This window comes from Pipistrellus hanaki, assembly GCF_964339955.1.
Source record: "Pipistrellus hanaki genome assembly, chromosome: 16".
Lineage (NCBI taxonomy): Eukaryota > Metazoa > Chordata > Mammalia > Chiroptera > Vespertilionidae > Pipistrellus > Pipistrellus hanaki.
The window spans coordinates 11497995-11567821 of record NC_140518.1 but is presented as its reverse complement, the minus strand read 5'-3'; the positions used below and the strand labels follow the sequence as shown (position 1 = coordinate 11567821).

The 69827-nt window shown below is 59.3% G+C and overlaps 1 protein-coding gene across 2 annotated transcripts; it reads right to left on the bottom strand.

Moving 5' to 3' along the window:
- Nucleotides 1-9248: 9248 nt before the first annotated feature.
- Nucleotides 9249-57578, bottom strand: TMEM132E (transmembrane protein 132E; the record flags this gene model as incomplete). Of its 2 annotated transcripts, XM_084863154.1 has the most annotated exons (9): nt 9249-11319; nt 12266-12457; nt 13657-13945; nt 15946-16151; nt 18457-18600; nt 19542-19734; nt 19983-20129; nt 21511-22441; nt 56031-57578. In XM_084863154.1, 9 exons carry the CDS (start codon nt 56095-56097, stop codon nt 10258-10260), a joined length of 3231 nt encoding a protein of 1076 aa, XP_084719280.1. In that variant the 3' UTR covers nt 9249-10257. The 2 variants fall into 2 exon arrangements, with proteins under 2 accessions (XP_084719280.1, XP_084719279.1); XM_084863153.1 differs by lacking the exon at nt 56031-57578 and having other exon boundaries at nt 21511-22535.
- Between the last annotated feature and the right edge of the window lie 12249 nt (nt 57579-69827).

Here is a 69827-nt window from a genome sequence, read left to right as displayed (position 1 = left end):
GGACAAATCTCTTTTAATTTGGTTCTTTGGAGGAGGGTGGGGTTGGGCCCGCGCTGGAGTGAGAGATTGGCTCGGTGAGTAATGGCCATGCCGGTTCCACTAACACCCCAGGTGAGGGATGAGGGAGACACGGTCCCTCCCCTCCCCTTGCAGGGCCGGCTGCCAGGGACAGCAGGGCCGCTCTCAGCTGGCTTCCTCCCTTCCTCCCGGGCATGCAGCTGGGCCTCGGAGAGAGAGTGCTAACCCTGGGAAGTTCCTTAGGGCTACAGAGTTACAGGGCCCAGGTTACAGGGCCTGCTGAAGGGCCCTCAGAGATTTCAGGGGGAGCCCCTGGAAGTCCTCAGGGGACCACCCCTCACTGAGTGTGAACTTTGTACAAGGAGGACGTTTCTCAGAAAGGGGTTCATGGTTTCCATCAGCTTCTCTAAAGGGTCCACACTCCCCCACCCCAAGTTAAGATCTGGATTCTGCCCTCTTGATGGACAGATGGGGAGTCGAGGGGGCTCGTCCAATGTCTGGCTAAGAGGGGCACAGAATGAGAGAACCCAGGTCCTCTTACCCTCCCCACATCCTCTTTCTCCCTGTGAGCCACGGGGTAGAAGACCTGGGGGGAGGGGGAGACAAGGGGGTTCAAAGTCTGGTGTGTGTAGCGGTGTGGGTGAGCCGGACCACTGCTTCCCAGAGGGTCCTGGGGTAGGATGGTGGTGGGGCCCTGGTGCTCAGGGAGGCAGAATGAAAGCACCTGCAAGGCCCCTCACCTGGGCAGCATGAGCCTTATTGCTGCCATTCCCAAAGGGCATGGGCAGGGGGCCGGGGCGTAGGGCAGCCTCCGGAGGGGTGAGGAATCTGATGGAGAGTAGAAGGGTGATTCTGAGGCCACAGGGTGCAGTGGGCACAGCTGGGTGGGGGGCGGGGGGTTGGGGGGACTGCGGCATCCTGGTGAGAACGAGGGGGAGGGAGCACAGAGACGGAGCATGGGGGTGAGCCCTGTCCCTGCCAGTGACCGAGGAGCAAGCAGGGCCTCACACTGGCGCTGGGAACTTAAAGGGATGTGGAGAGAGATTGCTTCTGAAGGGTCAGGATGAATCTAGCCCGAGCCCCTGCTTTGACTGGCTGTCACGCAGGACAAGACGTGTCTCTGTGTCGGCCCCGTCTTCCTGCTCTGATGGATGCAGCACAATCACAGTGGCCACCCTTGCTTAGCACCTGAGGCCGGAAGGCAGGGGCGTGGGCATGAAAGAGCTTTGCTGCCGGTAGAGGACAGGCGCAGGGGCTGCCCACAGGACTTGGGAAACGCTGTGTAGGACCGTGGTCGGCAAGAGCCACATGCGGCTCTTTGGCCCCTTGAGTGTGGCTCTTCCACAAAATACCACAGCCTGGGAGAGTCTATTTTGAAGAAGTGGCGTTAGAAGAAGTTTACGTTTAAAAAAATGTGGCTCTCAAAAGAATTTTCAGTCGTTGTCCTGTTGACATTTGGCTCTGTGGACTAATGAGTTTGCCGACCACGCTGGTATAGGAGGACATGATGAAGGGGAGGAGGGAGGAGTCAGGAGAGGAGAGTCAGACCTCACTCCAGGTGTGTCGTTGTTCTCCAAGCACCAGGTGCTTGACAAGAGCACGTGGCAGCGCCGGCCAGGAGGCGGCCTCTGACGTGGGAGGAAAGAGGCGAACGTGGTTTTCTCTGCTGTGTTTGGGCTCAGGCCTTGATTGCCCTGCAACGCAGAGAACTCACTCGAGGGGCAGCGGAGAGGAGTGAGGTTCAGGAACGTTCTCACTTAGGGGGATGGAGGTGGGATAAAACGCATTCCACTACCTACAGCCGAATGTGATGATAAGATACCTACTGAGAGCATTGGGGGGTCAAGCTAGGGGAGGAGGATCTGGGAGGGCTCCTCGGAGGAGGTGACTTGTGTGCTGACCATGGGTGGGATCCGGAGAGTGACAGGGAGAGAGAAGCAGCTCAATGCAGAGATGGCATGGCGGGGGAGGAAGAGAAGGAGCCCAGCTATTATCCTCTTGGATTCATCCCGAGGTGAGAAAGGTGCTGAGGTCCAGCCATGGTCCATCTCATTCCTAACTTTTGCTTCTTGAAGGTGTGGGTCCCACCCGATGGGTCCCCATCCAGGAGTCCTTCCAGCCATGGACCCATGTATCCCAGGGCTGCCCCCAGCCCCCCAGCCCCCCAGCCCCTGCGGGGAGTCGGATGAGCCGGGCTCCGCTCCAGGCCGTTCTCCTGCCTCTCGCCTGTTCACCACGTCGCCGCAGAGCAGACGGATGGCGCGGCGGCCACATTCTTCTCCCCGGCAGCGCAGCGAGAAAATGAATCTCACCAAGTGCTGCCGACACCGTGCCACCAGGTTCCGCATCCATCTCGGACGCCGCTGACGGAGCACCGCGCATCCCTCAGCCGGCCGGGCCCGGGGAGCGAGGGGACAAGATGAACATCTCGCATCTTTTGCTTCCTCGGCTGCTTCTCTCTCCCGAGATCCATCCACTCCACCGGGGGGCCGCGCTGCGCCTCACGGCCAGGGCCTCGATGGAGCAGGTGCTCCAGGACAAGAGAGGAGATGAGGCTGTGACCAGGGGAGAGGCGGAGAGAATGTATTGATTCCAGTCGGCCCAGGGTTGCTCAGTGGTTGAGCTTCGACCAGGAAGTCAGAGTTCGATTCCGGTCAAGGGCATATGCTCAAGTTGTGGGCTTGATCCCTGGCGTGTGTGTGTGTGTGTGTGTGTGTGTGTGTGTGTGGCAGGGGGGTTGTAGGAGGCACCTGATCAATGATTCTCATCATTGTTGCTTCTCTCTCTCTCTCTCCCTTTCTCTCCCTTCCTCTCTGAAATCATTAAAAATATATTTAAAAAATATATATTGATTCGCATTTGGTAACCTTACACGAAGGGCAGGCACTTCACTGAACGCCCCAAGGCCAAGTTGGCCTGGGCCTGAGGCAGTGGGGAAGGTGGGAGGGGCAACAGCGCCCCGGAGAGCTGGACTTGAATTCCAGCTTCTTTATCAGTGAAACGCCAGGACTTGGACAAACCATGCCACTGCCTTCGGTCTTGTGTTCCTCCAAAACGGGAGTGGATTCCTTCCGGTGCTGGTGGTCGGTGCTGTGCCAGGGATCTCCAGACGCGATGCCGGCATTCCACCATTTACTGAGCACTTAACTACGTGACTGAGGCCGGGTGCAGAAGGACGTTTGTCCTCACAAGAACCTGGGGACGAGGCCGCCTTCAGCCCCGTTGTACCTGTTGGGTGACTGACTCAGGAAGTCACTGGCAGAAGCAAGATTCCGAGCCAGCTCTGTTCAAAGGAGCCCAGGCTGGTGTGCCTGGAGCACCCCCATCCTGGTGCACAGCCCAGTCAGGGGACTGAGGCTAAGGCCGTGGAGGAGGAGAGGGACGGGAGGAGGGAGCAGGAGCTGGGGAAAGGAGCCCAGAGAGAGGCCAGAGGGAGATGGGCTCCCTGCTGTGAGCTGGCCTTTCTCTCCCCCTGCAGAGATGCGGGTGGATGCTGATGGCCTGCAGCAGGCCTGTGAGCTCTGTGCCCGGAGGAGGGGCACCGTGTTCCCTGTGGCCTGCAGACTGCTCCCTGGCTGCCCTGGCTGAGGGCCTGCTTCTGGGGGCTGCGTGTCCCTGGCCTCAGCTCCAGGGGCTGCCCTCAAAGCATGCCCATCCCCCGTGAGGTCCCCTGAACCAGGAATATCGATCTCCTGCACCTCTGCTCGCCCAGCACACACCAGATTCTGGTCAGGTGCCCAAGTTTGGGGAAACCCCAAAGACTGCCAGGAAAGGGTCTGTCTTGGAGAACGCCTGAAACGCAGGGGTCATCACACCAGCCTGAGGTCAGGTCTTTATGGGGCTGCCACACAAGCTGCTTGGACCGCTCCTGCCCCAAACCAGGAAAACACCAGAATCTTCCTTTTGGGGACTGCCCACCTCCCCTCAAATTTGTTGACAGACCCCAGCTCTCTGACTCCATCTAAGAAGGAAGGCTGCATCTAAACACCAAGCTGGAAAAAAAAAAAAAAAAAGGATTTGGAGAATCGAATGGAGAACCAGACCAGCTCTCCATGTCACCTCACTTCAGAAAACTCGTCCTTCCCTGGAGAACAACACAAGCACAGCTAGCATGTACTAGGGTGCGTCGTGGGCCAGGCATTTTCAGTTATTTACAGGCAAGAACTCATTAAATCCCAGAAGAACCCTGTGAGGGAAGTGCCATCGACCCCCATTTCATAGGCAGGGAGCTGGGTTTAGGGAGAAGTCCGTTCTGCCGCCTTCCGTGGCCGGGCCAGAGTGAGCCCAAGTCACCGGGGCACCCTCTCCTTCCAGCCAGCCTCAGCCGGCTCCTCTTCCGGGAGAGAGGTGCTAACAGACCTCCAGGCTCTCTGTCCCTCTCCTCCCAGAAGCCTTCCTGGTTTCCATGCAAAGACTATCAGCACAAGCCCGGCCGGGGTGGCTCAGTGGTTGAGCGTTGACCTATGAACCAGCAGGTCACGATTCCATTCCCTGTCAGGGCACATGCCCCGGTTATGGCTTATTCCCCAGTAGGGGGCGTGCAGGAGGCAGCCGATCAATGATTCTCATCATTGATGTTTCTATCTCTCTCTCCCTCTTTCTTCCTCTCTGAAATCAATAAAGATATGTTTTATTTTTTAAGAAAAAGAAAGTCAACCCAAGAACCAAGGCCCACCTCTGGGATGAGGACTTCTGGCCCCAGGTTCCGCCTCACCAGGCACCGGGCCCAAAATAAATCATTTCATTAGAGTTAATGACCTAGTCCTTCCCACGGCAGCGTGTTTCCAAACAGAGGATCCTCCAGTCAGCTTTAATGAGCAGATAGGCATCTTTGTAATTAACTTGGCCACAGCTCGCATGCAAATGGGTAGATATTCTTCTGGGCGACTATGTATTTATTGTTTGAAGTAGGGACTAACGGTGTCCGTGACCACCCCCCTCTCCAGCAAGCTCCCACCCAGTCAGCCCCTCTGAAGGTGACCCACTGGCAGCAGGTGTCCTCTGCAGAGACCCTGGGCCCGCCAGAGCCAGGGTGCCACCTGCCTTTACTCCAGCCCACCGTCCTTCACTCACAACTCTGGACCTGTCTCCTCTCCTCCTCTACCCCCTTCCCTCTCCCCCTCTCCCCCCAATGACTTCTGCCTTCCCTCCTAGTGGGAGGAGGGGCTGAGGGCTCTGCCCCAGGCTGTGGTCAGGCAATAGCTTCCTCTGGGTTTGACTGCATTGGAGGAGCAGGGCTCCAACTGCTGGTGTGCATGTGTGGGTGTGCCCCTGTGTGTGCATGTGTGCCTGCAGGGAGTGTGTGTGTGTATGCATGCATGCACACGCAAATGTGTGTAGGAGGGCCGTCTGTGGGTGCCTGCCCACGGGAATGGGCAGGGTGCTCAGAGAGTGCGCATGGAGGATGCGTGCTCTGTGTGTGTGTCGGGAAGGTGTGCAGGGGCGCTGTGCTTGCCCCGCCGCCCACAGCGCCCAGTCCCTCCCGTCTGACGAAGGCAGCACACTGATCCCCGGGCGCGCTGGGTGCCTGGCCGTGTGTGTTCCTGGAGCAGGGTTTGCTGGGTGGAGGCCACCCTGTGGCGCTGGCATCTCCGGAGATTTTCTGGAAATGCTGCCACAGCTGGCGTTCTCTGCGCCCCCGCCTCCTCTCCCCTCCCTGGGGGCTGCGGTCCCTGCCCAGGGGGGGAACACAGACCAGCCCACCCCGGGCCTGCCCCTTCCCTGGATGTAGCCATCCCACAAGGGACCTGGAGTCTGGAACGGAGCCTGGAAAGGGAGGGGAGAGGCTGCGGAAGGAGGCCCCGTGGGCAGGTGTGTGGGAGGGAGGAGTCCCTGAATGGAGTCCCAGCCCCTGACCTTTCTGTGCTCGGGACGTCTCATCTGTGAGACGGGATAGTGATTCCTCTCCCTCTAGGGCACATGTGTCAAACACAAGGCCCGCGGGCCAAATCCAGCCCGCCAGGCCTTGCAATGTGGCCCGCACCGCGCTGTCATCACTGCACTCCGCTGTCAGTTTATGACATTGTCAGTTTATGACACTTCAGTAAACCATTCGGCCCGCGATTTAGGCTGGATTTTAGATTTTGGCCCCTTCTCTGATTGAGTTCGACACCCCTACTCTAGGGCCTAGGTGCTCGTTTGCAATACAGGTGCTGACACAGGGTAGGGAGGGCCTCTCGGGGAGCAGTCCGGGGACCCCTTTTTGTCATGGTGACATGTATGTTTTCACGAAGAGGGCAACAAGCATCCAGAGCTGGGGACGCACTGGCGGAAGGTCACACAGCAAAGGCACAGTCAGATCCCGGGAGCCCCTGCCAGCCCGCTTAGGAAATGCCATCACTGCACGTGGGTTTCCTTCTGTGGCCTGTTCAGTGCGTTTTCCGTTTCCCCCACTCGGCTCAGGGAAGCCTTCTCTGCAGGGAACACATTGGAGGGGCTTGTCCATATCTCCGGGAGACGGGCTGGCCGGGGAGGCTGGCCGTGCGGAGCGGTGCAGGGGGCTGGGGCAGGCTCCTGGCTCTGCATCTCCGGCTCCGCCTTCGCCCTGGCTGTCTGAGGAGGCTCCCTGACCAGCAGGCTGATTCATGGCCCGGCTCCCCGGGTCCCAGAGCAGCCCTCTGTCAGTAACTGTGCTTTATCAGGCCCCTCGGTTCGTTCTCGGGGCCTGAAGACAGATCTCCAAAGAGGAGCTCAGCGCCCGGGCCCTTCCAGAGGGGCCGTTAACTTAATGTCCCGCCACGTGCCCCCGCGCCCGTTCCCTCCTGAGGGCGTGGGGGTCAGGCCTCGCCGTTCCCAGCAATTGCCTCTGAGCCCTGGCCTCCAGACGGGGAGTGAGGAATGACGAGGCAGGGACACAAATCACAGGCTGGGCAACCGGCTCCGTCACCAGGTTGGCCGTGGGACTTAGGCCAGTGGTACCTGTGTGGGTCCTCATGTCCCTGTGTGAGCGCCCGGATGCGGACAGGTGCCGCGCTGACGGCGCCCGCTGTCTCCCCCGGAGGGGAAGATCTGTGCTGGGCGGCAGCTCAAGTCTCCTCCCCGTCGTCCCCCTGGGGCAGCGGTCGGCAAACCGCGGCTCGCGAGCCGCATGCGGCTCTTGGGCCCCTTGAGTGTTCTAACGCCACTCCTTCAAAATAGACTCCCCCAGGCCATGGTATTTCGTGGGAGAGCCACACTCAAGGGGCCAAGAGCCGCATGTGGCTCGCGAGCCATGATGTGGCGACCACTGCCCGGGGGGGGGGGGGGGCGGTGTTAGCAGTTGGCAAAGTCCGCAGCTGAAAACCAGCCACGCACCAGGTCTCCATTCCCTCGGCGCTGGCCCTCATCCTTCCTGCTCAGCGTCTTCCTAACGGGGCCCCTTGCGCTTTCCATCCTTCCTTCCTTCCTTCCTTCCCCCAGGGAGAGGGGGATGATCTGAAGCTCGGGTGTGAGCCTGACTCCCAAATCTTTGCTACCTCACCCCCCCCCACACACACACACACACACATACACTCCCTCTGGCCTCCACACCTTTGCACAGATGTGTTCGTGTTTCCCTGTCCCCAGGGACCCCTGCTCCAGGCACGGGGCAAGCATGTGCAGAGACCGGGAAGCGAGAGAAAGCTCGCGGCATCAGGTCTGCAGCCTCTGGGCCTGCACACCCACCCCCCTCCCTTCCTGGAATGACCCTGGCCCCCCGTCCTCAGCAAATCCGGTTTCAAAATGCCTCCATCTCCCCGCTGTGCCCCGCCAACCCAGGGCACAGCTACCACGGAGAGCACTCGTCATCCCAGCTGGCCGTGGTCAGCTGACTTGCCCATTTCCCCTTCCACACTCCCCGGCAGGGCCTAGCACACAGTAGGAGCTTTCTGTGTCGAATAAACAAATGGAACCCACGCTCCAACCTAAGCACCAGCACCCCCTCCCATGCGCACGCACCCAGGCTAGGATGCTCCTTCCTCCCCGACTCACACCTGCGCCTCATCTCTCTGTGATTGCGACTTTCGCACTGATCACGTGGTAAGATGGCAGGGTACAGAAATCCCCAAGTGCGAGATGATGAGAAAGAGGTTTGCAGTTTCTGTTTGGACTTCAGTCCGCAAACATTTGCTGACCACTTGCCGATTCTAGGCACCGTGGGCTCAGGGAGCCCCTGTAGGAGGGGTCATCTGAGTAGCAGTGTCTGGATTCTACCCCGGCCATGGCTTCCCTGTAGCTTCCTCATGCCCCTGAGCTATACCCACTCCTTGTTGCTAGTCCTTCTTGGGCAGAGCTGGCCATTCTCTAGTCTTCCCTCAGGGCCACCCCTTACCTGAAAAGCCAACCTGAATGTGGCAAACTCCAGGCGTTGTCTGTGCCAGGAGCTTTGCTGCTGCTGGGCAGATTAGATACCCAATCCTCACGGCGCCCAGGGCTGCCCCTGCCGAGGAGCAGAGGCCTGTGGAAGGCAGGCGTCCTTCCCGGGTGCCAGGCCGGTGCTGATGCAGCCTATCCCGCCCCTGGTCCCTTCTGCCGGATGCTGGCCGCTGTGCCTCCTCCCCTCCCCGAGGTGGTTGCTGTAGCCTCCTCTCCAGGCTGCGGGAGGCGGCCAGGCAGCCTTGGCCAGGCTCCCCCTCAGGTCAGATGCCCCTGCGCCCCCAGGGGCTGCTGCCTGTGTCTGAGATTGGTCTTCCAGGGCCAGCAAGGCCTCTGTGGGAGGGGCTTACCCAACAGCCTTGGCTCTCTCTTGTCTGGCTCCTGCCATGGGACCACCAAGCTTCCCCACCAACCATGGAGAAGGGAGGCCTCCCTGAGAGGAGGGGATGGGAATGGGGATGGGGATGAGGATGGGGATGGGGAAGGGGTGGGAGGAGCTTCCTCTGAGGGTGGGGCTGAAGGCTGTGGAAGAGCTGGCCAGCTCAGACTGCACTCCCACTTCTCTCCCGATTTGATTTCTCTGTTCCTTCTCATCTCAGAGGCATTTCTCTGGAGGCCCCGAGGCTGGCCCCTCCCTCTGGAGCCACTCCTGGCAGACTCCTAGAGGAGGCCCCCCTCTGCCAGGGCACTTTGCTGGGTCAGTAAGTCCTCCACCCACAGCTCGGAGGTCTATGGGTCCTGGATGCCGGAGGGGGGAGAGCGGGCCGGCAGCGGGGCTCAGCAATGTTTCTCTCTCACGTCATTCACTGTGCCCACGTGTGCATGTGTGAACACGCGTGTGGGGGGTGAGTGTGCATGCGTGCACATAAAGCAGAGACACGGAGCCAGCCACCCTGCACGGTCTGTTGTCTGGGAGCTGCGGCCCCCACCTCCAATCTGGTCGCCTCCGTTTATTTAAGAAAAAACCCGACACAGTGGTGGTAGAACCGAGAGAAAAGTGGCCGTGAGGCGGGGCAGGGAGACGCCCGGCTCCCTCGGCCTTGCCCATCCCCAGGTCCTTCCCAGCTCCCTCGGCGCCGCGCCCCCCATTCCCACCGGATTCCGTTTCCTGGGGGGGGGGGGGGGTGCAGGGAAGGGAGCAGCGGCCAGCAGAGCTGGAGAGGCTAAGGCGGAGTGCTGGCCTTGCTATGGGGAGGCGGGTGGGCGGGCGGGCAGGGGCCTCCCTGGGCCCACCCAGACAGGGTGCTCCGGGCCGTGGCTTGGCCAGGGCTGGGCTGAGGACCCCTCCCCTTTCCGGCCACGTCTGTAGCCCTTGGGGGCAGAGGAGGGAGTGCTGGGCTCTCAGGAAGGTGCCTGGCTTGACCACAGACCCCTCCGGGGTCCGCTCCCAGGTCCTAGGAGGTCCCGGAAAGCCAGAAGACGCTACACTTGTCCCCCAGCCCCCCCCCCCGAAGTCTTGTCCACAGCAAGATCCTGGGCAAGGGCAGGCAGCGGCTGCCTCCCCGCCCTGCAGGACAGAAATCCCTGAATAGTGGTTTGAAAAAAAAAGTCTTTGTGCAGCTTGTGACACAAGACCCCACAGAACCCCCAGCACAGGGGGGGTCCCGGGGGACGTGGGAGGCAGGGGCGCTCACAGTGGGGGCCCCCCTGGCCTCGCTCCTGGGGCAGGCTGTCTCCGAGGGGAGGAGGGCTGGGAAAGGCAGGAGGGCTGGGCTCGCCTCCTCCCATCCAGCTCCCGCAGGCGCCGGCCACCTGTGAGGCAGCTGGAGGGAGCGGCGCCTGCAGAGCGCGGAGCTGCAGGCCGGGGCCTTTAAGATCCACGTCGGCCGCCAGCCCACAATGACCATGCGCGCCGGGGTCCTGGCCGCGTCCCCCACGGAGCCCACCCCACGGGAGACGGCGCCCCTACGCGATCTCTTTGTTCCTGCGCACGTAATTGGGGGGCCTGGCGGGTCTCCCGGTGCTCGCCACGTCCGGGCAGCCCCAGCCCAGGTCCTCCTCGTCCTCCTCCTCCTCGCCGGCGGGCACCGAGTCATAGGCCAGCTCCTCCGTGGGCAGCGTGGTGAAGGTGGTGAACTTGACCCGCTTGCGCTTGGAGGTGGGCGAGCTGGCGGGGTCCTCGGCCTGGTCCCGGGCCGAGCCGCCCGAGGAGCCGTCGCCCCGGCCGTGCACCTGGCTCTGCACGCTGGTCTGCGAGCTGCCGCTGCTGTGGTGGTCGCCGTGGCAGCAGGCGGGCACGGCCTCCAGCGGGTTGCCGCCGCCGCCCGCGGGCGGGGACAGCTCGCCCTGCGCCCGCAGCGGCTGCCCGTTGCCCAGGAACACCCAGTGGTGCGAGTGGTCCGTGCTGGTCTGGCCCTCGGGCGGGATGCGCTTGTGCCGGTAGCGCAGCACGAAGACCACGCAGTTGATGAGGAAGACCAGGATGGCGAGGCAGAAGACGCCCAGCAGCGCGTACATGCCGATCTCCAGGTCCGTCAGCCCGCGCGGCACCTGCTGGAAGCCCGTGGGCAGCGGCAGGAAGTCCTCGGTGGGCGGCACGGCGGGGCTGGCGGTGGCCGGCGCCCCCGGAGCCTCCGGGGGGGACCTCCCGGTGCCTGGAGGAGGCCCGGCGCCCCTGGCTTCGTCCTCGCCCCCGCCCGGCCCCGGCGGCTGGCTGGGGCCCGGGTAGTCGTAGGTGGGGTCCTCCTCCTCCGGCCCGAAGTGCACCCGCAGGCCCACGGGCGCCGTGGCCAGCACGCTCTTGCGCTTGGTCTTCTGGCAGCTGTCGGCGATGGTGAGCTCCGCCCGCAGCAGCGGCCCGGCCCCCTCCGCCTCCGCCACCACCAGCGGGAAGGCCCGGTCCTGGGTCACCGTGGCCACCCGCTCGTCCAGGCTGCTCACCAGCAGCCCGTAGTCCCGGGGGCTGTAGAGGGAGAGGGGGGCGGTGGTGCCATCGCTGTAGGAGAGCCAGAGGCTCAGGAGGGCTTCCTGGAGGAGGAGGAGGAGGAGGAAGGGGAGGAGGAGAAGGGGAGAGGTGTCAGAGGCCAGTCCTGGCTGGCTTTCCCGTGGGAACAGCTTTGTGAGGGCAGGGACCGAGGTGTCTGGCTCCCGGCTGGATGCCCGGGCTGGATGTGCCCGGCAGGTGGCAGGTGCTCAGGAATGACTGACTGGGAGGGTGTGAAGAGGGTCCAGGGCACACAGCGGCCTCCTGCTGCCTTGAGAATTCCTTTGCCCACCTCACGTTCCCCCCTGGATGAGCTAAAGGGAAGTTCTCACTCAAGTCCATTTTGCTGCGGGAGTCACACCCCACTTCTCCACGCCTGCCCTTGCGATCACCCCCTTCAGACACTCACTTGGAGACTGAGAATACACGCCCAACCCCAGTCTCCCCGTTGGTTACACCGGTCTCCCTGCCGATGGGGAAGCCGGGCCCAGAGAGAGGGGATTGGCCTGGGGTCAGGGAGCAAGTGGAGGCAGACGGCTTCTGGCTCCGGACTCCTGGCTTGGTGCTCAACACCCACCTTCTCATTCCCTGGGCTTCCGCCCGTCACCGTCCCGCCTCTGCCTGTAGCCAGTGTCCTGGCATTTCGGGGGGTGGGGTGGGGGCTGGGCTGCAGGTAATAGGTAAGCGTAATTCCAGGGGGTACCTGCAGAGGTGATGGGCCCTCTGAGAATCTGGGAGGGGGAACTCTTAGCAGGAAGACCTGGTGGGGGAGGGCGCGGTCAGGTGCAGAAAGCGAGACCTTGGCCAGACCCCCTGGGCAGACGGCAGTGGGTGGGGTGGGGCAGGCACACGGGGCATGGAGGGTCCATAGATCTTCCATTGCCTAAAGCCCTAATTTGGGGGGGACTCATGGCACAAGGGCAAGCCAGAGCCCACGGGCCCTCCTTCTACACTCCGAGCCCCAGGCTGGTGGGCTGGGCATCCAGTTACCTGCTTGAGGAAGCTGAGGGTCTGCTGGGCGGCAGCGGTGGCCAGGATGGTGTGGCTGCTCCCGGGGCTGGGCCGGAGGGAGAGGGAGAGGCTGGCCACCACCTGGGCCTGCAGCTGGGTGATGCTGACCTTCTCCTCTGTCACTGTCAGCAGTGTCTCCCCAAGCACAGACTCTGTCAGCGGGGACACCACCTGGGGCAGAGACGGGCAGGGGTGGGTGAAGGCCAGGACAGCAGCACCCCCAGGATCACCCATCGGGGGCGTCCGGGTGCCAGTGGAAGGGAGGTCCAGGGGGTGGGCAGGCTGGGAGGCTCTGCCTTAGGTTTGCACCTGGAAACCAGGGTCCAGGGGTCCCTGGGGGGGAGGAGGGGAAGGTGTGGGCCTTGCAGGAGCACAGATGAGAGAGATGGGCAGATGTAAAGGAAAACAATAGGCCTGCACAAGAGCAATAACAATAGCAATCGATATTCCAACCTCTGTGTGAGGGAGACGAAAGGGAGTGGTGGGGACTGGGGCAACGGGGAGAGTTCAGGCTCCTGGAAAGGGGGCACCAGTATTGACACTAACAGCGTATTGCCAGGAGGGAAGGCAGGCCCTGTGCTGCCAGATTTATATTTTGTAAAACCAGAAACCTGGTCTTCTACACAATGAGAAGCACCCTAACTGGTTTGGTTCAGTGGCTAGAGCGTCATCCTTCGGACTGAAGGGTCCCAGGTTTGATTCCGGTCAAGGGCATGTATCCTGGTTGAGGGCACATCCCCAGTAGGGGTTGTGCAGGAGGCAGCTGATGGATGTTTCTCTCTCATCGATGTTTCTGGCTCTCTATCCCTCTCTCCTCCTCTCTGTAAAAAAGAGCAATAAAATATATTTTAAAATAAATAAATAAATAAACAAACAAACATAAACAATGAGAAGCTTTCCAATTTTCAAATGTCGGATCAACCAACCATTTTTACCAACAAGTATCCTGCGAGCAGATCCCAGCCCCGGGTCCCTGTTCGCCATCTCCCAGGTGGAGGGTTTCTGCTCAGGCAGACATCAGGGAGGTCAGAGCTGCGTTCCGAGCTCCTGAACTCCCTCTCCTGGCCTCCAGCTGCCCGAGCCTCACTGCTCTCCCGCCTCACCCACACCTGTCTCAGCGACCACGCGGTGATGCAAGGTTGACAGTACTGGTGAGGCTTGGAGGGAGACCATCACCAGGTGAAGCTAAAGGACCTTGGCCTCTGATGGCGGAACAGCAGGCAGAGGGGCAGGCAGGGAAGAACATATGTTTTGGGGGCCGGCGGGGGTTGCTTCCGGAATCCCGAGGCATCCTGGGATTCCTTCCCCAAGAACGTCTGCATCCTCTGCCCACGGGTGAACAGGGCTCCTGGTGCTGCCCTGGTGCCTACCTTGAAGGGGGTGGTGCCCGGCTCCAGGCCTGCCAGCGTGCTGCTGTCCACCAGGCGTGCCACGCGGGGGTCGCCCACCCGCATGAAGTCGCTGACCAGGTCGGTGACCTCCACCAGCCAGTCCGGGCCCAGCATGGTGACCACCTGGTCGGTGCCCTCGGACGAGGTGGTGTGGAACTGGGTGAAGACCTGCAGGGTGGCGTGCTGGTACTGCAGGGTGCAGCCGCGGCTGCTGCTCTGCCGCCGCTCCTCGTCCTCCTCGTCCTCGTCCTCGCTCTCCCGGGCTGACCTGGGGGGTGGGGGACACAGGATCAGGGCTCCTCGCCCTGGCCGCGGCCTGCACATGCCCCTCTCCCTCCCCTGGACCTGCCAGCCGTTCTCCGGCGCCCGTGGACGGCAGTGTGCAAACAGCAAGTCTTGTCCCTGACTCCTTCCTGTTCCTGACGAGTGTGGAGCTGGGAGTCCCAGGCTCTTCCCTTCTGGAAAGGCGCCTTCCTGGCCCCAACCCCCCCCCCTCCCCCCCGCCCCGGCCCCTCTCCGCCTCCGCTTGGCTTCCCTGACGCCTGCGGAAAGCTGGCGTCAAATCCTGACCTCTTTTCAGCACTGAGCGTGTGCCTGGCCCTGCTCTCTGCTCTGTGCCGGGGCAAAGGCGGTCCCCGTTACGGAGTGCCAGGCGTGGGGCTGGCTCGTCCTACGCTGCATGGCAAACAGAACTTGTAAGTGATCAACCTGGATGTTTAGCTGCGCTTCACAAGCCAAGTGTTGAAGGGGCGGCTTGGGTTTCTCTTGCTGCTCACAGTGAAGTGCAAAAAAGGAGAGAGAAAGCTGAAACCGGTTTGGCTCAGTGCATAGAGCGTCAGCCTGTGGACTGAAGGGTCCCAGGTTCGATTCCGGTCAAGGGCCTGTACCTTGGTTGTGGGCACGTCCCCGGTGGGGGGTGTGCAGGAGGCAGCTGATGGATGTTTCTCTCTCATCGATGTTTCTGACTCTCTATCCCTCTCTCTTCCTCTCTGTAAAAAAAATCAATAAAATATATTGAGAGAAAGAGAAAGAGAGAGAGAGAGAGAGAGAGAGAGAGAGAGAGAGAGAGAGAGAGAGAGAAACGAAGGAAGAACTGGTGAGCAAAGGGACCCAGGACGTGATGATTTGGGGAATTCTCAGCCTACTCAGAATTACCCAGAATGCAAACCGCAGGAGAGTCACCGGTGAGGCGTGCGGCTCCTGCTTTGCTAGTGCGTAGAAGAATCGAGCACTAGAATATTCACCCATACAGAGTGCTTTTACCCGTTAACAAAGCTATCCTCACCACAGCCCTGTGTGGTAGGTGTCCATGTGCCGGCGTTACAGAGGAGGGGAGGGAGGCGTGGACAGGCTATGGGCACAGCCCCCGGCTGCCCAGCTGGTGAAGAGCAGAGGTCAGAGCTCAGACCCCGGCTGTCTGGCTGCAGAGTTTACTGGTCCTCACTGCTCATAGCAGTAGCAGCACCACCCAGGAGCTGGTCCAAAACACCTGTGCCCTGGGCAGGACCCGCAGGCGAGCGTGTGCGCATTCACGTCTGAGAGGCTCTGGTCCACGCGGCCTTGCTTTCCCAAATCCTGCAGAGTTAACTGAGTCCAACTCTCACTCGGCGCCTGCTCCTCCTCCGAGCCCCGCCCCTCCTGTCCTCCCTGCTGGCTTTTCTCTCTAGCAGCCAGGGTGGGTGAGTGGGGTGGGCTGAGTGCAGGTGTCCATGCCCTGCAACTGGGTACTCAGGTGTGTGAGTTAGTGTGTGCCCAGCTGATGTGCCTAGACGTGTGCCCTCGGCATGCCCAGGCTGGGGCACGTGTGTACAGCCATGTGTGCTCCATTTTGTCGGCTGTTGGACTGGTCTCTCACCCTGTTCCCCAGACAACCCCTTTCCACTCATCCTTTTAGACTTGGCTTAAGAGTCACCTCTTCCGGGAAGCCTGCCTTGACTTTTCCCAGAGGAAGAGGTGGTTCTCTCCTTTGTGCCACTCAATTCCCTGCTTTTGGCATCCGCCGTGCCCTGTGGCATATACATGATGGCTTCCCTGGTGGACCCAGAACCTGGCTGAGGAATGCACTGGCCACACTCATCTCCCATCGCAAGCACCCGCCAGTGCCTGGCACACAGCAGCTGCTCAGTAAACGCTGGCTGATTGCATAACCGACCCGCAGACCGTGCACACCGAGGCCCTTACGCACACACGCAGCTCGGACTGCGTGCCAGGGCCGTGTCCCCCGCGAGCGTCCCGCGTGTCTGCCACCCGTGCGCAGAGGGGCCGTACCTCCGGTCGGGGAGGATGGGTACCCTCCAGCCCTTCACTTGGCTGAGGCGGGCATCCGAGAGCTCGATGTGCAGGGGCAGCTTGGGGACCCAGACGGTCATTTCCAGGGGGGCAGTGAGGGCGTCGTAGCGGAAGGTGACCCTGGCATTCATGGACCCGCGAGACTCCTTTCCGCTAACAAACACGTAGTCGCAGCTGCTGGATACCTGGGGAGGGGAGGGAGGTGGGTTGGCATGTCTTGCCCTACAGGTCATCCTGCGGGGCAGTGCCAGGAGCTGCCGGCTGGCAAGCAGGGCCAGAGGCTGTTGGAGAGAGAAAGTACCAGTCACATGAGGCTGAAGGAAGGGGGCAGATGGGGGGGAGGCACCTCCTAATTTAATTCCTCTGGGAGGCGCCAGCTTCTGTGTCCCCCCCTCCATCCTGTGTTTCCAGAGACCATCTCTCGGGGGCTACTGAGGGAGGCGTTTGCCTCCCAGCCAGGACCCAACAGGCAGATGCTTTTACCAGGGGCAGCTTCTGGGGCCCCAGATCACACCTCAGAGGAGCCTTCGGGCTGAGGGTCCTGGGGACCGGCTCTCCTCACCAGCATGACTCCCTGGGCAGGTGTCTGGCAGGGGGAGACCTTCGCTGCACCGAAGAGCAGCCTGACCCGATTTGGACGTAGGTGCTCCATGAGCAAGGCCGAGGTCAAGTATGTGTGTGTGTGTGGGGGGGGGGGGGGGGGTTGAAGGGCAGGATTTGGCTCCTCCTGGTCCCCTCCCTCCCCCCGGTCAGCAGTCCCAGGAAAACAGGCTCTGGTTATTTCAGGCGAGGGGGCTGCTCTAGCCTGGGGTGGGAGTGAGGGAGGGGGAGAGGAAAAATCAGGACCAGCAGACCTCAGGCCCAGCCCAGTGGATGATTGCCACCACTGGCTGCAGCTTTTGCAAATGCATGCCCATCTGGATTGCATAACCGACCAACTTGCATCTTAGAGCTTCCCCCGGATGGGCATGTGCCTACTGAACACATCTGGGCGGTGGATACCTGTGCCCACTCGCAGAGGTGTTGCCGCCGGTCCTTCAGGACAGAGGCACACGGTGTACGTGTTGCATGCGCCCACACGCACACCTGGGCAGAACGCCGGGCGCACTGTGTTTAGGTGCTCCAGCTGGCGCGTGCCTGGGGGCGCACATCCTCACTGTGGGCTGATCACACCCTGAAGGCTCTGGTGGGGGGCGGGGAGGGGGCTGGGCTTGGGGCTCACTGGTGGAGGTGAGCCCAGGGCATCCCAAACTCCCGCTAGCTCTCCTTGCCGTCTCAGAGGGACGGGAGGGGGCCGTGGAGCCGCAGCCCTGCCAGAGATGCTCATTTCCCACTTTGGGAGGCAGAGCATCCCGTCCGAAGGCTGGCAGATCCCACTTAGAATATTGGCAAACTCCATAAGGAACCCGGGTGTATCTCACTGAGGACGGAAACGAGTTCCATTTAAGAATCGTCGATAATTCCCTTCGGCTTCTCAGCCATCGCGACTCTGTTCTGGTCCCTCGGGGGTTGGGGTGGGTGTGCCTGGGCGTCGGGAAAGATGCTGGGCGCTTGGGAGCAGGCCCATGTCTTCCTGCGCCCGCTGCCAGCAGGGGAGGGCCCCTCGGGCCTGGCCAAGGCTTCTACTCCCGGGAGTTGATGGGAGTGGGGGACCAGTCCAAAGATGGACAAGAACAGGGAACAGATTCTGGAGTCGAATCGTTTGAGTTGGGCAACTGCTGGAGGCTGGCACAGCACACAGCTGGTCGTGGCTGGTCACCCTCCCGCATTACTGCCCCCTCTGCTGCCTCTGGTTGCTAGCCAAGGCCAGGGGGAGGGGCAAACCTGGAGGCCCTCCTGGGGAGGTGGCAACGGGGCCATTTGAGTCAGATCGATACCCTTTTTGCTAGACCATGGAGGGCCCAGGGCCCAGAGGGGGGTCTCTGGGGAGGAGCTCAGGGAGGGGCCGTTGGAAGCTGAAGGAGGTTGGGGGGGGGGTGCCCAGAGTGGGTCCTTCCTGATACAGCCCTCACTCCTGGCCTAACTCACATGCTTCTCTGGAAGCTTCCTCCCTGTGCCGGATCTCCTCCCCGTGGAGCCAGCATCCAGGTTCAGAGCATGTCTCTGAGGCCCCCCCGCCCCTGCCCCCTCACTGCCTTGCCCAGTGTCTGCCACACATCAGGGGCTCCGCAACCACTTGCCAGATTGGCGTGAGTTCCAGTTGTAATGCTGCCTTCTCCCCGTGGTCTGCCAAGCAGGCTCTTCTCCATTCCTACAGGCAGCCCTCCAGGACTGGCAGGGCAGTCCCAGGGCTTCCCCTCACCCCACGCAGGCCGAGCGAGGGATGCCCACAGCTCTTCCCCACCCCTGCTCCCGATTTCAAGTCTCCTTGCCTGCCAAGGGGACCTGCATGGGATGTGACTTCCCCTCTGGCGTGGGGCGCCCCTCCCCTTGAAGGTCTAACTTAAGGCCTTCTTCCCAGCCCCCCCACCCCCCCTCCAGGAAGCTCACCTTGATGATGTCCTCATTGTCAGACTCACATTCCACCATGGCAGAGACATCCAGGACAAGGCCGGTCACTTCGATGGCAATGACCTTGACAGGGATGGCTACCGTCCGGCCAGTCAGGATGGCCGTGTTGATGATCTCGGTGTCCTGTGGGGAGGAGAGGAGGGTGGAGTTCTGCTGAGCCAGATGTTTGCAGATCCCTCTTCCACCGGGACACGCCACCCAAGGCCCCGGCTCCTGACTGCCCCCACTTCGCAGGTGAGCACCCTCCCACGGGGACACCTGTGCACATGTGCAGGGAGGTGCATCCACCCAGCCTGGCACCTCCTCAGATGCTCAGCTCGCTTGGTCTTCTGCAGTAGCGTCCATGGTCTACCTCCCTCTGCTGCCCCAAACCAACCATTCCCAAGTCCCCTCCCACCTTCTCTCAGCATCTTCCATGCTCCCCATCCCCAGGACTCACCGAGGGAAGTCCGACACCTGTGCCTGGCCATTCAGGGTGCTCCTGGGCTGGCCCCAGCCCATCATTCCAGCTTATCACCCATCATTCCAGCTTATCACCCATCATACCAGCTTATCACTCATCATTCCAGCTTATCACTCTTCCTAAAGCCATGGCTCCCTTCGACCGACCACTCCCATTCCCATCATGCACCTTCTGCCTGCACGCTCCCCTGACCAAAGCTCCCCCTCATCTTCTTTGATTGTCTGAGCCCTTCCCCCACAAGGACTTCAAGGTTCACCTGCACGGCCACCTCCTCCAGGAAACACCCCCCGAATGGTCCCTCCCTGGGTGACTTCTCCCACCTCTGTCCCCCTCAGCATCCGCTGTCCCACTCCAGCACCAGGCAGAGTGCTGCTGCCGCCTGGGAGTGCGTGTACACACACACACTCACACACACACACACACACACACACACACACGTTTACATGTGCACACCTGGGTTCAGGAGGCAATCATACACGCAGACACTGGCTCACACACGCATGTGCACTGACTGCCATGCACACGGAGCCGTGCACATTCCCGTCACACATGCATCCAGGACAGACGCGCGCCCTCCGGCCCGGCCACCTGCCCCGCTCACCATGGCCAGGGGCAGGATGGCCTGCACATCCCGCTGGATGACCGTCAGCTCGGTGACCGCCCGCTCCAGGTCGGGCAGCGCGCCGTGCCCGCGGTAGTCGATGTGCCACATGATCCTCCGCTTGACCGACTGGCTGGTGAAGTTCTCCATCTCAAAGTCCAGCTGCAGGATCTCCAGGGGCCCCTGGCCCTCCCTGCCGGGGCAGGAAGGAGGGAGAGCCGGAGAGGAAGGGCTGGGAGCGGCACGGGGGCCCTGGAACCCCAGCCCCCCTCGGCAGCCTGCCCCCTGGGGCCCTCTGAGCCTTCTCCAGCTACCCGAGGTGCCCCGCCTGGACTCAGAGCCCCCCCCCACACACACACAAACTAAGCCCCAGCCCTTCCACAAGCCTGGCCTCCTCCACCAAGAACTCCCCCACCCTCAGGGGCCCGTCCCTCGGCTCACCACGGGGGCAGAGGGGTGCCCTGGGCCCAGGCCACATCCACGGTGGCTGTTGAGTGCTTTGCCCCCGTCAGCAGCTCCGAGGTCACATGCCACTGGCCACTCCGTGACTTGGTGCCTAAAAGGGTCACGCCCTTCTTGGCCTTCACCCTGGGACAAGGAGGGAGGAAGGAGGAGGAGAGAGTCGGCCTGGGGCCCAACCATTGCCCACCTGGTCACGGCCCCTAGGGGGAGCAGGTGAGTAAGTCACCCTGGGCCCCAGACTCAAAGCTGAGACTGTTCTGGGGAGTATGGTATCGTAGCTACAGCCCCTGACCCCCCAGTGGAAGCTGCAGTCAGCTCCGCCCCATCTCTGTAAGCCTTTCCCTGCCTCTCCTTACACGCCTTCGCGACAGGGGCCTCGCTGCTTCTCAGGGAGCCCCTAAGGGTTAGAACCCCTTCCCTCTGTTTAGCGGAAATATGACAACAGACAACAACTCTGCTCTTGGCTGCAGCAGTTCTTCAGAAAGCTGGGAAGGGGAGCAGTTTCTGCGTTTTCTTTCCTCCGGGCCCGACATCTCTAGTTCCTCCAATCACTGCTTTCGCCAGAGTTTCAAGTCCCTCATATCCCAGTCACCCGCCTCGGGACATCGAGCATACATGGTGTAGTGTCCCATACTACGTGCAATACTTCCGCCGTGCTCTCAGGAATGCCGTCTGGAGTCGAATGGTTATCACCTCCCTCATTCTGCATGCTCTACTCCTGTTAATGCAGCCCAAGATCTCTCTGGTGACTGACTTAACGCCCATTCACATTCAGGTATCAATCACTGAATCGGGGATGATCCTTTCCCGAAATACCTGAACTTCAAGCACACTCAGGAGAGCGGGCGATGCTTAAAGAAGCCAGAAGCTAACGGTCATGTTCCAGGTCCTATTTGTGGGGGACCAGGGGGCGTTTTTGGTGGGGCCTTTCCTAAGAATCATCTAACGTGGCTCAAACCACGGATTCCATCATTATGTTTTGTGGGGATGTGATACTATTTAAGGCATTTCTGAATGGTGAGCCGTATCCTCCTCAGGGTACAGACAGAGCTGAATCTCCTGAAGCTTTCTCCTGACTCTAGGCCTGGGCAGATGTCCAAACACACACACACACACACACACACACACACACATCCCTTTGAGCTCCCAGCAAGGAGCTGCTCTCTGATCTCCATTTCCCCCGCTTTGACCTCAGTCTCCTCATCTGTGAAATGGGCCAGCTAATGCCTAAGGGTCCTTCCAGCCCCAGCTCTATCCTTTTGGACGTCCATGCTTGGGAAAGCAGGCATTTCTCCTTCACCGGGATGCCGTTTCTGCGAGAGACGGAGACAGGGCAGGGGCGTCTGCGGCCGTTAGACAGAGGAGACCACGGAGGCCCAAACAAGTGACGTGTCTTCCTGAGGCCGATCGAGTGATCGATGGAGGAGCTGGGACGAGGATGCTGGACAGGCAGGCGGGGCGAGCCCCCGCGGGGGGGGAGGCCGGACCCTGACCCCTCAGCGCCTACCTGAGTGTGAAGTGCTCCACGCTGGGGCTGGGCGGGGAGGAGGCGTTGGGGGCCAGGTAGAGGAGAATGCTGAGCACCTCCCCGGGCTTGAGGGGCCGGTCGGGCAGGCGGATCATCAGGTTGCTGTCCAGCCGGTGCTCCTGCAGGGCCCTCCGGGGGGGCGGGCGGAACAGGCTGATGCTCCCGATGCGCAGCAGCGGGTGCTGGGTGGGGCTCTCCGCCCGGGCCCCCGCCCCGGCCCCCGCCCCGCGCCGGGCGCCCCCGCAGCCCCCGGAGGCGTCGGGGGCGTGGAGGGTGTAGTACAGCTCGGCCTGCTGGCTCTCCCCGGTCAGCTCGGGCTCCAGCCCCTCCAAAGGCTTGCGGCGGGCGGCGGGCGGCGCGGCCGGGGCGGGGGGCCCGAACCAGGCCAGGGGCAGCTCGGCCCGCACCAGGCAGGTGGCCAGCGCCCCGCCCAGGCGGCAGGAGCTCTTGACCTCCCGGGCGTCCCGGAAGGCGTGCAGCCGGACGCAGGGCAGCCGCTCGGCGGCGCCGAAGTCGTCCCAGTCCCGGCCGGCCACGTAGAACAGCACCTGGGCCGCGGGCTGCGAGGCGGGCACGCGGGCGCGCACGATGAAGGCCCGCACCTTCCAGTTGACGGTGAGGCGCCCGGGGATGTCCAGGGTGCTGGACGGCTGCAGGAGCTCCCGGGCCACCGCCTGGCTGGTGCTGAAGGGCCCCAGGGACACGTTGAGGACGGGCAGCTCCTTGGTCTGGAACACCACGAAGGGCTCGGAGCGCTGCATGGAGCCATTGGCGGGCGCGGGCGGCGGGGGCCGCGCCTCCCGCAGGAAGAAGGCCAGCCGCGTGTGGGACAGCCGGTAGCTGATGGGCAGCACCGGGCCGGCCTGGGGCCCCGGCGGGCTGGGGCTGGCTGGGTGGGCGCGGCCGGAGGCTGGGGACAGACAGAAGAAAGACCCCACGGTGGTCAGGAGAGGCTGTGCTCGGACCCCAGGGCACTCCAGTCTGCCCCGCTCACACAGGGCCATCCACTTCCCCGGGGGGTGGGAGGGAGGCGGCGCTCAGCCTGGCTCTAGGTCCTGGGGGGCCAGGGCCAGGTTGCCCAGGCTCTAAGCTTGGCCCCACCTTTGCAGGAACATTCATTCCCTCTCTGAGCTGCCCCCCTGGCCTGGTGCAGGCTCCATTTCTTCATCTGCCACGTGGGGGTCAAGCTCATTCCCGCGCAGAGCATCTCGGCGCTTTACAGAGGCTTTATCGCCGAAACCGGTGTGGCTCAGTGGATAGAGCGTCAGCCTACGGACTGAAGGGTTCCGGTTCGATTCTGGTCAAAGGCACATCCCCAGTGGGGGGTGTGCAGGAGGCAGCTGATCCATGTTCTCTCTCAAACATGTTTCTGACTCTATCCCTCTCTCTTCCTCTCTGTAAAAAAAATCAATAAAATAAAATATTTAAAAAATATAAAAAATAAAAAAGGGGGCTTTATCCCCCTGCATCCTCGTGTGAAACGAGGATAACATGTTTTTGCCTCCAGGAGCGGCTCCGAGGACTTCCTGAAGTCGTGGGCACGAGGGCGGAGGGAGGTGCGGAGGAAGTGTGAACTCTCACCATTATCGCCTCGCCGAGGGCTCAGCCGCATTAGCTTGGTTGATCCTCAGATCAATCCTCTGAGCAAATATGATTACCATCCCCATTGACTGAACCGGTTTCCCGTCAATAACTTCTCGTTTTTGAAAGCCTATTTTTACATCCTATGGATAAAGGTGCGAGACACTTCAGTAACTTATCCCCGAACCCGGGGCCGCCTGATCCTCCGACCCAAGCCCTTCCCTGGGCCAGCGGCCTCAGATGGTGTGGGTTCCCTGGAACCCCATATCTCCCCCGTACTCCATACCCACACCCTATAGATACGGGGAATTCGATCCTCAGTCTCCAAACCCAAATGTCTGACCTCTCCCTCCTCTCAGACCCCTCCCCTCATCTTCGCAGGAGCCGCCAGGTTCCAGCAATTCTACCTCTTTTTTTTTTTTTTTTAATACATTTCTTTTATTGATTATAGAGAGGAAGGGAGAAGGAGAGAGAGGCAGAAACATCAATGATGAGAGAGACTCATTGATCGGCTGCCTCTTGCATGCCTCCTACTGGGGATCGAGCCTGCAACCCAGGCATGCACCCTGGCTGGAATTGAACCTGGGACCCTTCAGTTTGCAGGTCGATACTTGACTAGGGCGCAATTCCACCTCGTAACTCGCTGGTATGTCCCAGACTGACCCCTGTCTCCCTCCCATCCCCAGGCCCAGGCCCGTCTGGCTTCACTCCAATACTCCTCCATTCCCAGGACGGGGTTCCCAGGCCACCCTGCCCCCCTCTGCGGCCTGCAGGGTGTGCCGCTGCGGAGGGTGGGGTGGAGGTGGGCAGCTGGGTCCCAAATGAGGACAGGAAGTTGTTTGGCAGGGCAGGTCCCTGGAACCCCACCCCGCAGTTACCCCTGGAGGCTCTGAGGAGGTGCCCCTGCCGCCTGGCACGAGGCTGGCCCCAAGGCGCGTGTGGGAGCCCAGGATGAGGGTGGGAGCCAGGGACCAGCAGCCGATAAGCTGCTTTGGAAGCAGCAGGAAGCAGGCAAGCAGCCAGAGGCCGGGGGAGTATGCAAGTCCAAGGCTCCTTGCAGCACTCGGTGAGCACGTGGCTTCCATGGGGAGCCTCGGTTTTCACCTCTAACACTGAGGTGGTGACATCAGCCCCCTCACAGGGGGCCAGCGGACGGGGTGGGGTGCGGAAGTCAGACCACTGGCCCCGCCTCACTGAGCTTCCGCCCGAGACCCCAGAGCCTGCTAAATGGCACTTAGTCCCCTTCGACCCTCTCACCGGCCCGACCTCACAGCTGGCCATCTGGACCCCTTGGCGGCACGGCGGGGCAGGGGCCTCCAGCTGGGCAGCAGACTCGGAGGGGCGCGGAGGGAGGAATTGGTGAATGTGTCTGCGCCCAGAGGAGCCTGGACGGCCTCTGAGGGAAGGGCTGCCGGCACGGGGCTCTGCCAGCAACCTTGACCATAAGGAGACTGAGATTCGAGAAGGGGCAGTGACTTGTCGTAAGAAAACAGCCAGCTTTCAGAAAGGGGAGCAGACAAGATGGCAGTGGGGCACAACCGTGCTAGTGCTTATGGAGCAGGGTGGGGGTCCCGCCATCTTTCCATGACCTGCCCAGGCGTCACCTCCTCCCTGAAGCCTTCCCTCAGGCCTCTCCCTGCCTCCACCTGGGTATTCCCTGGGTGGTGTGTCACTGCTGCTGTGCTCTGTCCGGCTCTGGTTCCGCCTGACCAGGAGCTCCGAACCGGTGTGCGTGTGAGACGCAAAGGATCCCATCAGAGACTTCTGCCAATGCTCCCTGGGGGCAGGGTGCTGGCCCGAGTGCCCCTTTGCCGGTGCTGACAGAAGTCTCTCCAGCCACTTCCAACACTAGAAGGCATGGAGCTGTCTATGCGTTTGTCTTCCCAGCTGGGTTAGGTAGGGGCAGACACTGGGTCTGGGCCAGCTTTGCATAGTACGCGGGGTGGTACTTAGCAAATGTCCATTCTACCCTCTGACGGGGCCAGGAGCTGGACAGAGGCACTCCCTGATGGTCTCAGGCTGGCCCAGGTCTCTGGGAGCACAGCATGGGTCTCTGGCCACCTCCCCCAAAAGCCAGTGCCCGCCCCCCCTCCTTTATCCCCCAACATTGAATATATAAATTCATCTGCCTGGAGGTGAGGGCCAGGCGGGGGAGAGGTGGGGTGCCTCTGGCCATCTCCCTGGTTCTAATCAAGATCAGATGCCTCCTACGTCTACCTCTAATTGTCCCGAAATTAAAACTAATCGCTTGCAAATCAAAGAAGAAAAAAAAGATTGTCATTAGCTTTGATGAATTTGAGGCTAAGGGCACAGCAGGGCGGCCAGCAGGGCCCGAGGGGGCTGAGCTGTGTGTGTGTGTGTGTGTGTGTGTGTGTGAGCACTACACCAGATGTCAGTGCTTGGGGATCCTTCCCCACTTGCTCCTGAACTTGCCTGCATGTAAGAATCAGCCGGAACACACAACACAACAATAGCCAGTGGATTCTTGGGCCAGAACCAGGCTCACGGTCAATGGGCAGATGAAAGACCTGGTGATTTGTATGCTTATCCAGCATCCCAGGCCTGTGATCATCACAGAAGTTTGGGAAACTCAGGGCTAAGCAGGAAGGGTTGGGAGATACCGAAGAGGCTGCGGCCGATAGTGAATGATCGATTGCCCGGAGCCTAGAGCCGTGCCCCTGCCAAACCTATAAATGAATGGGAGAGGATGCAGGTGGTGAGGAGCCTCCGGGCCACGTGGTCCATGACCAAGAGGCCAGGGATGGGCTGTGCCCAGAGACCCCCCCAACCCAGACCTCCAGGCCTGCAGGAGGGGCGTGGCCTAGCGGGGAGGCCCCTGACCCCGGAGACTGCAGTGGGGGGGCCCTCCACGAGGGGACAGGGAAGAGGCTCTCAGAGGCAGGATGCCTGTGTCCCAGGCCTGCCTTTCCTCGGCTGGTCCGTGCACCTGACCTAGGCCGAGTACGTCTCCTTCTGTTCTCTGGGTCCCCATCCTCCATCACAAAACGGGGAATTATCATCCAATATACCAGTCACCGCCGAGCGGAAAACCTCTGGCTTGAGAGAGGTCCTTGTTTCTGTGGGTTTGTGTGTGTGTGTGTGTGTGTTTTCCACTGGTAACACCCAGGGTTAGGACAGCTTTAAGAGTGGCGTGCTCATGCTCCCTCCTTCCCAGCTGGAGGGTGAGCTGGGCACGCCTTCCGCAGCACACTTTCAAAATATGTCTGAGAGGCCTGGAAACTGTTTCTTTTTGCCCCCGAAACTCCCCCTTGGGAATCTAATGTGCAGAAATCAGCCCAAAGATTTACCCAGGAAGATATTCACCGCAATGACATGTTTATTAGTAAAAAAAAAAAAAAAAAAAAAAAAAAAAAAAAAAAGAAATGAATGCCCGGAAGCAGGGAATGGTCCAATAAAAGCAAACACCTAAGAATGGGTGTATGCAGCCATTACCGACTGAGGTTGGTTTAAAAAAAATACACACACACACACACACACACACAAAAAAAAAAAACCAAAAAAAAAAAAAACCAATTTACTCAGAACGGCAAATAGTTTGAACTAAACGCAGGGTGCAGAACTGGCAATACTGCATGCTCCCAATTTTATATAAAAAAATGCAGACTCTGGGGGAAATACATCAAAATGCTAATGGGGTTGTCTCTGGGGGGTGAGGATTATGGGAGATTGTTATTTTTTGCTTTATGTTTTTATGTATTTTCCAGGCGTCTGCAGTGAACATGGACGGCTTATAAAATTAGAGGGGAAACAATAAATGTCATTAAAAATGAAGGGAAATGTTTGAAGTTGTTCCGAGAATTAGAAAAACACACACAAGAGAATAAATCTAAAAGAGAGAGAGAGAGAGAGAGAGAGAGAGAGAGAGAGAGAGAGAGAGAAGAGGAGAGAGAGAAGGAAAGAAGAACTTGTGTGGTTTGGGAGCCACAACAGCAATCAAACGCCATTTCCGTGCTGTGTAACCTTGGGCAAGTTACTTAACCTCTCTGACCCTGGATATAATCTATCGCTTAGAATGGTCCCGGCTACACAGGCAAACCGCTGGGTGTGGTTTCCGGTACAGAGTCGGGCCCCCGTGCTCATTCATTCACTCACTTTACAGTTCCTGGTCATTTCGTCCTGAGAGGAGGAAGGGCTGAGCTGTTTTTCTCCAGCACCTGCCTTGTTTCGCTTCCGGCAGGTCCACTGTCAAGGTCGGTTACGTGAAATGGGACAAATACAGGGATGACAGGCACTCAACGCAGACCATCCCTAGGACCGTGCAAGCCGCACCGACGCCGGAAAGAGTGCTGGTTGTTGGGGCCCCTGGAATCCAGCCCAGGAAGCCCCTGGCCTGCTGCGTGGCCTTGGGCAGTTTGCTCCCCTCTCTGGGCCCCCCTTTCCTCATCTGGGAGAAAGAAGTGGTCCCTTTCCCTGCCCGCTACATGGGCACCCGAGGGGTGAGCAGGGGCCGTGTGTGCAGGGAGTCCTGGTGAGCTCTGGACCACGCAGGGCTCAGCGGGATCCAGGGGAGGGTGTGTGACGGCTGCTGGGCTTGGTGCTCCCCAAACTCTGCCCTCCCTCACCCTCTAGGGCAGGGCCTCCCGAGGGTCCGGGGCGCCGTAGTTTCATCCCAGAACCATTGAGCGTTTGGGTCTCGCACGAAGATGCTGGCCAGGGAGCCAGCGGGGACTGAGACCCAGCCCCAGCTCTACGCACCAAGCCTGGCGCCTGGCACCTCGCGCGGGCTGCTTCTGTCTGTTTTTAAGTTGACAAATTCGCCATCTACGTTGGGTGACCCCACCCAGGGCTGGAGCCTTGGTCAGCCACCTCCTGGAGGAGGAGCCCAGCAGGAGAATGGGTGCCTCCCGGAGGTCTGGGGCCTGAGAGAGACGCCCACACCCACCGGAGCCCCTCATATTGTACTTCCTCCTCCACCTCGCTGCTCTCTCCAGAGCAGGGTGGCATCTCCTCCTTCCTTTTCCTCTGGCCTCGGTGTCCCCAGCACCGTGTGCCTGCAGCCTGGGCTGGGCAGGAGCTCCCGGGCGGGACTTGCAGCCAGTGTGCACGTAGTAACTATTCCTGCAGCGGGCATTGAGGGTGGGAGGTGAGGGAGTGTGTGGAGGGGGAGAGGGCAGCCGAAGCCTCCAGCAGCCCATAACCCCCGCCCCCAGAGGCTGTAAATCCTGGAGAGGCAGCTTCCCATACTGTCGCCCACCCACCCCACGCCTGGCAGGAACACAATGCTGGAATAAGTCAGCTGGGGGAGGGGCCTGCAGAAGAGGCACCCTCCCCCACTTTGCCCCAAACCCCCTCCCAGGGACCCCCCGCCTGCTTACTCCCAGGAGCACTGCTGATTGGCCAGGCCATCCCCTGCCATGGCCGGGGAACTAGCTCCCTGAGATCAGGTCCCTCCCCTGTGTTTCATAGATGAAGACACGGAGCGTCCGGGAGGCCCCCAGCAGCTGGCTCTGCCGTTTACTAGCTAGATCATCCTGGGCAAACAACGTGGCAGGCCTCACCTCCGTCTCCTAAACTGTCAGCCGGGTGACAGCAGGTCCTCCCACCCTGGGTTTCTGTGAGAACGGACCATGTGTGGTGTAAGCTCCCCGGCAAAGGGCTTCCGCCGCGCCTGACCCACAGCGAACCCTCTTTCCACGTGAGCTGTTGTCTGCGTGCTAGTATCCTCATCACTAAATAAATTAAATGAGATCATGATCATCACGGGGCCCAGAGATCCTCGGAGACCCAGTGAATGGCTCCCTGCCCATACACGTTTGAACCCCAACCCTAATTCTCTTACGGCCGATGTGCCTGCTATAAAGGCGGGGGCCCTGTCGCTCTCTGTATCCCTGGCATCCAGCACAGAACCCCAGGTATGAGTGATTGTGCTGACCCTGGGAGGTCGTGTCTGCTAACACACACACACACACACACACACACACACACACACACACGCACACACAATCTGTGCTGATCTTCTTCTTGCAGCCACCCCTGCACGCCCCCCACCCCATCCCGGAACATCTATCCTAACCTGACCACTCCTTTTGCTTCCTCTCCTAAAATCCTTCTCCCCTCCAGCTTGCAGGCTGCTGACCTGTGGGAAAAGGGGAGGAACGCAGAGACACGCAGGAGGAGGCCCGGAGGAGGGGAGGGGAGGCTCACGTGGGGCTAGGAGGGCTTCGGGGAGCCCAGCGGAGGACCAGGGTGTCCGAAGGTCAGGCGGCCATGGGACCCCGAGAGGCGGCTGCTAGGACCACCCCTGCCGGCTGGACTGGCTGCCGTCCTGCTCCTGGGCCGCTCGAAATCCCGGGGGGTCGCCCGGCTGGCACACAGCCCCGAGGCCCCTGGGAACCGAGTTCCTAGCTTCCTGGCTCCCGTTCTTGCTAGCCCTGCCCCCCGGGCCCTGAGGGAAGGAATCCCACGGGGAGACGGCGGGAAGGAGTCCTGGCCTGGAGAGACTGGCCGGGCAGGGGCACCCCTTCCCCACGGCTCCCGCTCTCGGGGAACCTGTGAGCTACACCTGGCACCGGGGTCAGAGCCTCCTGGGCAGTGACAGAGCGGGAGGCTGAGAAGGGGAAGGAAGCCCTGGAGGAAGGATGGAGCCCCCTGGGGGCGACAACCTCCCGGTGTTCAGTTCCGGAGGGTGCAGTGTCTCTGGGCTGAGGGGCTGCTGGGCTGTGGGGGCCTGGGGCTCAGAGGCAGAGTTGGGGGGGGCGGACATGGGACTCGAGGGGAAGAAGTCCAGGAGCAGAGCCCTGCACCGCCCCCCCCCCCCAAAGGGTGCAGTGAGCTTGGCCCCTTACGCCACGGTGCCCCGAGCCTGCCCTTGTGAGTTGTGGGCGTGTGTCTGTCTGTGGGTCTGTCTGCATCTGTGGTCTCAGGATCAGGAGCAGAGGCTCCCACAGGCTCGTGGAGACAAGGAGGCTTTGTGTCGCCGGTGAGACCCCTCATCTCTGGGAACAGCTCCTTCCTTTATTCCTGAAAATCGGAAAGAGGCCCCATCCTCACCCCTGTCCCCACCCCTCCCCCAACAACCCCTTGGCCCCAGACCGCAGTCTGCCCAGCTGTCATGGGCCTGATGTGAGGTCCCTTTTGTGCTGGAGAGGGCGGGTGGGGGCGCAGGGGTGGAGGAGGAGGGGTCAGGCGGTGCACTGTGGACAGGTCTGCAGCCTGCCCGTGGCTGGGGGCTGGGGACAAAGGGGCGGTGCTACAACAGCCCTTGCTCTGTGGCCTGGTAACACCCTCCACCCTGCAGCCTGGCCCGGCTCAGGGCCGGTGAGGCCGAGGGCCCCTGCTCCCGCCAGCCCTCTGGGAGCCCTCACCCTGACCCCCCAAACACACTGGCTTCCTGTGGGGCCTGGATGTGGGGAAGGGGGCCATGGGGCCACACCGCTGTGCTCATGGGAAGGGCTGTCTGGAGACAAAGGCCTGTCTTGGCCAGTCCAGGCCTCTGGGAACGAATGCTGGGCCTCAGGGCAGGGCAGAGGGGAGTCAGCAGGCAGGAGGGCACCCTCCAGGGTGCAGCCTGAGGGGGAGGCCTGGACACGAACACCAGGTCACACACACACTGCACTGTCTCCGCCCCGGGGACCTCTCCCTGCTCTTAACCTTCCTGACCAGACCTCTGCTTCAGGCCACCCAGGAGGGCTTGGGGGAGAGAGAGAGAGAGAGAGAGAGAGAGAGAGAGAGAGAGAGAGAGAGAGAGAGAGAGAGAGAGAGAGAGAGAAAGGCAAGGATGAGAAAACTGGGGGTGGGGATGCTGAGAAAAGGAAAGAAAGCTAGAGTCAGGAAAAGAGGGAGGAGTAGAAAAAGAGGGGACAAGGAGAAGGGAAACAGGAGGTGAGATTGCGGGACGGGAGCGGGGGTTGGGGGGGGAGAGTGAGGGAGAGGGGGTGGGTGGCCATCAGGAAGGAAGAAGGAGGTGAAGGTGAGCAGAGGGCAGGGGTGGGGAGGGGAGGCGGGGGGCAGTGGCCTGGGCCCAGGCCTCCTGTGCAGACCTGTCTGGCCAGGCCTAGGGGCTGAGGGAGCTGCAGCGGCAGCCGTGGGGTAGGGAGCCGGGCGGAGGGGCTGCTCTCGGAGTTTCACTAAATGACTAATGTGCATTATCCTAATTATAGCGGAGCAAGCTGAGCTTCCCACTGGCGCAGCCGCCTGCATCTCCTAATAAACAATTAGCCGCAAACAAAGAGAAAGGAAAGTGTGTGTGTGTGTGTGTGTGTGTGTGTGACAGCGAGCAGTGTGCGTGCTGGAGTGTGTGCCCGTCCGCGGTGGGAGGGCCGGGCTGGGCGCTGGGCCTTGAAAGGGCGGGGCCTGGGAGAGCCAGGGAACCACACCCCCCTCCAGCCCACGCTGCTCCGGCCCGGGGTCAGGGCTGCGGGAGCCGCAGGGCCCCGAGGTGCGGGGCGGGTGCACAGGGCCCTGCTCACGCGTGGAGGCTGCGTGTGGCGTGCAGGGCCGTGCTGCACGTGTCACCCATCCTCACAGTAACCCCGGGACAGCATCCCATGTTCGCCAATGAGGGAACGGAGGCAGACGCGGGGGCCTGCCCAAGGACGCACCGCGGGGTGAAGCCTCATGGGGCCTCCTGAGCTGCGGGGCTTGGGGCTCCTTTCCTGGGTGCCACGGAGCCTGGAAGTGGGGGGCCAGGCGTATGGGTCCCCGGAACTATGTTTCCCAACCTGCCCGAGGTCGGACCTCCTCGCCAGTCCCCAGTGCACTTCCCTGGACCACCTCGGAGGTCTTCCCGCAATCCCGGGAGGCGAGCCTGCTCCCGAGCCCCGTCCTCAGGGAGGCCTGGGGTTGGGGAGACGGTCGTTGGAAGTCCCGGAGCTTTAGTGCCAGAGTGGGGTGTGGAGCTCAGACTCCTGAGGTGGGGGTGGGGGTCTGCAGAGCTGGGGAATGGGAGCCAAGGCCCAGCTCAGGGAGCGTCCCGTTGGGGAGGAGCGAGTGAGACAACCCAGGGAAGGAGGCGCAGGGCATTTCCAAGCTGCCCTGTCAGCCTGGAGGGGGAGCCCGGGGCAGGTTCCCTGACTCAGGGACCAGCTCTCCCCAGAGAGCCCGGTGCAGCCCCGGCTCCGGCTCCGGCCAGGCGGGGGGCAGCCTGGAGAACTGGGTGGCTGGGAAGGGAGGCCCCTTCCTGAGCGGACCTCCAGGACGGAGAGTGTGTGCACTGAGAGTGGAGCCAGTCCGGGGACGCGGGCCCTGCCGCCTGCGAAGAGTGACTCTGGCCACAGCTCACGGCTGGCAGTAGGGGGGTGGGGGGGGCGGACGATGAGAGCTGCCTGCCGGCTGGGGAGAGGCTCAGAGGATCACAGCCACAGCCTCGGATTCAGTCACTGGATCGCTAAGCCTCAACAGCCTCATCTACAGAATGGGGCTCACGGAACCTCCCTGCCTATAGGCACGGTGAGGAGTACACACAGGAATCCACGCCGGGTGCTTCTCACGGACCCCGGCTCACAGCCCCTCCCCTCCCCACCTCCCCTCTGAGCCATGGACCCTGGCTCTCAGCCCCTCCCCTCCCCACCTCCCCTCTGAGCCATGGACCCTGGCTCTCAGCCCCTCCCCTCCCCACCTCCCCTCTGAGCCATGGACCCTGGCTCTCAGCCCCTCCCCTCCCCACCTCCCCTCTGAGCCACGGACCCCAGCTCACAGCCCCTCCCCGCCCCACCTCCCCTCTGAGCCCTCCATGGTCAGCTTTGCCCCGTCCTGGTTTCTCTCGGTGGCACCACGCTGACTGACGGGCAGTCACCCAGCTGATGCTCCGTTGGCATTTCTAACTCCGTGCTGGACAGGGGTCTCCCAGACTCTCCAGGGGAAAGCGCCCGCTTTACAGATGGAAACATAGGCTCCGAGGGGAGGAGACCCCTGCCAGGGTCCCCCCGCTGCCTCGGCGCCAGGAAGCTCCCTGCCTCCCAGCCAGTGTTCCCGCGGGTGTTCCCCGCTCCCCTCGGTGCTCTGAGCCAGATGCCCCGCCTGCTCTCGTGTCCTCCCCCCACGCCCCAGCGGACACGCCTGAGCCTGGGCGGCTCCAGCCATGCTCTCTCCTCTGCCTGTGCACGCTGTTCCCTCTGCCTGCTGTGCTGTTCCCCACACCCCCGCCTGGCTTCTCCCGGGTGTCACCTCCTCCAGGAAGCCCTCCCAGGACCACCCCTGGCCTGGGGCAGGCACTGGCCTCTGAGCTGCTCACAGCCACCGTGCTGCGCTTTGCTGACTGCCCTGCCAATGCGCGTGTGTGGCTTTGCTTCCTTCAGACGGAGACTTGCTGAGGGCAGGCACTGGGCCTCTCCCCGTGCAGCCCGACTGCCCAGGACAAGGCTAGGGCTTGCCGCGAACACAATAAAGATATTCGACAAATAAATATTTATCCGGCCCCTTCCCTGCTCAAGCACCTTCTGGGAACTGCCAGGGAGACAGAGATAAAGAAGATGGTTTCTGCCCTGAAGGAATTTGCCGGCTAACAGGGAGCCCAGACAAGTACATAAATAACCGTGCTAAAAGGTGGGAGAGCTTCGGGCCTCTGAAGAAGTGCAGGCTCCTGGAGTTCTGAGAGGAGCCAGATGCCGACGCAGAACCGCTCGGAGGGGGAGGAGGAGGAAGAGGAGGAGGGGAGGAGGAGGAGGAGGAGGAGGAGGAGGAGGAGGAGGAGGAGGAGGAGGAGGAGGAGGAAAAGAGGAGGAGGAAGACGAGGAGGAGGGGGGGAGGAGGAGGAGGAGGAGGAGGAGGAGGAGGAGGAGGAGGACAGGGAGGAGGAGGAGGAGTGATTTGAGTGGCTGAGTAGTCCAGTCTTGAAGAACGGGTGGAAATTCAACCACTGACTGGGTGTGATGGGTCTAGTGGGGGGGGCGGGGGCGGTCAGGGACCTTTTAGGTGGAGAAAACGGGGTGGCAGCTGGGATTTGAGGCAGCTTTGGGCTGAGTGACATGTCCCAGGGAGAGCTGAGACTGGGTGGGCAGGGTGGCACCGGAGGGCAAAGGGCTTCGCATGCCAGGCAGAGGACTGGGTGGGTTTGGTCGCAGGGGTTTTCAAACTGTGTTCCTTGGAGCCCTGGGGCTCTATGGAGGAGTCCCGGGCCCGGCAGGGGATCCGGAGCAGCTTCTGTAGTCACTGATTCTCACAGACTTTTACATGAAGAATAGCTCCTGTGCCTTTAAAGGCCTGCCCATCAAGCCATGGGCGACGAGGAGTGATACCATGAGGTGGCACCTGGCCTTGTCTCCCTGATCCCCTTCCGGACACACCACACACACACACACACACACACACATGCACACACAGACACATGCACACATGCACACGCACGCACTATCGGACAGGAGGGCAAAAGCAGGGGAGGTAGATGAAGCCCCCGCTCTGAGGGGCTGGTATGGAGCAGGAGAAGCAAGTGCTCTAATTAATGCCTGAGCTGAGGGCATCTCAGCACCCAGCGGGGGGCCGGCCCAGCCAGGAAGGAGCGGGCTCCCTGCACCACCCGCTCAGCTCCCAGCATCCGGCAGTGAAGAGACCGCTGGCAGGTGCCTCCCCGGACGGCCCTTTCTGCCTGCAGCGGCCTTCCTCTCCCTGTTTCCCATCGCCTTCCCCATCCCCCCAGTCCCTCTCACGCTCCTTCTCACGTCCCCTCCCCAGGCACCTACGAGGAGGGTGCTGAGAGGGGAGCCGGTCGGGAGACTTCTCCTCCAGCCTGGTGCAGAGCTGTGCACAGGCCCCTCCCAGACACCCCCACGCGCCATGCCTAGAACAGGCCTCCCCCGCTTCTGCTCCCTGAGACCCACCCACCATTTAAGGATCCTGAAATCCCGCCTCCTCCAGGAAGCCTGCCTGGGCTGCTGTGAGGCGCTGTCTGGAGACTCTTCTCTCTCCGCTGAGGAGCCTGAGAGGGGAATGACTGACTCAGTCCACAGGTGAAGGACGGACAGCCGTAACCGAGGAGTCATGTCAGCTGTGAGTGTGAGGAGAAGCTCAGGGGACCCCTCAGCTGGGAGAGCAAGTCAGAGTCGGCAGGGAAGAGCAAGGGGCGGGGCGGGGCAGCGTGACAGCCTGGGGATGTCCGTGTCCTGTGCTCAGCGAGTCCAGGCACCGATGGCCGTCTGGGTGGTGAGGGCACCGAGTGTGAGTTTGGGGAGAGAGGGCAGGAGAGGAGGGTGCTGACACGGAGGGTGGGCAAGGCCAGAGCATGGGAGCCTTGGAGGCCACGGGGAGGAGCCTGGAGGATCCCATCCGACACACAGAAATGGGGGGTGGGCGGAAACCCTTTAGGCAAAGGGTGACACGGTCTGCTTTTCATTTTGGAAACAGCTCTCCTGCAGGCCTGTCGGGAGAGGCTGGGTGGCCTGTGGGGCACCCAAAGGAGACTGGACAGGCGGCGGGTCTAGCGCTCAGTGCTCTGAGCTTGACTGAGACAGCCCAGCCGAGGCCGCCCACAGGGGCACAGGACTGAGGGAGGTGGGCACGGAAGAGGGGCCACAAGGCGGCTGAGGAGGCAGTGTTGGGGGCACAGGAACACCAGGGCACAGAGCTGGCCAGAGGAGGACCAGCCACATCCCACACCAGGGAAGGAATGGCCCCCGAGGGCCCCCTGCAGGCTCCGGGTCAAGGTTCACTTGGCATCCCCGTCGGTCATCACCGTGTGCCCTGTCCCCGGGACACAGTGCAGAGGCAGGCATGGCACGCACCCCAATTCCCACGGGACCCTGCGCGGCTTGGTGGGTATTAATATGACCAGGACAGCACGGCTCAGCTGAGCCTCCGTGGGGCACAGCTGCAGTGGGCTGGTGGGGAGCCATCTCCTGCCCGTGGGGCCTCGCTGGGCCTCAGTCTCCCCACCAGCCCTCCCCGGGCGTTTCCAGCCCTGCCAGCCTCTGCCCCCAGGAGAGGAGGCCTGGGAGGTCAGACTCTCCTCCATGTGTCACCGCCCTGCACCCTGACCCTCGCCCAGCCCGCTTCCTGTCAGCTGGGCTGCAGCCATAAGGATGCCAGCGCAAGAGCCTAACCCCCGGAAACTGAGGCCAAGGGGTCACCCGGCGGGCCCAGCCCGAGGGGAAGCCCACTGGAGCCATTCTGGGGATTGGCAGCAGCACTGCCAAAGACTTCCTGAGAGTGCCTCACACCTGTCTGCAGCAGGCCCTGCTTCCATCGGCTCCGACCTGCTTCCACCGCCTGCCTTTGGGGTAAACGGCTCTGGTCCCAAGGACGGGTGAAGGAAGCCATCGGCGGGGACTGAAAGGGGAGCTGGACCAGTTCCGTGGTGGGCGCCGCCTCTGCCAGTGCACGGCTGCCCCATCCTCTCCTCCCTGGCCTTCCCCAGAAACCACTGCCCGGGCCATGCCCTCCCTCTGCTCTGGGCGAGGCCCAGCTGGGCTCCATGGGGATACAACCTGAGCGGCCACCTCCTTCAGGGGCCGCGGGGGGCTCTGGGTCTTCCTTGTCCCCGCCCGGCTCCGACGTGGCCGAGTGGCCCACCTGCTCTCACTGACCAGCAGAGGCAGACGGAAGAGAGCGCCCCCGCCCCCTGCACCCCCGCCACCTCAGGGCAATCCATCGCAGGGGAGACCTGTAGGGTCCTGGCCCAACATCCCTGCAGTGCTAGGGATGGGGAAACTGAGGCCCAGAGGAACCAAGGGGCCTGTCTGAGCTCACACAACTCAGGGCTCAGTCTGGGGATTGGCCTCTGATCCCACCCTCCCCTAAAATGCTGCTTCCGCTCACTACGCCTGCTCTGGAGACAGACTGGCCCCTGAGTCACACTGTCTGGGAGCCCTCCCCTCCCCGGAGGGCCCTGCTTGCTAATCTGTGGAATGGAGATTAACCCTGCCCGACCTGCCGTCCAGGTCAGCCGGTCAGCCGGTCAGCCGTAGGGAGACAGTTGTGGGGCCCTGGGCAATGCCGCGGGAGGGGTCACAAGGTTAAGAATGTCCCTGAGCTGGGGCTGTGGGAGAGGCCTGGGGGAGAGGCAGCCAGTGGCCAGGGACGGCCTTCCTCGGAGGCCCCAGAGGGGCCAGAGCCATTACAGGAAAAGGGCTTCGAGTCAGACAAAGACAAATTGGCTTAATTGACCCAAATTAGCAGCAGGGAGGGCCCCGGTGGCCCAGCTGCCGGTCCATTTAATCACTGTCACCCTGTGTGGCCGGGAAGGCCGCCTCCCCCAAAGCCACCGGGGTCACCTCCCCGGTGAATGGCCGCCTCTCTGGAGTCCTCCCTCGGCAGGAAGTAGGGCTGGGCCTTTGGGGACAAGGACAGCCTCCAGGCAGAGGTCAGCGCTCCCTGCGGAGCTGAGCCTGGCTTCCGCAGACAGGATGGTCTGGGGAAGGCAGTCCCGGGAGCCGGGGTCTCCCCGCCCCTCATTCTGCGTGCAATGGCTGTCCCTTGGAGGCTGACCATCAAAACCCCTCACAGGTGCTGCCCTTTCCGAGGCTGCCCAGGCATCAGGACCGCTTCTGCTTCCCTCAGCTTTCCACGCTGTTCCCTAAGGTCTTCGAGGGTCCGGTCGGGGTCTCCTGAAACCTTTGGAAGGTGCAGGCCAGCGTCGTCCTTGGTCTCCAGCGGCTCCTGCCCAAACCCCGCACTGTGAGAAGGCAGGAGGGACACTCTTCCCACCCCAGACCCCTCCTGGTTTCTGCCTGCCTCTCGGTGGTGGAGCCTGTCCCTGCCCCCTTCCCACAGCAGACACTGAGAGCGCCCCCTGTGGGCTGGGCTGGGCTCAGGAGCTCCGGCTCAGGCGGTCCCGTGGCCTCATGGCCTCCGCCTCACAGCTCCCAGCCGCCAGCGGCATCTGTCGTTTTCCCGCCTGGAATCTCTGCTCTGCCAGCGCCGAGGCCCCGTGAGAAGTGCCCTGTGTGGGTCACAGCTCCATCCGGGCCCCCAGCTCTGCCGGCCACACTCCGCCGGCCCTTGGACCCAGGGCTCCCCCTTTCCCCCTCCCTCTCCCGCTCCCCGACTTACAGATGGGCTGTTTATCAAACGCTCAGTGGAAACTGGCTATCAAAGCTTGGCATCGCATTTCCACACCTTTCTCTGGAGAGACAATGCTATCAGTGGCAGTTCCATTCCCATCTAGCCCACCAGACAGACGTGCCCTACCCTTCGTTCAATACGTGTTTCCTGAGCGCCTGCTCTGTGTATAATGAGACGGGGCAGTGGTCCTAGGAGTGTTACTTTGAGTTCTGGATCCCGAAGCAGAGGTCTAAGTGAGAGCCAGAAAGATGAGGAGATAGAACACGAAAAACAGTTTCTCTTCAAGTCATTTAAAAACAGGTCAGGTCCTGCCGAAACCGGTTTGGCTCAGTGGATAGAGCGTTGGCTGCGGACTCACGGGTCCCAGGTTCGATTATTCCGGTGAAGGGCATGTACCTTGGTTGAGGGCACATCCCCAGTAGGATGAGGGCAGGAGGCAGCTGATGGATGTTTCTCTCTCATCGATGTTTCTAGCTCTCTCCCTCTCCTTTCCTCTCTGTAAAAAATCAATAAAATATGTTTTTAAAAAAACAACACAAAACAGGTCAGGTCCATCACCAACACAAACATTATTATGTTGAATAATCTTGCTCGAGTTGTGTCTCCGCCACGGTTTCCCTTTAGAATCACTGGGAGCCTAGGCCATACCCAGGCTAGTGAACTCAGAATCTCTAGGGCTGGGGCCCAAAGCATCGGCATTTCAAAAGGAACTCTGAGTGTGAACCACTGCCTGAAGTTGCTCTGTTTTCCTCATGGAAGTTTTCCCTTTTGAGAGAAAGGGAATTCGCAGGTTCCTCAAGCGCATACCTGTTCTCTCCCGCCTCCCTTCCCCTCCACACTGCGGTGAAGCGGCAGACTCAGCCACTCTTTCTGTTCTGCTTTCTAATCCTCACCTGAAGATATTTTCCCGTTAATTTTTAGAAAGAGCGGAAGGAAGAGACGGAGACAGAAACATGGAGGGGAGAGAGACACATGGATTGGCTGTCTTTGCTCACGCCCCAGCCAGGGCCGGGGATCGAGCCTGCAACCGAGGTGCATGCCCTTGACTGGAATCAAACCGGAGACCCTTCAGTCCCAAGCCCGACACTCTTTCCACTGAGCCAAACCGGCGAGGGTGGCCTCAAGCCATTCTTTGAGGGTGTCACTAAAAATATATTTTAAAAATAATAATAAAGAGACCCAGTCTGGGCAGCCCAGGGAATCCTACTCCCCAATTACTTGAAAGGTTTTGCTTAAGGCTTGCAATTTCCTTTTCTGCTTTTTAAAAATATTTTTATTATTGATTTCAGAGAGGAAGAGGGAAAGATAGAAGCATCAACGATGAGAGAGAATCATTAACCAGCTGCTTCCTGCATCCCCTCCACTGAGGATCGAGCCCACAACACAGGCATGTGACCTCACCAAGAATCGAACCGTGACCTCCTGGTTCACAGACTGGCACCCAACCACTGAGCCACGCCAGTGGGACAAGGCTTACAATTTCCACTTGGCTCCCTCCCTCCCTCCCTCCCTGTTTCTCCTGGGGACCCTTGTCCATGCCTTGATGGACTTATTCCGTGTGCTGGGACCTAGACAGAGCAAGTGCCTGTGGGTCTGGAACGGTGGGTCCTCTTGGGTCAATACAGTTGGCCGACTGTGACTACTGAGTCTGAGGCTCCAGCAACAGGGGCTGCACTGGCCCCTGCGTCCCTTCCAGCTGCAGGGTCAGGAGGTCTGCGGGCCCCCACTCACTTCCCGGCCCTGGGAAAGCCCTGGCCTGCTGGGCCAGGCGGGGCCAGCCTGCATCCTACAGACTCAGGCTGATTCCCGCAGGCCCACAGCTCCAACGTGGTGGAAGGTGGCTTCCCATTTGTAACAATTATTCACTTAATTGGGTTCCAATTAAATCAGGGAGCAAGCGGAGGCCGTGTCTGTGTTTGCTCTCTCCCTTCCTCCTCCTGCACATCAAAGGGAGTGCGGAGAGGAGGAACACGGGCATCGGGAAGGATCCGCTCTCCGCCCTCGGTCAGGGGTGGGCAGGGCCGCCTGTGGCCTCTGAGCATGTCTCAGGCTTGCATTCTGTCAGGGGCTGGACTCATTCAGGGCTCCTCGGGGGAGCTGGGTGCCCAGTAAGAGCCAGTTCTTCTCATGGGCTTCACCATCACTGGAAAACTCAGCAGGGACCCAGCGGAGCGGGGACAGAGCGGTGGAGGGACGGCCCCCATCGGGCAGCATTACCCAGAGTCCCCATTTGCACATTGGAAGGGGCCTCAGGGATGGATTAAGTGGACCAAGGGCTTGCCAGCTGGGCTCATTGGGGGTGTCTCCAGGGCTGCGAGGGGGTGACAGGAGGAAGTGAGACAGATGGGGCCTCAGGAAGATGCCTCCACTCAATTCAACCAGCAACTCTGCTTTGGTCTGCATCTTATATAATCTGTATTACATATAATTTATATATAATCTGTATTATACATAACTTATGTATTAACTCTTATATATTACTAGAAGTCCAGTGCATGAAATTCATGCACTTGGGGTGGGGGGAGGAATCCCTCAGCCTGGTCTGTGCCCTCTCACCCTAACTGTTCTCCCCTGCTGGCCTGTCCCCCTAACTACTCTCCCCTGCTGGCCTTATCACCTTAACTGCTCTCCCCTGCTGACCTGATCTCCCTAACTGCTCTCCCCTGCTGACCCGATCTCCCTAACTGCTCTCCCCTGCTGACCCGATCTCCCTAACTGCTCTCCCCTGATGACCCGATCTCCCTAACTGCTCTCCCCTGCTGGCCTGATCACCCCTAACTGCCTCAGCCTTGGCCCCGCCACCATGGCTTTGTCCAGAAGTACATCTGAAAGGTCGTCTGGAAGATGTCCAGTCTAATTAGCATATTATCATTTTATTAGTATAGATTAAAGGCTTGGTGCATGAAAATTCATGCACTGGAAGGGGTTCCTAAGCTCGGCCTGCCCCCCTCTCATAGTCCAGGAGCCCTCAGGGGCAGAAGTCGACCCAGCAATCAGGGGAAGGCAACGCCACATCACACCTCTGCTGCTGCCACTGCTGGCAGCGCAAGCCTCGGCCAGCCCTGGTAACCTGAGCTTACAGCGGCCCTGGATGGCTGGGCAGCCACCATCCAAGGCTTGGCTGTGTCTCAGGCTGGCCCTGGGTTGCTGGTGGGACTGGGGGACTCCAGAGGCAGGCACGTGGCTGATGGGACTGGGCACCACCATCTTGTGGCTGTGGGCACCGCCATCTTTGAAGGCGTGGCAGTCAATTAGCACATTCCCTCCTTATTAGCTATGGGTGCTGCCATCTTTGCAATGGTGTGAGGGCCAATTTGCATATTCCCTCTTTATTAGGTAGGATATAGTGTGTTCTCCTGGCCAAAAATAAAAAACATAAAACAAAGCACGCATTGAATCCAATTCTGTCACATCTCAAAAAAGGAAACTGCGGCCCAGAAGAGGGAAGAGACTTGCTCACGTAGGGGTTAGGCTGCTAGGAGCAAGGTCTCCTGGCCATGACATTGGAGCCCGTGGGCGGGAGGAGGGGGAGGCCATGGGAGAGACTATGGATGGGAGGACGACAGGCCAGGGCCTCACGGGGCACCTCCCTGGAGTTGATGGGGTCCTCCCACCTCTGGCCTCTGCTCCCTCGGAGGGGCCCTTCTCTGGCCCACCCTGGAAGGAGCCCGAGAGGCCATGAAGATGGTCAGGGGTTGAGGCTGGGTCACGGCCATGGGGCCTCAGCCAGCTGGCTCTTTGGCTGGATGCCATACCCCAAGGAGAACCAGGTCCATGTCTGGGGGCCCCCGGTCACAGGATTGCCTCAAAAGAGGCTAAATCTGAAGAAGGACACATAGCCAGTCAGTGTCTGGCACACACTAGGTATTTGGAAAGCTTTAGTGGGGAATCTGTTTTTTTCTGCCAAGGGCCATTTGGATATTTATAAGTCATTCACAGGCCATAGAAAACTATGAACTTAAAAATTAGCCTGCCATATTTGCTCACACTTAACTCGCTCCTAATGCTTTGTTAGGGCCAGACCAAATGATTTCATGGGCTCTATATGGCCCATGGGCTGGACAATCCCCACACCTGCTTCAGTAAAAAAAATGAATGAATGAATGAATGAATGAATGAATGTTTGATTGAATCAGTGAAAGAGCTCAGTTTAGGAAGAGGGACCCAGATTTCTAATCTGAGGAGAAGGGCACAAGACTATGGGGGTGGAATGGTGGGGGGCTGGTTGCAGAACAGGGAAGGTGAGAATCAGAGGGGCTTCTGAGTGCCCTACAGTCCTGCCCAGAAAGAAGCGCCATCTGATGAGGGAGGCACGCTCTCCCCTGGGAGAGGCCCCAGGCTGGTCGGGGGAGGGGAGAGGAAAGGGGCACTGTGGCTGCCCCGAGGAGCTCCCTGTCTGATGGGGACCCACCGTCCTGGGCGGCCTCCTGCCTGAGCCCTCAGCGAGCGCCCCCCTGTCCGGGGCTGGGAGCGGAGGGGTCACGTGTCTGAGTGCGCGGCGGGAAGGAGCTGAGCTCCGGAGAGGCAGGAGGAGAGCCATTGACATTCCAGTCAGGCAGCCAGTCACTGACTTATTATTATTTCTTTCTTTTTCTTTCTTTCTTTTTTTTCGAAGCTACTTAGAGCAATTTACAGAAATCATTTAGGGGCCGTTTAGGGAGAAGAGAAAAGATGAAGACTTTTAAAGGCAAGGCCCGGGGATGGTTTTATGCAGACGGGCTTTGCAGGGACGTGGAGGAGAACCTGGTTCCCGGGGCGGAGGTGGGGGTGGGGGGAGCGCTGGGGGCCTGCAGAGCTCTGGTCCAGCCCATCGGGTGGGGAGACCGAGAGACAACAGCCAGGGGCCCAGGAAGAGGGATGCGTGGGGAATGTATGTTGGACAGAGGGCTGAGACACAGGAGGAGGAACGCTGGTCATTCTGTGCCTCGGTTTCCCCCTTTGTCACGGGGACACCTGCATGGGTGCGCTGACGACACAAGGATCAGGCTGGATGGGTGTGGTGCTCCCTCTAGGACATTGGGGGCTGGGGACGGATGGGCCGTGGGACCCAGAGCCACACAGTCAGGAGGTGAGGGCTCAGGAGGAGTGGAAGACAGGGTGTCTGGGGTCGGAGTCCCCCTCTGCCTTTTCCCACCTGTGACCTGAGCCGGAGGCGGAGCACCAGTGGGCAAGCAATAGCATCTTCCATCTACGGGGCGTCCGTGGTTCATAGAAATTCTGGCAGCGGCTGCCGCAAAACACTGTCATTTTGCTACTGTGATGAATCGTAATGTAAACATCTGTGTTTTCCAATGGTCTTGGGCTCTACAGCAGCGGTCACCACTGCCATATACTACCCTTTTCCTCTTTGCACACAATCGCCTGATCCTCACAGCTTCCAACTGCCCGGTAACATTTAGTCTAGTCCAGCGGTCGGCAAACTCATTAGTCAGCAGAGCGGCAAACCGCGGCTCTCGAGCTGCGTGTGGCTGGCGAGCTGCGGTTTGCCGACCGCTGGTCTGTGGCACCATTAACCACGCCCTTGGTGTTGCACGGCCAGTGTTTGTCACCGTGCGTGGCGTGGCATAGGCGTTCAAAACCATGCGCTGAACGAAACTGTGGCTGCCTTCTATCGAGCATTTACTACAAGCCGGGTGCAGCACGCGTTGATTTGTCCATGCGTGACAGCAAACCCGACGAGGAAGGTGCACTTCTCCCATTTTACAGATGTGGAAACTGAGGCACGGGGCAGTAAAGTAGCTTTCTCAAGCCCGCAAGGCTAGGATATGGCAGGTGGGTGTGAGAGTGAATCAATGAATCAATGAATCAATGAACGGGTCCCTGTCATTCCTTTAGCCCTCGTATCTCTCTCCCCAGTGGCTCCCTGGGTGGAAAGGTGAGAGGAGGGGAGGGAGCAATCTTTTTATTCATTCACTGCGGCCCAGGGGTGGAGCACAGAGCAGTGAACGGCACAGAGATGGCCACTCCTCTCTCAGGGGCTTCCTTCCCAGTGGGATGGCAGTGTCCGTCTGTGGACAAGAAGACACATAACATACAACACGTCAGGCGAAGGAACATGAAGCAGGTGAGGGGGCAGGGCTCTGTCGGATCGGGCCACTCTGGCCAGATGCTTTTCAGTGGTGACCTGAAGGCCCTAGGGAGCTAAGTCATGCTTATTTGGGTCGGGGGGGAACGCCAGGCAGAGATGCAGCAAGGTCCACGTTCCCCAGGCTCGGTGCCTGGCCTGGGCGAGGCCAGCCAAGAGGACAGGGTGGCCGAGAGGAGCAGGCCGGAGGGAAGATGCAGTCAGAGAGGCACTGCCGGGAAGAGGGACAGACCACACGGCGGCCTTGTCAGCCACTTGACTTTCACTCTCCGAGAGGTGGAGGGTTCTGAGCCGGAGGCTGACTTCATCTGACCCCCGGTTTACAGGATTTGCGGGCGGCGCGGGAGGGAAGGCGGCATGAATGGGAGCCGCCGGGCCCGGCATGAATCACGCCGGGGCCGGGGAGGAGCCGAGCGGGCGCCACGCGGGGCAGGGCGTCTCCGAGCAGAGTGGACCTGCTCCCAGGCCTCGGAGCGCGGGCTCCGGCCCCGGACACCTCGCCCTGCGTGTCCAGGAGGGTGGCCGCGTGTCACACGTGGCCGCCTAGCAGCGGACATGGGGCCAGATAGAACTGCGATGTGCTAGAACGCAACTGTAATGTGCACACGGGATTTTGAAGATCTCGAAGGGGTCTTCAAACTACGGCCCGCGGGCCACATGCGGCCCGCAGAGGAGTCTGATCCGGCCCGCCAGGTTTTTTGGGCAGTGAGAGCAGCCGAGGTGTTACAGTAGGAATTAGTAGTTCATATAGTCCGGCCCTCCAGCTCTCTGAGGGACCGTGATCTGGCCCCCACTTTAAAAAGTTTGAGGACCCCTGCGTAGCCTCACCAGCCTGTACGATTTGGGCACTGCTTTGCTGTGGAGCCAGCTGCTGGCCCCAGAATGCCTCCTCCACCTGGGGCTGGAGAGGCCCTGGGCATGGGGGCCGTGCCTGTGGCTGCCTTCCTGGGAAGGGAAATATAGGGGAGGGGGAGGAGGAGGGAGGGAGGGACAGGGGCCGGCAGCTGGCCACCGCTGCTCTTAAAACAAGCAGCACGTTGCTAGGAGGCACTGAGGGCGAGAGAAATCAGGCCCTCAACAAAACAGAACAACCCAACCGGCAGGACACAGCGCTCCGGGAAGTCTCTGGCACTGTCTTACTGCGCTTCCAGGCAGCGAGGCCCGGCTCCCGGCAGAAAGGAAGGAAATAAGAAACCACCGCGTCCACCGAGCCCCCAGCGGGCATGTGGCTGCCATCCTGGGCACTTGCACACACACCGTGGTATCTCGTGCTTGCAGCAGCCCAGCCCGGGGGGAGATGATGGGGGTGGGGGTGGCGGGAGAGACACACACACACGCCCACTCAGCCGATGGAAGCTGAGGCGCAGGGAGACCCGGCAGGCAGGGCTCCGGGGTCACCCAGCGACACTGCCACAGGGCGGGGAGTCCAACCTACGTGTGTGCCCCTTGAAACCCCACCGCCATCCCCTGACGGGAGGGCTTCTGAGGCCCGCCAGGAGCTCAGACGCTGACACTGACCTCTGAGCAGGCGGGACCCCTCAGCCTCTGGCTGCCAGTGGGGGTGAGACATGAGGAGGAGGCGGGGCCTCTCATAGCAGTGAAAGAGCTTGTCTCTGGGTTCTGGCCCTCGGCCACTTTCCCCAGGACTCCTGACCCCACGATAAGGTGCCCCGAGGGGGTCAGCACTGGCTGGGTGCAGTAGACACGTCCCCTCCGCTCCCTGCGCCTTCGCTGCTACAATGACAAAGACAGCTCCAGCTCCAGAGACGGAGCCTCACGCTGCAGGCTCTGCGCCTCCCATTTGCCATGCAATCCTCCAGGGGCGGAAGCCAAGGAGCAGATAAGAGAAGTCAGGGCCCCGGTGGAATCTCTGTGGCTCCTAGTGCTCATTCCGCCTCCCTAGAGCCCTCACCCCAGACCAGCTGCTGCACCAGCGTCCGTCAGCATGGCCCCAGTCTGCAAATCGCCCCCAACCACGTCACTACGGAGCACCCTGCCTGGATCCTGCCACTCCCTCACTCCGTAACACTCAGCGGCTCCCCAGGGCTCCTTGAACGGCAGAGTCCAAGTTCTGAGACGTGTTAAGACATTATCCAGGCAACGAATTACCAGCCACACACCCTGCACCTAGCCCCCTGCTCCGCCTTCACAGGCAGTCCTGCTCTCTCCCCACCGGACTTCCAGCTGGCAGGCTGGAGGCCAGTTTTGCCTTGTGTTTCTGTCTTCCCCAGGGGCTCAGACACACAGGAGGTGCTGACTTACTCGTCTTCAGAGACGGAATTCTCTCACCTGGGGAAAGCCTCCCCCGGTGGCTGGTGCCTCCTCCACGAAGCCGCCCCAGATCTCTGGGACAATCACGAGACTTTTCTTGCTCCACACACTCTGTGTCCGTTTCAACATGCCTGTGCCTGCATTTTGTCACAATGTGCGCAGACGGGGCTCACTTCCCCAGCACACCGCCTTAGAAGCTCCTCGCGAGACAAGTGCCGGGCGCTAAGAACGAAGACAGCGTGTTCTGTGCGAAGCGCCCGGCATGTACGAATAATGCAAATAACAATAATCCTGAACAGGTGTTCTCTTTGGAGACTTAATAGGGCCAGATACCACTCTAACTAGTTGGCATGAAATAATGTCTCATTTGATCACCACAGCACCTTATCAGTGGGGTATGTGTATAACCGTTTGCAGATGAGGAAACTGAGGCACAGAATGGTTAAGCAACTTGAGCAAAAATCACACAGGAAGTGACGACGCCCAGCAGCTTGGTTTTGGAGCCGAGCTCAGGGAAAAGGCGAGGAGGAGAGCTGTGAGCATCAGGCCCACGCGGAAACAGAGCAGCCGACTGCTGGCCCCTAGGGGATGATTCCTGGTGCCCAGCAGAGGGCGTGGCACATAGTAGGCGCTCCGTTAATATCAATAGAAGTAACCATTCAGATAACGAGGTAGTTCAACAGCTGCTCCAACATAGGTGTGTGGTCAGAGGGAGGGGGATCCCCAGGGAGGAAGGCTGGAGTGGGGAGCCCAGTCCCCCTCTGCTTCCCTCCCCGCCCCCTCCCTCCGCTCCAGCTCCTGTCCCCGGCGTTTCAGACCTCTCCTGCACCACGGGGCTGGCGGCTGGCAGTTTTTCTCCCGCTGAAAACAGCCCCAGAAAATTGAGATCATTTCTCTGCTGTGTTGGCAGCTGAGAAAATGGCAATTTTTCCTATTTCCAACCCAAGGGTTCCTTCCTATTGGACAAAGGCCCCATACACCTTGCCTTTCCCACAGGGCAGGGGCGCGTGGGGGCTGTCTGGGGCAGGTCACCTCCGCGGTGAAGAGGCAGGGGCTGCGGTGCTCCTATGGTGGCAGCGGCTGGTGGGGGGAGGAGGGGGCGGCCATCGGAGCACCGGCAGACATAAGACAGGGAGAGGCAGAGAGGTCAAAGCAACAGGGAAGCTCGGTCGCTGCCAGGCGCTCGGGGATCCAGGGAAATTGGGCTTTGCATTCCCTGAACACCACAGCCTGCAGACATCCTGGCGTCACACGCCCCAAGTCAGAGCGGTGTAAGACCACTGCCCACCCCCTCACCCCACAGTGGGTTTCATGTAAAGGTAGATACTTCATTAATAAATCGGAACCGCGCAGCCGGTGTGGCTCAGTGGTGGAGTGTTGACCTAGGGACCAGGAGGTCATGGGTTGGTTTCCCAGTCAGGGCACATGCCTGGGTTGCGGGCTCGATCCCCAGCAGGAGGCGTGCAGGAGGCAGCGGATCGATGATTCTCTCTTATCAGTGATGTTTCTCTGTCTCTCTCTCTCTCCCGCTCCCTTCCTCTCCGAAATCAATAAAAATATGTTTTAAACCAAACCAACCAAAAACAGAGTCTGCCGAGCAAACGGAGGATGGCTAGGTATCCCGTGCGCCCCAGCTGAGGGGAGGGAGGACACGCATCGGGCCCCGGTCGCAGAGCGATGGTGGGAGCACCTGGCACTGCAGCCCCATTCAGACAGGAGACCCTGCCCACGGAAGACACCTGGGCAGCCGCACAGCCTTGCCAATCCTTGGGTGGCCCCTACTGCAGGTTGCTTCCTCTGCACCCCAATCCTGCCTGCCATGGGTGGCCACAGGGTGGTGGGAAAGGCAGCCACAGCTGGACTGTGAGGAGCGAGGAGGTAAAGAGAGCAGACGGAGGTCCCTCCCTGTGGCCAGTCCCCGTCCCTGTGGGCTCTGCAGCTCTGCAGCTGCGGGTCCGCTCAGGTCACACCGACTCCAAACCCTGCCATGCTCCCCACTGCATCAGCCCACAAGGCAATGTCTTACCGGGGCCTCCCTCCCACTCCCCATCTCCCCTGGTCATCCCCACCCGCACTGTGCTCCAGCCGCTCGGGCCTCCTTGCTGTACCTGGAAAGGTTAAGCCCACTCCTGCCCCAGGGCTGGTCCCTCTGTAACATTCGGGTATTTGCTTAGCTTGTTCCCTCCCCTCCTTCCAGTCGGCTTAGTGACACTTTTTAACTGAACGTTCATTTTAATACTGCATAATCCCTCCCAACTCTCTCTCTTTCTCTCATTCCTAATTTCTTATTTTCCTTAGTGCTTTCTGCCTTCTAGCATATAATATGATTGACGTATGGGCTACACTAGAGGCCCGATGCACAAAATTCGTGCAAGGGGCTCAGCCCTCGCAGCCAGGGCAGCTTGCCGCTGCCCCCACAGCCCAGGCTCCTTTCGGAAGGTTGTCCGGAAGGACGTCAGGAAGGTTGTTCGGCTGCCCGGTCTAATTAGCATGTTATGCTTTTGTTATTACAGATTTCTTACTGATGGTCTGCTCTCCCCGGCCCCACAAGAACACAAGCTCATGAGTGCAGGGACTGTGCGGTGCTCACGGATTAGGACCAGCGCCTGGCCCACAGGACGCGCTGAGTGTCAGGGAAGGTGTACCATACAATACGTGCACGTGTCCGCATTTACTAACTCATCTGACACAGCATCTGATTTATCCCACTTTATTCCAGACGCCCCACCTCCCAGGTCCACTCGAGCCTACAGCCAGCAGAGAGGTCAGGCAGCACAGCCACACACAGGGCCAATCACCAAGGAGTTGCGAGCGGTAGCTGGTCCGCCTGAGAACCAGGGTGGTTTCCAGGAGGAAACGTGGGTGCCCTCGGGCCTGAGGGCAGCGCGGGCCTCGGGGTGGAAGAGTGTTGCGGTCAGTGGGAACAGCATGCAGGTGGGAAAGAGTGTGACGCGCCAGGCACTGGGAGAAGCCCGAAAAGCAAGGGGGCGAGGGGCTCGAGATGAGACTGGATAGAGGATGGGGTCAGACGGGGGGCTTCACCTAGGTGTATGGGTCTGTGTGTCTGTCTGCCCACGTCTGTGCTGCTCCTTGTACGTGCGAGGCAGACAGGGATGGCAAGATGACTGCCACAGGCAGGGGCAGGGGCAGAAAACCTGACTTGCAGAGCTCGAGTGGCCAGAACTCTGCTGAGCCTCGGCTCTGCCTTCTGTAAAATGGGGTCACAGTCGCTGCCTTCACCTAGTGGCTGCTGTGAGAATCAGATGTGGTCGGCGTGGGTGTGGCTGTGAGTGTGCTCCCACCGACACCGTCTCCTGCCATGACAAGCCTGCAGCATTATCTGTACCATCAGAAATACACTGCTTCCGGCCAAAGCCAGGCTCTCCAACAGCCCTGGGGACTGGAGGAAGCAGGGGTCGGGGGAGCCTGCAAGGTGAGGTCCTAGAACTTCTGGACAAAGGTGGTCAGCTTTGGTGAGAGCTGGGGCTGTGCCTCCTTAGTCAGATTGGGGCCTCTCTGAAGATGACACTGTGTCTCTTCTCCTTTTGGGGAGAGAAACCATATTACACCCCTACCCCCACCACCACCACCACCACTACCTCTTCTCCCTCAAAAAAGCAGAGAATATCCCTCAGTGTAACTGTGGCTGAGTCTGGGGAGGAGCTTAGGGTTGAAGGTGTCCTGGCTGCCTGTTCTCTCTCAGGGCCCGGGGTCTGCCCTGTGGGGTCTGATGCTGTTCAGACACGGATTCCTGGATGGAGATGCCTCTGAGAACCGGGACCATTCTGAGTGCCATCCCATTTATCCAGGCGACCCTGGGCCTATGGCTCCCCCAGCACTGAGGGTCCCGAGGGATGGGCCGAGGAAGCAGAGATAAGCTGAGAGATTCCGCCAGAAAGCACACACCCTGCCCACGGCCTCTGTTTTGAACTGAACGGGAAAAACCATTCAAGAGAAGGGAGCGATCAGTTGCCCACCCTCACAGGTCAAAAAGGTGTGAGTGGCAATGCAGAGGGAAGGATTCGAGTTTGATAAAAAGCAGAACTTTTCAAAGATAGGTAATTATCTAGAAAATAATTCAGGCAAAAGGGATTGTCTTCAATTACATAGTCTACCCTTTTTTATTATTTTTGCACTGAATTAGTCATTCTTGCATTCATTCATTCATGCAACAAACATTGAATAACCCAGGTAATTGCTTCCATTTTCCACTTCATCCTGCTGGGCTGTCTGTCAGCCAGCAGGCCTGGGGCGAAGGTGTGTGTGTGTGTGTGTGTGTGTGTGTGTGTGTTGGGGGGTGATGCCAAAGGAAGAGGAGCTAAAAGGGGCAAATGAGACATGATTCCTGTGTCCCTAGAGGAGCGTGTCCCCTCTGTGACTGCACTGGCCTCACCTGTCTCAGTACCCCCGCCCCCGTCTATTTATTTGTCTTCCAGAAACAGGTGCAAGCTCGCCGAGCGGTGCTCCCTGATACACTGCCTCATCCCCGGGGACCGCTGGAGTATGGCACAGCCAGCCGGATGGATGATAAGGAGGCCCACTTTTCATTTACAAGCACAAAGAAGAAAACACAGAAAAAGAAATTTATTTTCTTTAAGAAAGCACGCACACCTGATTCATTGATCTCTTACCAACCGTCTGTACGGAGCACTGGCAGAGAAGAAGGAAGGAAGACCCTGGGAGGGAATGGGGAGGAAGAATCGTCTCCATGGCGTGGCATCTGCTGTGTGCATCGGTGCAGGGGGCACAGGCGCAGGGCAGACCAGCATAAAGGAGGCGAGGAGATTCACCGTAAAGCTGAAGACACCATCACCGAGCCAAAGAGTAGGTAGGGCGCTGGGTGGGGGTCATCCCCTCTCGCTTGGCAGAGGAGGAAAAGACTCAGAGAGGGAGGTGACTTTCCTGGGGCTGCACAGCAAAGTCGACAAAGTCAGGATTTGAACCCCGATTTCAGACTGCCTTGAATTTCAGAATCGAGGACTTTTTCTCATTTCCTCAACCGGACTTCAAGCCCATGTAAGGGAGCTGAGGATCTGTTCCTGAACCCTCTTCCACGTGCCCTCTTGGCAGGTGCTTGGCAAGGCTTATTAAAGCTACTGGTGACTGACTGTCTTCCTTGACTGGGCCCGAGACTAGACTGAGGCCAGAGCACATCTTGGCATGAAGTTTCAGAGAAAGGGGATAACAGAGGTGGTGGAATCTCTGTTGAGGGGCCCAGAGCGGACCCTCAGTCCATCAGGAACCCCCTTTGAGCTGTGGTACTGGTTCTAATTCCAGAACCAACTGGCTGGATGATGTTGGCCATTTCCCCCACTTCCCCCCCCCCCCCCCCGTCCTCTGGTGCCCATTTCCTCATCTACAGGAGGGTGGACCTCGTTCCCTTTCAGCCTTGTGGATGGACATCATTATACACAGATCAACAAAGCAAGATCCTCTCCCCGACACACACACCCACTCCGGGGGTGGGCAGACCCTGCTGGCTGGAGCTGGTGCCTCTCGGGGCCTCAGTTTCTGTAGCATCACGGGCACTAGTTACCAATCTCAGGCCTGGGGTCTCTCGGTTCCAGACAGGCCCCCAGCGAGGGCCGAGGAGATGCCCGCCCTGCTGTTCCAGAGCGGCCGTACCTCCTCCAGCCAAGCACCAAGTTTATAGCACATCCCCACCTACTGGTCTTAAACATTACAAAGCTGTGCTGTGGCGAAGGGCTCTGAGTGGCCAGAAAGATGATGTGTGTGTGTGTGTGTGTGTGTGTGTGTTGGGAGCAGCAGTGGGGGTGGGGGCAAGCATCATTCCTCACTCCAGCTGTGAGAGAGCTGTCCGCGGCCCAGTGCTGACCCAGTCCTCCCGCTGCGTGTCCCTCCTGCATCTCCAAGGAGCCCAGAGCTGAGGGAATCAGAGGGACAGGCAAAGCACAGACACCACGTGGAGGAGAAACGGGAGTTTGCCAGGCTGGTGAGCACCAAGGTGAGGACACATGCGTTTGCGATCATGTATTCAGAGCACCGTGGGACACCACATTCGTAGCCTATGGAGCTGTGTTATAACATGTCACCTTCGAGACGTGTATCCTGTATGGGCCACTCAAGGGTGGCGTGGCATGGCCCTGCCCCATCCCATCCCACTGTTCTCTTCCTGGTGTCTCTGCCTGCCTCCCCCCTCTCCCCTCTTCTGCCCCGCACCCCAGAGCGCCCTTTTCAATGGACACTGGGAGGGCCCCCCACTATGTAGCGTTGCCTTCCCACCCCATTCATTTCTTCTCAGACCTACTATGTGCCAAACCCTGGAGAGTGAGGCAAAAACCAAGAGGACATGACTCCTGCCCTAACTGCCAGTTTGTGGGGATGGTGCAGAAATATGCCCACACACCCTTCACACACAGGCACTGCAGCCCGGGAGAGGCGCTGCTGCAAAGGCAGCATGAAGGGCCAAGGCAGCACGGAAAGAGGTCCGTTACCGCTGTGGGAGGGATGGGGCCTGCTGGCGAGACGCTAAGGAGTAATCCCGGCAGGCTCCCTGGAGGAGACGGTGTTTGAGTTGGGCTTTGAAGGCTAGGTAAGGACTCCTGGAGGCGGGGTATTCCCGATGGAGGGTCCGCTGGTGCGAAAGCAGAGAGACGGGAAGGTAAGGAGCGTGCTCCCGTATAAGATGCATGGAGGACAGAGGGAGGGCAGTACCGCAGACGTGAAGAGGCAGCTGGATACAAAACCATAAAGGGCCTTGGATGCTGGAGGGTCGGGGGTCAGGGAGTGTATCTGTCTTCTGCAGGCTGTGGGGAGCCAGGGAAGGTTACTGAACAGGGGGCAGACACCAGCAACCCTCAGTCAGGTTTCACGCCCACCCCCAGCCCCCCTGAACTCCTATGCAAACTGCATACGGAGCAGACAGTGTCCTCAGAGGCCGGACGCAGGGAGTGGCTTTCTCAGAGGTCACCTGGAGGAAGCCTGGGGCCTGGGAGCAGGTGAGGGGCTGTCACCCCACAGGCTGAGCGGGCCCCTGGAAGGGAGTGGGGTTCGGTGTCTGCCCAGCAGTCCTGGCAGAAAGCGAGAAGGCGAGGGATGGGCCAGAGGCCACGTTGCTGGTGGAAGGCAGGGAACATGAGGGAGGCAGCCCAAGGTCACCCGGTCCCCCGGCGCCAGTTAGACAGAAACCCAGGCAATTTGGCTCCCAGTCCGGCTGTGTGGTCAGAATCCTTCCGCCTGACAGGCACACACACAAAAAAAAACTGCAACTGCTCCCACACCCGGCATCTTGAAGGGCCCGGAACTCCCAACCGAGAGTTAGCCTGAGAGAGAATAAATCCTGTCCCCCTTTCCTGGAGAGAGGGGCGGCTTGGGTGGGTGGGTGGGTGCTAGGCAGCCCCGAAAGAGGAAGGCCTGGGGAAATGGGTTTGGGGAGCAGGGATTTCAGAGATTCTGGCCTTATCCATCTGGGGAGGGTCCCCAAACTTTCAGAATCTTCTGGTACTCTTCCCCAAGGAAGGGGAGACCGAGGCATGGGATGGGGACTCAGGGAAGGGGTTTGGAAAGGGTGCCCGTTAGATAATCAGTAGATGGAAATGCCTGCTCAGTGGGGGACCCCCACCCCAGCTTCTCAAATAGCTCTTCACTCATCAGCAGCCAACCCTGGGCCACGCAGGTACCAGGCTTTGGCTGCAGGAAAGGACAGAGGAGGACCAGCCCGCGGCTCTGCCGTCACCGGTCCAGGCCTAAGAGGGCACCGGGAAGACACTGGCATCTAAGGAGGCAACGAGGCAGATTGCCCCACTCCCCGAGAGGCAGAGGCAGTGCCTGGACAGCAAGGTGGGATTCTGGCAGGTGAGGACGGAGAAAGGCGAGTCAGTAACAGGGCGAGGACTCAGGAAGTGGGGTGGGGGAACTTAGGAAGAGCATTTGGGTTAGCTGGGGGAGGGAAGAGGGGGGAAGGGGGGCGGCCACCGTCAGTTTTCAGAAGGGAACTCTGGCAGCCGGATGCAGAAGTGGGGCAGAACCACGCCTAGACGCAGGCCCGAGCTCAGTTCCCTCCAGCCAGGTGCCCAAATTCCCTGCCTGCCAGGCTCCAGGGCACAGACACTCCTTCCAGCTCAGTCCTTCCCCACCCTCAGCCTCGCAAATTTGAGGTTCCCAGCTGCACACACACACACACACACACACACACACAGGAACCCACCCCGCTCGCCCATGCTGTCCTGCCCCATGCTCCTCAGACAGGACTGAGAGGTTGGCTGGGTCTGGTAAAAGGAACACAAACCAGCTCCCAGGATGGAAGAAGCAATACACCGGCAAAGGATGGAGCCCCCCAACCCCCCAAGCTTCAGGCCCCTGGACACCCAGAGCCATGCCTTCCTCACCCTCTCCGCCCTGAGAGCAGCGCCTTGTCCCTGTAAGAGCCCTTGGTTAGAGAACTTGGGTGCCCTCACCCTGCACCTAGGCAGGCTCTTGGGGACAGGGCAGGTGTGGGCTGCAGCGGAGTAGGGTCCCCCAAGGCACAGAGCCCACTGCCCTCCCCCCCAATCCAAGCCTCTCTCCAGCCTGTCCAGGTTCACCCCTCAGCGAGGGGCAACGACCCCCCCCCCCCCCACACACACACACACACTCACACACACTCACACTCACACTCACACTCCCTGCTGGCGAGGGAAACGGGTCCCAGGCCTGCTGGTGTCTTGTTGGGAGGAAGGAAGAAGCGGGCTTCTCTTCTCCATTCTCTTTCCCTGGCTAGCTCTCTCCCTCTCCGTTCAGCCTGAGCCCCCGGCCTCCCGGAGCGCCCCCAGCTTGCGGAAGGGTCGTCGGATCTGAGTTCCCATTTCCGGGGGGGGGGGGCTGTTCAGAGACCCCTGCCCTCCCACCGCCCAGACGCGCCGGCCCGGCCCCGCCCGCCCCCGCACCTTCCGCCGCGGAGCCCGGGGCCCGGGGCGAGCCTGGGGAGCAGACGCAACAGATTGCAGGACGCGGGAGCGCGGATCCCGCTCGCTCCACCGCCGCCCGCCGCCCGCCGCCCCGGCCCGCGCCGGCCGCCCGGACCCCCTTCCTCCCTCCCTCCCTCCGGGCTCCGCTAAGCCGGCCATTGAGATGCAGCTCACAAGACGGCGGGTGGGCGAGCCGGCGCGGCTCCCGAGCCCGGCCGCCAGCCCCCTTCCTCTCCCGGGGACGCCGCAGGGAGCGAGGCGGCGGGCGGCGCGGCCCCGCTCCAGCCGGCGGGCCGGGGCCGGGGAGACGCGGTCCCCGCGGACCCCAACGCCCCCCACCCACCCCGCCGGCTGCGGGAGGGGAGGCGGCGGCTCAGACACACTGAGTGGATCCCTCGGATCCCTATAGACCCCCGTGGGCGGACACGCCCCCGGACACTCGGGCTTGGACCCTTCTTATTAATGGAGAACGGATTGGAGGGAGTGATGCCCCAGCCCCCGGTCTTCCCCGGCCGGGCTCGGTCCCCGGGCGGGGCCGGACTCCTCCGCTCCCGCCAAAGCGCTGGGGGGGGGGGGGGGGCTGGAGGGAACTCGAGCTGGTAGTCCGGGGATGGGATGGGGGTTCGCCTTTCTCCGGTCTCCCCCGCGCCCCTCGGGAGGCCACCACCGCATCGGCCCCCGCGAGTCCGCGCCGCGACACTTACCGAGGGCGAGCAGCGCCGACAGGCAGAGCAGGGCGGCGCCGCCGCGGCGCGCCATCCGCGGGGCCATGGCCGCGGCGGGAGGGGGGCGGCCCGGGGGGCGGCGGCCGACGACGACGCCTCGGCCCCCGGTCTGGTCTCGGTCCCCTCCGGCTCGGGCTGCCGCGGCGCCCCGCTGTGTCCGCGGAGGCTCTGGGGCCGGCGGGTGCGATTCAGGGGCAGTTGGAGGGAAGGGGGCGTCCCGGGCGCCGCCGGCTACACCCTCGAGCCGGTGGGGGCGGGCGCAGCTCCGGCGGGAGGAGCCTCGGCCTCCGGGCGGGTGCCCCCTGCAGGCTCCGTGCGGCCCGGGGGGAGCCGCACGTGCGGGCCGGGCCCCGCGGCCGCCTGCCTCCAGCCGAGCAGCGCTGGATCCCCCAGCCGCGCGGTCCAGCTCGAACCCGGACCCGCGGGAGGGTGCAGGTTTCCAACACCAGCCCCAGGTTTTTTTGTTTTTTTTCTCGGTTTGGGTAGGATGCTCACACGGACAGCGCGTCTTCCTTCCTCCAAGCGCCCCGCAGCAGCTCCAGCATGCACATCCTAGGGGAGGTGCACACGGACGGTTTCTTTTCGCAAAGAAAGAGGAAATCTGGGCAACTTTAATCCAGCCGGAGAAGGAAAAGTTTCCATGGAGCGCCGACACCGGCGATGCCTACGCGACGCCGCCGGGACTCAATGCCCGAGGCGGGCGGCGGCGGCGTGTCCCCCGCGGAGCTCGAGGCGGGGCTCCGGCGCGCTCTCCTCCCCGGTCTCGCCCGGGGCCCGGGCTGCACCCCGGCCGGCTCAGCGCCGCCTGTCCGAGCCGCGGCTCCGCCGGCGCTGGAGCGAGGGTGGCGCGGCCGGAGCAGGCTGCCCCATGGAGAGGATGGAGGATGGGGCTCGGAGAAGCCAGGCAGAGGGAGAGCCTGGGGCGCCGACTCCAGCCTCCGGGCCGTGAACGCGGCGGGATGGAGAGGGGCTCGGCCAGCCGCCGCCGCAGCTCCCGGCTGCCCCCCTCTCTCTCCTCCCGGGTCTCGCTGTCTCAGCAAACGGGCGCGCTGCTCCGCCTGGCTCCTCGCCTTCCCGGGGGAGACCTGCACAAACCTTGAACTTTCCCGGGGTTCGGAATGCACGGCTCCTTCTCCTTCTCCCCGCCGGCCCCGCCCTGCCCCCCGGACGCCCGGTCGCCCGCGGCCTCGGTGCCGCCGGGCATGGGCGCGCTCCCCCGGAGTCAGTCGGGGCGAGCGGAGCGCAGCGCCGGCCCGGGCTGCGGGCGGCGAGACGCGGGCGCCGCGCCAGGGGCTGGGGCTGGAGCACCCGGCGCCCGCGCAGCCCTCGGCCGGGGAGGCGGCAGCTGGTGTGGACGGGGCCGAGCGGAGGGGAGGCGCTGCCGGCAGGGGGGCCGGCTCCCCATGGACGTGCGCGCGGGAGGAGAAGGATCGAGGAGCCAGAAGGAAGTGGCGGTGGAGGCGGGGGGAGCTACGGGAGTACGAGCAGCCGCCGCCGCCGCCTCGGCGCTCCGCCGGCTGCTGCCTCCGCCGGAATGACTCGGGAGAGAGACACACACTCCGCGCGCCCGCGCGCCCTCCCCCCGCGCCCGGGACCGGAGCCCACCCCGGCGGCCGCGGGCGCCGAGCCGGGCGCGCTCACCCCCCCTCCTCCCGGCTCCCCGCGGTCACGTGGCCCCGGAGCGCGCGGCCCGCGACTCGCGCGGCGCGGAGACACCCCTCTTCTTACACCCCCACCCCCACCCCCGTCCACGTGTCCATTCCGCATTCCGGCCTGGGGGCGCGCGCGGCTCCGTAATCAGACTCCGGCCAGGGCCCACCTCGCGGCTCCGCTCGCCCCTGTTTTACGTTTTATTTATTTTTTCTCTCCCCGGTGCAGTGGGGCGGCTGCGGCGGCCGCATTTCCCTCGGGGAGAAGCCTCCGAGGCACAGGCGTCCTCTCTGGAAGGATGCACGCTCCCAGCCGGGCGCCGGGGTGTCTTGCAGCCGCCTGCCTGAGGCGCGGGGAGGGGGCACCCTACCCCCACCCCAGAGTCTGCGGGGGGCTTTTGCGGGGCTCTAGATGGGGATCAGCCCAACTGCGGCGCCGGGTCCCGCTCTAGCCACACAGCTTCCTTTGGGGGGGGGGGGGTCCTGGGGCGCAGCTAGGGGAACCCCCTGGGCTGCTGGGGAAGGGGGTGGGCGGAGAGGAGGGAAGCACCTTCCCACAGGTTGTTTTGCAGCCCTTGCCGGGCCGCGGGGTGGGGGTGGGGGTATTGCCCCTCTTGCCGACTCACCCAGGCACCTGCTGACGAGGGGGGGGATAAGGGGGATGAGGGGCGTTCTTTCCCACCATCAGGCCCATTCCATTAGAGCGCCACTCAGATCAGACCCGACAAGTCAACTGTCAAACGTCAGCCAGGCATGGAATCAATGGCAATGATTTTACAGCATCCTTGGGCATCATGGCTCATCGCCCAAGGGCCGGGTCTCAGTCCCACGCTGCTCTGGAGGGACAGGCTCTTCAATCCTGTGGACATAAGTCTTGGGGGGTGGGGTGAGGCTCTTGTGGATTTGCACGCCAACCAGACTGACTGGGGAGCGAGGCAGTGCAGAGCAAGTCCCGCTGGGGGCTCAGTCTCGGTCCCCTACCTGCCTCCCTAGAACCTAGACTTCTTGACCCTGTGAGTTTCCTGTTCGCCCAGGGAAGTGGCATTTTCTTTTTGGAAAATGGGCCTGGGCGGTTCCTCCCTCCTCCCTCCTCCCTGGCTTCGTGCTGCTGCCGCCTCTGCTTGTGTGTACAGGGGCCTGTGGAGAGCCCCGAGCAGACAGCGACTGTCTCCCCTCCCCCCGCCACATCTGTCTGGAGCTGGGAGGTGCAGCGTGGAGAGGGCTGGCCGGCTCTTGGACGCCCGGGGGGTGGAAGGTGCTGGAATCATCAAGGAAGATGGTTCTCATTAGACTCCCAATGCCTGATGGCAATTAATGTCACCCTTGGGCTTATTAGCCACCCCAGTGAGAGAGAAGCTAGCAGTCAGGCTGTGTGTGGGAGAAGCCGCCTCCGGAGACAGGAGAGAAGCAGGGAGGTCTCCCACCCCTGTCCCCGCACCCAAATGGACGGGGCACGGGGCCTGTCCACAGGAAGTCCGGAAAGGAAAGACACAGTCTGCTTTTCTGAGCTGAGGACACACGGCCCAGGTGAGGGAGACCAAGCTCCCCTTCTCGCCAGAGGTCGGCAGCTGAGCGGCCAGCAGTTCCAGCCCACTCTCACCCGTCTTTTCTGGAACCTGAGCACAGTGCCCTAGCTCTTGTCTCCACCTGCCACCTCCCCCTAGCTCTTAGGTGATTTTAAAAAAATGGGTCTCCCTGTGCCCTCAGTTCTCCCTCCCTCCTTCCTTTACTCCTTCTCTCCATCCCTTTCACAACAATATGGTGAATATCTCCAACATCATAGGCACTGCTCACGACAATGAGCAAGGCAGACCCGGCCTGTCCTCATGGAACTTACATTCCCGAGGGGAAGACACACGCTGAGCTTCTAATTGATTACAGTTGTGATAAGCAATGAGGCATTCTGCGCTTTTCCTTATCTAAAGGAGGAGACTGAGGCCCGGGGTCCGGAGCGTTTGGGGAGGGGGGGGGGGGGGGTGGCAGCCTGCCCTCTTTAGAGAATGTAATTTCGGCCTCCAGGTCTTCCGGTGCCTGCTACGTGGACCCAGAGGCTTCTGCCAGGTCAGTGTGTCTGACCTTCGTCGACCTCCCTCCCTGTGCCAGGTTCTGCTGACCTGCTACCCACCCCTCACCTCCAACAACTCCAGAGCCCCATGGACCTGTTATTCTTGGCAGTGCCAGTTCTAGGGCTCAGGGAGAAAGAATTTGGCATGAGAAAGACATAGCCAGCCCTAGCCTAATTGATCGAAGCTCAGCCTGCAGACCAAAGGGTCCCGGGTTCGATTCCAGTCAAGAGCATGTACCTCGGTTGCAGGCACCGCTCTGGCCCAGGCCCCCTGGTGGGGGCTCCTGCAGGAGGCAATCAATCAATGTGTTTCTCTCACATCAATATTTCTCTTTATCTTTCCCTCTCTCTTCCACTCTCTCTAAAAACCAATGGGAAAATATCCATTGAGGATTTTTTAAAAAGAAAAGAAAAAAGAAATGCACCACTATTCCAATCTTGCACGTCTTTGCCTTAGAAAGGGATTCATACCTTATCCCGGCCTTCCCTACCACACCCTCAGACTGCCCTGTCTGCAGTGAGGAGGCCTATTCATGGATCCCAACTGGCAGTGCTGCTGGAACCTGGGTAAGGGGTCAGAAGAGCTGCCCCCGGGAAACCCAGGCTGGAGAGAGGACCTGGCAGGTGTGTACTCTCCTGCCCCCAAGGAGCACATTATTCCGTAATGTGCTGGCCCCTCCTTTCTGCTGCTTCCATTTTGTTCAGGGCCAAGAGTCTTTCCAGCTAGAGAACTGGCCATGGTTGGGGGTTTCCCTGATCCTCAGCTCTGGGCTGGTGCCTGGAATAGCCCAGGCTCCTGCCAGCCAGCCAGACAGACAGACAGACAGTAAGGTGGGCTCTATGAGGCCCCGCCCCCTGCTCTTGTGGGCACTTCCGGCTCTTCTTGTGGCCACGCCCCCCTGTTCACGAGGCCAATCACGTGGTTCCACCCCCTGGCTCAGAAGCCCAATTCCAGGGGAACTCTTGGCCCTGCCCCCTTGATCAGATGCCCACAGCTGTTTAAGCGAGTGGTCCCATTCCCTTGTAAAGGGCCCTCTTACCCCTGACCTCGTGGTCCCACCCCCTTGAGACCTCAGTTGGTCTGTTTCTGGGGTGCCATCTCCCTGGTTGTCTGTCTGGCCCTGCTCTCCCACCTGACAACAGTCCTTTTGCCAAAGTCCTTCCAGAAAATGGTGTGTGCATGCCCTCTCTTTCCTACTGGGACTGTGACAGCTGGGATTGAGAAGGAGACAGGGCAGCAAAGGCCTGTCCGGAGTCCATGCAAGAGGTCCAGAGAGGCCTATGCAGTCTGGGGGAGGGAAGGGTTGTGAGGCAGGGCATGTTGAGGAGGAAGCAGAATGCACACACACACACACACACACACACACACACACACACGCGCGCGCGCGCGCGCGCGCGCGCGCGCACGCGCACACACACACACACAATCACCCCACACTCCTGGGAGGAACAGCTGTGGCCTATTGTATTCAGGTGAGGATCCTAAAGCACAGAGAGGGCCAGCAACTTCCTGAAGGGCACAGAGCAGTTAAAGGGCAGAGCTAAAAATAGAACCCTGGGCTGCCCACAGACTGTGCCTCCTTCACCTGTGACCTCTGGGTAGGCCGCCCTTCACTTTAGTGCCATTTACTCCCTGGTTGGCTGTCTTGCCCTGCCGTAGACACATCTGATAAAAAGTTAATATCCAAATTGATAAAGAACTTATATACATCAACACACACACACACACACACACACAATTTTAAAATGGGCAGAACTGAATAAACACTTCTCCAAAGGAGAACTTACAGGTGGCTAATAGACAAATGAAAAGATGTTCAACATCACTAATCATCAGGGAAATAAAAATTAAAACCACAACAAGATAGCATCTCATACCTGCCAGAATAATTATCATCAATAAATCAACAAACAAGTGTTGGTGAGGATGTGGGGGGAAATGGGGCCCTCACACACTGTTAGTGGAATGCAGACTGGTACAACCACTGTGGAAAGAAGTATGGAGTTACCTCAAAAAATGTAAAATGAAACTGCCTTATGACCCAGTGATTCCACTTCTGAGATATTTAGAAGAAACCCGAAACATGAATTCAAAGGAATATATGCACCCCTATGTTCATTGCAGCGTTATTTATAATAGCCAAAATTTGGAAGCAGCCCAAGTGCCCAACGGTAGATGAATAGACAAAAAGCTGTGGTACATTTATATAAAGGGATACTATTAGGCCATAAAAAAAAAAGAAGAAGAAGAAGAAAATCTCACCTTTTGTGACAGCATGGATGGACCCGGAGAGTACTATGCTGAGTGAAATAAACCAGAGAAAGACAAATACCATATGATTTCACTTATTCATGGCATCTAATAAACAAAATAGAAACAGACTTATAGATAGAGAAAACAGACTGATAGCTGTGGGGGGAGGGTGAAAAAGGGTGAAGGGATTAGACAAAAAAAGAAAAAAACCCACTTCATAGACAGACAACAGTATGATGATTACCAGAGAGAAAGGTATGTAGGGGTGGGAGGGGGGTTAGGAGAGAATAAAGAGGGGAATAAATGCTGATGGAAGGAGACTTGACTTGGGGTGAACGAACACACAATACAATATACAGATGATGTATTATAGAATTGTGCCTCTGAAATCTATATAATCTTATTAACCAATGTCACCCCAATAATTCAATTTAAAAAGTCAAAGTGTCTAATGAAATTACCATGTACAACCATGGACACAGACAATAGTGTGGTGAAGACCTGAGGTGAGTGCATGGGGTTAATGGGGGCGGGGGAAGGAGGACATCTTGTAATACTTTCTCAACAATAAAGATTTTTTTTTAAATACTCAATTAACAGTCTCAGTTTTTGCAGCTGTACAATGAGAAGGTTGGCTTAGGAAATCTCTGAGACCCTCTCCAGCTGAGCTAGACTAGAATTCCATGGAGATCCCAGGTGCCCCCCCAAATGGTGAGCTCCTCTTAGTGAAGCCGCACACCCATCTGTCCCATCTTCTCCTGTTGGCAGGCATCCTGCAAACCAGGCACATGCCGACTGGAGAAATGTCGCCAGGCCCACCGCGGTGGTGAGTTACAGTGGTCGGCAAGCTCATTAGTCGACAGAGCCAAATATCAACTGGACAACAATTGACATTTCTTTTGAGAGCCAATTTATTTAAACTTGAACTTCTTCTATCGCCACTTCTTCAGAATAGACTGGCCCAGGCCATGGTATTTTATGGAAGAGCCACACTCAATGAGCCAAAGAGCCGCATGTGGCTCTCGAGCCGCAGTTTGCCGACCACCGAGTTAGGGAATGTTTTTTTCTCGTTCTGTGAAATACATCAGTGGTATCTTCATAGGGATTGTGTTTAATCTATAGATTGCTTTGGATAGTATGGATATTTTTAATGATAGTTTCTCCCTATCCATGAACATGGTATATACTTCCACTTAGTTTTTTCCACTTGTCAGTGTCTTTTCATTCTCCAAGTACAGGTCTTTTACATCCTTGGATAAATTTATTCCTAGGGTTTTTTTTGTTTGTTTGTTTGTTTTGTTTTTGGTTTGTTTGTTTTTTTAATGCAATTGTAAGTGGGACTGTTTTCTTAGTTTCCCATTCTGATAGTTCATTATTGGTGTATAGAAATGCAACTGATTTCTGGATGCTTGTATCCTGACAGTTTACTGAGTTCATTTATCAATTCTAGTAATTTTTGGTGGAATCTTTAGGGTTTCCTTTATACAGTATCATGTCATATGCTAATAATGGCAGTTCTACTTCTTCCTTTGCAATTGGGATGCCTTTTATTTCTTCTTCTTGACTGATCCCTGTAGCTATGTCTTCTAATATTACATTGAATAAAAGTGTTGAAAGCAGATATCCCTGTCTTGTTCTTGATCTTCAAAGAAACGTTTTTAGTTTTTGTCCATTGAGTATGATATTTATTGTGGGTTTGTAAAAAAAAAAATGGCATTTTATTATTTCCTCTATTCCCAATTTGCTGAGAGTTTCATCATACATGAGTGCTGGAATTTATCAAATGCTTTTTCTGTATCTATTGATATGATCATGTGATTTTACCCTTCATTTTGTTTATATGGTTTATTACGTTCATTGATTTGCACATATTGTACCAAGCTTGCACCCCAGAAATAAATACCATTTGGTCATGGTGTATGATCTCTTTAATATATGGCTGGATTCGTTTTGTTAATATTTTGTTGAGGATTTAGCATCTGTGTTTATCAGGGATATTGGCCTATGATTTCCTTTCTTTGTAGTGTCTTTTTCTGGTTTTGGAATTTGAATATGCTGGCCTCCTAAGAAGAGTTTTGGTGTCTTCCTCCTCTTGAACAATTTGGAGTAGTTTGAGAAGGGCAGGTGTTAGTTCTTCTTTGAATGTTTGGTAAAATTCTCCTGTGAAGCCATCTGACCTAGGACATTTGTTGGGAGTTTTTTTTTTAATTACTGCTTCAGTTTCACTGGTTATAATCTGTCTATTCAGATTCTTGGCCTCTTATTGATTCAGTTTTGGAAGATTGCATGTTTCTAGGAAGTTATCCATTTGGTCCAGATTATCCAATTTGTTGGCATAGAGTTGTTCATAATATTTTCTGTTCTCCCCTGTATTTCTATGGCATCAGTCATTACTTCTCCTCCTTCACATCAGGTTTTACTTATTTGGGCCCTCTCTCTCTTTTTTTCTTGATGAGTCTTATTAAAGGTTTGCCTGTCTTACTATTTTCCGGCGTATAAGACGACCCCCTAATTTTACAGTTAAAACATAGGTTTAGGCCTATATTCGCTGTATAAGACTACCCCCCACTTCAAAGAGAAGACTTACTTTGCCGTCAAGATCTGCAGGTAATTTTTGTGCAATTTTGGTCTTTTGCCCCCGATTTTCGGTTGACTTTTTTTCATTTCAAAAGTGGTCTTATACGCAGGAAAATACGGTACCTTTACAAAGAGCCAGTTCTTGGTTTCATTGATCTTGGGTAGTTTTTTTTAGATTCTATTTCCTTTATTTCTACTCTGATTTTTATTATTTCCTTCTTCCCACTCACTTTGACCTTTGTTAGTTGTTCTTTTACTACTTGGATTTTTTTTTTTAAATCAAACTCTATGTGTGAAACATTGTGCTCAGGAACAGACTACGGGAATCCCCCCCCCCCCGCTTTCAAAAGTTCACTGTCCGCCACCTCGCTTTTAGAAAACAGATTAGTGCCTGTTTTTCCTAGCTGGAAAACATCCAGAGGGGATTTTCGCTTTTTCATTTTTGCTGTTTGTTTTGCAGCGAGCCAGCTATAGAGGCACCGTGGACCCTGAGCAGCGAGGGTGGCTCCCCAAGGTCTTTCCCCGGGAATAACACTCAGCATCTCAGCCTCAAGCCACCACACCTTTGAACCGCGTCTGCGAGCATCTGCGCTTCATTTCTGTTTATTTTGTGCATCTGTTAGCAAGACACGTCCTATGGTAATTACTTCTTTGCGTCACACCATTTCTCTTGCAAAAGGTTTCATAGGAACGCTTTATTGTAGGATAGGAGGGGTGGGGGGCGGGGAGAAACCTGAATGTAGATTGAGTGAGACAGATAAGACTCCTCTGGGGAAGTTCAAGAACTTCGCTCCGCACATCCACACTGAGCGCCTGGTCGTATGAATCGCTAACTGAGTGCTTTCTCCGTGCCAGGCACTGAGCGGGCATTTCACGTGCATTATCCGGGTGCGTTAACAACCCTGTTAAGCAGGTGCTATTGTGATTGCTGTTTCCCAGTAAGGAAACTGGGGCTCAGAGAAGGTACGTTTCTGGCTTGGAGTCACACAGCTAGAAAGTAGCAGAGCCATCACTCAGGTGTGTAACCCACTTAGCCACCTTTACCGTGAGGTGCAGGTTCCCAGGATTAGGGAGACATCAGAGCTTCTGTGGTGATGGCCGGAGGAGGCACCAGGCACAAACAGGCCGTTCGGTGCAGGGAGGAGGATGCAGTGGTGGCCGGCAGGGGTCTGGGGGCATCGAGCCTCTGACCAGAGAGTAGTGGCTCAGCCTCTTGCCTCCCCCGCTTCTTCAGCTCACAAACCTACACCCACCTGTGTTAGATATGCCCCGATTTAATACGCAGTTATGCACGCCTGTGGCTACCACAGTGACCACACAGCTTTGCCTCCCCCTGCAGCCGGATCTCCCAGCTCAGATGCTGGGCCCCATACTGATCCTCCAGCCAGGAGCAGGTCTGCGGCTCAGGGCAGGTGGTCCAGGCCTCACCTCGCCATGCCTCAGTTCCTCCATCTGTTAAATGTTGATCCTCACACCGCCTCCAGCCACTTTTAAAATTCCAGCTAATGTGTACTGATTGCTCCGTGGTACTGGCCACAAATGTGTGCTCTGTAATGTTGACTCTTCCAATTCTTTTTTAAAAAATATATATTTTATTGATTTTTTTTTTTTCAGAGAGGAAGGGAGAGGGAGAGAGAGTTAGAAACATTGATGAGAGAGAAACATCAATCAGCTGCCTCCTGCACATCCCCCACTGGGGATATGCCCACAACCAAGGTACATGCCCTTGACCGAATCGAACCTGGGACCCTTCAATCCGCAGGCTGACGCTCTATCCACTGAGCCAACCCGGTTAGAGGAACTCTTACAATTCTCGAACCCAAATTGCTCGCTGTGGTCTACAAGGTCCTAGATCACATGTGTCAAACACAAGGCCCGCGGGCCAAATCCAGCCCGCCAGGCCTTGCAATGTGGCCCGCACCGCGCTGTCATCACTGCACTCCACTATCAGTTTATGACATTGTCAGTTTATGACTGTTCAGTAAACCATTCGGCCGCGATTTAGGCTGGATTTTAGATTTTGGCCCCTTCTCTGATTGAGTTCGACACCCCTATCCTAGATGATTTGACCCACAGCTGCTTTTCCAAACTCAGTTTCTGCCGGTCCTGTTTGTTACACTGGAGCCACCGAGGCCTCCCTGCTGGGGTATGTCCAGCACATTCCTGCCTCAGGGCCTTGGCCCTTGCTGTTTCTTCCATCTGGCATGCTTTCCCCTTGGACCTCGGGTCTTGCTCCTTTACTTAATTCAGGTCACTACTCACCTACCACCTCCACGGACGCACCTGCCCTGGCCGCCGAATATCCAACAACACAGCTATCCCGCTGCCCTTTGCTCTGTCCTCCTCCCGGACTTGGGTTCGCAGCAGTTGACATTTAATCTTATAACTTGCCTGTTGCATCTGTCTCCTTTGATTTCCTATAAACTCCCCAAGGCCACGGGTCTTTTAGAGGAATTGTTCGACACTGCATCCCCAGAATGGTGCCTGGCATGTGTGCTCAGCAAAACAGATGCATGGGCTTACTTATGTACACTCCTTTGTTTTGGTGACCGGGCCACGGAATTTCACCCGGCCCTTATAATCAGGTCTGAGGTCTGAGGTCACATAAGGGTCCTGCCCGGCACCTCACTCCTCTGACCTTCCAGAGCCCGGGAGGCCACTGCCAAGGTCACCTTTATCTCTGATGCTCCTCTTGGTTGTCTCAGCTCTAACTGTGCCTCATTCCAAGTCCTTCCAGCTGCTGTGCCAACCTTACCCTGGCTGCTGGGATCCAGAAGCCTGCAGGATGGAGCCATAGGCACGTCCTACTGCTTCCCCATGTGAATCCTCTGCCCCGGCCAGGCCAGGTGTTGGCCATCACCGTCACCAGGGATGTGTGTCTCTATGCCAGGCTCACTCCTCTCCCCACACTTTCTTTAAAAAATATATTTTTTTATTGATTTTTGAGAGAGGAAAGGGGAGAGAGAGAGAGATCTATGAGAGAGAAACATCAACAGGCTGCCTCCTGCAAGCACCCACTGGGGATCAAACCAGCAACCTGGGTATGTGCCCTCACCAGGAATCAAACTGATGACCTCTTGGTTGATCCTCAACCACTGAGCCACACTGGCCATACCCCATGCTTCATCAATGCTCTTCTCCACCAATTAAAATCCTGCTTATCCTAACATTTCCGCCCAGGGATCTCCTCTATGGAGTCTTCCCAGCCTCCGTGGAATATGGTTACACGGCCTCATGGGGAAAGGGGACAAACAGAGGCTACGGAGTCAGTCAGGGTTCGCGCTCCGATGGCAGGGCTCTCTGCTCAGTTCTGCTCCGCGTCTTGAGCACCCAGGCACAACAACAGGGCAAATCCTCTCTGGGATTCTTAATTAGGGTTACAGATCAGAATCCATCCCCTTCCTATATTATAGACAAGAAAGGAAAGTTCCAGAGAGAGCAAGGGACTGGCCCAAGGCCACACAGCCAGGTCCTGACACGGCCAGGAATCTCACCCCGTGGAGGGACGGGCCTGGCTCCCTGCGTCGCAGTGTGCCCACCCCCAAAGGGCCACCTCCTGGCTCAGTCCCACCGTGGACTTGGGGCCGACCTGTCCTCTACGGAGGGAATGAGGCTCCCGGGTCATTTGGGGGGAGGGGGTTTCACCCTGATTTGGTGTGGCTGCTGGTCAGCACTGACCTTGGGCTCTGGTTTTGGTCATTGCATTTATGTATTCATTCACTCAGTCCATCTCACTTTGGACATTTCCTCCTCTCTGCAGCTTCTCTGACTCTGCCCACACCCGTCCACACGCTGTGCACCCCCAGACCCGTTTCCTGCAGGTCAGCGAGCATAGGGTTGTGTTGGTATGTCTGTCTCCTCCTACTGAGGGGAGACCCGGGAAGGCAGGCGCTGTGCCTGTGTTGTCCCCACTGTATGCCCCTCTCCTGACATCTGTTGGATGTTCAGTTAATGGTTATTGAATAAATGAATTATTAATCGCCTGCTCTGTGTCTGGAGCGATGCCTGCTGAATAAAGTGGTTTCTGTCTCCAAGGAGATCACCACTGAGCAGCAGAGGGGAGTGGGCCGACACAGGGCACTGCAGCATAGGGTGGCCGTGAGTGCTGCCCGGCGAGGGGCACCCAGCTCAGTCTACGTCATGGGTGTTGCAGGGAAAGGGAGGGCTTCCTGGAGGAGGTGAGCTTTTAGGAAAGACAAGCTGGTGTAGGCTGGGGGCGGGGAGGGGGAGGAGTGGGGAGAAGAGAGAGGAGGGAGCTGCTGCAGGAGGAGGGAGCAGGCTAAGAACCTGGAGCCAGGGGCATACAGTGTGATCCCGAAATGGCAGGGGTGGAGCACTGAGCTGGAGTGGGCTCAGAAGGGAGGCTGGAGAGGCAAGCAGACACTCCTCCACCCACCCACCCTGCACACAAAGGTACATACATGCTTGTATGACACGCACTCCCGGGGCTATTCAGTTACACACAGCTTTACACGTACATCGTCAAAGACAATGAGATGCTTCTAAAGCATCTTATCACTGCAAGTGTATGCACAGCCATACACCACACACACATACCACACACACACACACACACACACACCACCCCCCCACAACACACAGAACACACACACACACCACACACACACACACCACACACACATACACCACCACCACCACCCACACACACACACACACCACACACACACATCCCACACACCACACATACACACACACCCCACACACACACCCCACACCCCCCCACACACACACACACCACACACACACCACACACACACATACACACACTCACCACACACCGCACACACACACCACACACATGCACCACACACATACCCCCACACACACACCACACTCACACACACACACACCACACCACACACACACCACACACCACACTCACACACATACACACACACACACACACACTCACACACACACACACACACTCTGCAAAATGAGCTGCTCCCCGAACAGTCTTTCTACTCTCATTTCCCTAGAGCACTCTAACCTTTAGCTCCTTGTCAGAAAGGACCCTTCCTCCAACCCCACCCTCTGCCAAGCCCTGCCTCTAGCTGCCCCTTCCCCTGCCTCCCCCCCGGCACACGCGGACAGAAAGCTAGGACCACCCCGGGCGCCTGGCCAAGGGAGGATTTGGACTCAGGCCATCCGGGCTGTGCTGGGCTCACCCGTCTTCGCCTCCCCACCCCCACACGGCTTCACTTAATTCC